The sequence below is a fragment of the Suncus etruscus genome, chromosome 6 (genome assembly GCF_024139225.1).
Source record: "Suncus etruscus isolate mSunEtr1 chromosome 6, mSunEtr1.pri.cur, whole genome shotgun sequence".
NCBI classification, from domain to species: domain Eukaryota; kingdom Metazoa; phylum Chordata; class Mammalia; order Eulipotyphla; family Soricidae; genus Suncus; species Suncus etruscus.
In genome coordinates, this window is record NC_064853.1 from 52,708,583 (window position 1) to 52,780,671 (window position 72,089).

The 72,089-nt window shown below is 40.4% G+C and overlaps 2 protein-coding genes across 3 annotated transcripts in view; one reads left to right on the top strand and one right to left on the bottom strand.

Annotated features, from left to right (window-relative positions):
- Window positions 1–1,099: 1,099 nt before the first annotated feature.
- NIPAL3 (NIPA like domain containing 3) lies at window positions 1,100–56,822 on the bottom strand. Of its 2 annotated transcripts, none has more exons than XM_049774877.1 (12): window positions 56,741–56,822; window positions 52,906–53,129; window positions 44,283–44,351; window positions 43,299–43,470; window positions 39,265–39,324; window positions 37,213–37,358; window positions 33,573–33,669; window positions 29,934–30,069; window positions 21,809–21,897; window positions 19,175–19,238; window positions 8,792–8,886; window positions 1,100–2,902 (listed from the first exon to the last, which is right to left on the bottom strand). In XM_049774877.1, the coding sequence occupies exons 2-12, from the start codon at window positions 52,996–52,998 to the stop codon at window positions 2,703–2,705; spliced, it is 1,221 nt and encodes a 406-aa protein (XP_049630834.1). In that variant the 5' UTR covers window positions 52,999–53,129; window positions 56,741–56,822; the 3' UTR covers window positions 1,100–2,702. The 2 variants fall into 2 exon arrangements, with proteins under 2 accessions (XP_049630834.1, XP_049630832.1); XM_049774875.1 differs by having other exon boundaries at window positions 52,906–53,241.
- Window positions 56,823–67,035: 10,213 nt separating this feature from the next.
- LOC126011750 (O(6)-methylguanine-induced apoptosis 2-like) overlaps window positions 67,036–72,089 on the top strand; it is a 37,930-nt gene continuing 32,876 nt past the window's right edge. Inside the window, 3 exon segments of the mRNA XM_049775555.1 lie at window positions 67,036–67,059; window positions 67,061–67,121; window positions 71,621–71,739. Of these exon segments, the coding sequence (XP_049631512.1) occupies window positions 67,036–67,059; window positions 67,061–67,121; window positions 71,621–71,739 (204 nt within the window).

Genomic DNA, 72,089 nt, shown 5'->3' on the forward strand with positions numbered 1-72,089 from the left:
GGCTGCATGCAAAGTAAGTGCCCTTTACACTATACTATCTCTTGGGCCCCATTTTTGCTTGTATATAGGTAAAGACCTATAACAACAATGATCTCCTACAAATCTCCTAAAAGGAAGGTGGTAGACTAAGGTGGGAAGGAAATAGAATACTAAATGATCATCTAGGTTTGACACATTTTAGTGACTTTCCCAGCACTCTTCTGCCACATTCCTCCTAACAATCACCTTAAAAAATCAAAATAGCAGCAAAACCAAATTTTAATTCCCCTTCAGTGTTTTGTTCTTGTAGGCATGTAGTTTAACTTCGATAAATGATTTTTATTCCCGCTCATATTCCATCTCCATCTCCGCCCTGTTTAAGACCTTTCTAGTCTCTTCCTCAGGAACTCTCAGTGTCTCCCTTGGAAACACATTAAATGCTTCAACCCGGTATTACAGACCCTCTGTGATCTGGTCTCCACTACTGAGCTCTACAGGCTCATCTCTCACCTCCTTTCCTAGCTCTTTGCCAGCTTCCCTGTCCTATCTCATACCTTAGGCTCTGCCTGGGTGTTGAGCACTCTTTATATTAATCGTTACTCAAATCTTAGCTATATTTGCCTTCCTGCCTCCACCCCTCCATCAATGTGTGGGGCCTAAGTCATCTCTCTTTCTAAATACTCTGTTCCCTTAGCAGATTTACTATAACTGTTACTTTCTGCAGTTGCCTATTATATCTCACGTCTGTCAGGGTGGATCCTGCCATAGGTCTCTGTGATTCCTCTTGCTGACCTGGAGAGATGAAAGTGTATCTTACTCTTCCAAATCTACACACAAAGCCAATGCACAGAGCTAATGCCTCATAAGCACTGTTGAGTTGATACCCATCCAAAAGGAAAAAAGTTATTGTTGACTTCTTTTTTTTTTTTTTTTTTTTTGGTTTTTGGGCCACACCCGGTAATGCTCAGGGGTTACTCCTGGCTATGTGCTCAGAAGTTGCTCCTGGCTTGGGGGACCATATGGGACACCGGGGGATCGAACCGCGGTCCGTCCAAGGTTAGCGCAGGCAAGGCAGGCACCTTACCTTTAGCGCCACCGCCCGGCCCCTATTGTTGACTTCTTAGCCATATAAAACACAATACAGAAGTGGTTGAGACAATACAGAAGTGGTTATCACAGCCAACATATGTCAGTTTTGGAAGTCAAGGTACTAAATCAATATTAAGTATAACCCATAAAAATTAACGATCTATCAACACTGGTTATTAACACTGTTATCGTGCCTGTGAGTTAAAGGCTGCTTAAGGAAGCAATAAGCATAGATCTAAGTAATCACAGGATGGAAAAATGTCTCAGATCCTATGGGGGTTACTGACCTGTTAAATGAACCCCAGAGAGAAAACAATAATAATTTCGTTGTGGCAGGGATGGACTGGCCCCTAGAAGATGAGCTAAGCATATCTTTTTGTTGTTAGGCTTCAAGGAGCATGATCCTTGGATTGCCTCCTTCAGAATCACCTATGCCAATAGACTCAAGTCCCACCCCAGTCTCTGAGAAAATGAAGTGAGTTTGTAGGAGTATGCATTTATAAATAACCTCCTTACGGGATCCTTATGCAGATTCAAGTTTGAAAACTTTACCTGCCATTCTCAAAAATAGACAGTGAGGCTACAGGAAAATAAGCACATATACAGCCAGAAAGAAAGCAGCCCTATTTCTGGGAATTCTTGCTTTTCTGAGAGGCTTATGTATGGGTCAGAGGTACAAAGGGTCTCCATGGACTCCAAAGACATTAACCAATAAATCAGGCTGAGCTGTCTCTCTAGAAAGAAGAGGCTAAAGGAGAGGTAAGTCTCTGAAATGAGCAAGCCCAATCTTCCAGAGGATATTCACATGCAGGAAAACATACAACTGCCAGGTTTTCTGTCAATCCTTTTATAAGTGATACAAATCACCTTTTGTAAAAAGTGATTTTTCTTCCAGGTGGGCCAATGTCTCATCACTTCTGCTTTTGTCCTTCATGTTTCCCCCTCAGATCATAATTTCTTAGTTCTTTCTGGGGATAAAAATTGAACAAGTAGTTCACAAAACCAAAAATCCATCTAGTTTTGGAGAAGGGCCCAGGCACACACATCAGGCACATTTTTTTTTTTTTATCTGAAGGGCACAATCAGAGGCAGATGTGCATTTTCCTGCCGAGGAGTAATAGATTCTCCCCCTCTAACTTTGGCCTGTCTTGCCACAGAAAAGTGACAGAGAGCAAGCACAGATACGAAACTGAGTGAGAGGGCATAGGACAGACCTGCTTGGGGTAGGTGCGGGGGGAGATTATATCTTGAGGCCTCCAGTCTTTCACTGGATTTGGAAAGTAAGAGCAGAATCTCTACCCAACTTTTAGCGCTAAGGAATGTGGCAACCTTTGGTCACTAGTTGGGAAGCTCAGTTATCATCTGCAAAAATGATAAGTAAGGCTTTCCCAATTTGGCTCAGGCAGAGTTCCAACTCCATACCAAACACTGCTCTCAGCCCTCTACCTCTAACCCCCTTCCTCATTATCTGAAATTTCCAAGGCAAAGGCTTGGCATGATCTCTGTCCATATAGTACTTGATTTTAAAAAAAATTAAGATTTGAAAGGCAAGGTTAGAGTTCAGGGTTTAACCACTTGTCACAAGGCTTAGGCAGTTATAAATGGCGGGGAAGGATGTCTTCTTCAGACTGGGCTCACTCTTTCTTGGTGTGTTCCAGGACTCTGTAGGGAAACCCAGAAGCACTTCGGGAGCTGTGTTGTTCTTGCATGACGGGCAGTGTGGCAGGCGCGTAGATCTCAGAAACATTGTCGTTGTTTTCCAGAGCCCCATAGGAAAAAGAAGCTTTGAGGTCAGGCTGGACTGTCATCCCCTTGTCATGCATATTTTGCATACCTGAAATGAAATAAATTCATTTTCCCCCAATCATTATAGGGTAAAGGGGTCAAAGAGGGTTGCATCTTCCTCTATTTCACCACAGACTAATTATAGTGAGTGCTTGGAAACTAATCATGTGCATTGTCAATTTCCTGAATGCTTTAGACTGAACAAAGAGCACCCATAAATATACACTAGAAGTAATATGGTTGCTAAGCAACAGGGGATGAATCTTTAGGAAATGCGCACATCAGGCAGGCCACTGGCAAGAGAAACTACCAATTGGCCTAAATGGAAGAAAGAGATCTACTTGAGCCACAGGTAGAGTGCAAATCACTATGTTTTGATCATGGTAGATGCCAGCAGTTTTCTTGAGTTAAATCAGGATCCAGAAAACTCCACTGTATTGTCAAAGGGTGACTAGTGTTAGGATATGTGACATGTAGCATCATGTTCAAAGGGTGAGTTTTGGCCTTTAACACGAATCCCTGATCTACATAGAGTGTAAGGTGTGATTTTGCTTATTTGTAATTATTTGCACACTGATGTTGTGTTTCAAGTTATATCTGAGGACAAGGATGTTATTCAGTAATTATTTTATTTTATTGGGGGAGGTTGTTGGGCCATCTGGCTGTGTTCAGGGCTTAATCCTCACTTAATGCTCAATAATTACTCCTGAAGAGGCTCATGTCCTCATTAATTCTTTTGTTTTTGTTTTTGGGTCACACCTGTCTCTGCTCAAGAATCATTCCTGGGCCGGGCGGTGGCGCTAAAGGTAAGGTGCCTGCCTTGCCTGAGCTTGGACGGACCGTGGTTCGATCCCCCGGTGTCCCATATGGTCCCCCAAGCCAGGAGCAACTTCTGAGCACATAGCCAGGAGTAACCCCTGAGCATTACCGGGTGTGGCCCAAAAACCAAAAAAAAAAAAAAAAAAAAAAGAATCATTCCTGGTGATCCTTGGGAAACAATATGGGGTGCCAGGAATCAAACCAAGGTCAGCGGTGTGCAAGGAAAGCACCTTACCCACTGTACTATCTCACTGCCCCTTAATACTTTTTGTATTTTAAAAATAATCTTCTTGTTTTTGTTTTGGGCCACACATGGTGGTATTCAGGACTCCTGCTTCTGAGCTCAGGGATCACTCTTGGCAGTGCTCGTAGTATTCTATGGGATGCTTGGGATGGAAATCAGGTTGGCCATTTGCAAGGCAAATATTTTACCTGTTGTACCTGTCCTATCTTGTCCCTTAAATTATATTTTCTTATTTTGTCTTTTAATTTTTTTTGTTTTTTGTTTTTCGAGCCACACCCGTTTGATGCTCAGGGGTTACTCCTGGCTAAGCACTCAGAAATTGCCCCTGGCTTGGGGGGACCATATGGGACGCTGGGGGATCGAACCGCAGTCTTTCTGTGGCTAGCGCTTGCAAGGCAGACACCTTACCTCTAGCGCCACCTTGCCAGCCTTGTCTATTTTAATTTTTAATTAATTTATTTACCTTTATTCTACAATTCCCTTTATTAAGAGGAACCTAGTTTCCTTTAAAGTCATCTTTTCTCCTGACAGGTAATTAAGACCCTTAAATATTTCAAGCTGGGGAGTTCAAGTGGTAGGAAATATGAGTCCCTGAGTTCAATTCTTAGCACTACCAAACACACAAACAAGAAATTGTCCCAGTATAAACCATAAGAACTGAATGAAAGTATCTTTATAAAACTATGTTGATAATAACAGTTGACAACTGACTGCTTCATATGTCCTAGGCGTTGGTCAAAGTGGGCTGGAGAGATAGAACAGTACGTAAAGTGCTTGCCTTACATTTAGCCAATTGGTATTGATCCCAAACACTATATATGGTCTCTCAAGCACTACCAGGAGAGATCTTTGATTGCAGAGCCAGGATTAAGCCCTGAGCACAGCTGTGTGTTGTCTCCCTCCAAAAATAAAAATAAAACAAACCCAACCAAATGGTAATCATTATAGCAATGGTAATAATGATAACAGCTAATAGGTCCATTTTGTAGGTGGCAAACTGTTCTAAACGGTTATAAAGCTTTATCTCATTTGATTTTTATAACTCAGGAGAGGAGGAAGCTGAAGGTTAAGTAGGTTGCCTAAGATCACAAAGCTAGGAAGTGGCAGAGCCAGGGTTGGAGTGGCAGAGCCAGGTTTGCTGGAGGATTAAACTATGAAGAATTTACTGAACCCAAATGTTGTATGTTCTCCCAACATACCTGCACATATTCCCCAAGATGATATATCAGAAAGGCCCTACTATCCTTGGTTTTCTGGGTAATAAAATATAGATTCAGAAAGGAGAAGTAAACTGTACAAGGTCTCACAGCTCATGAGTCAGAGCTGAGATCTGACACCAAAACCTGTACTTTTACTATTCTGAAAAAGGCCTGGGAAACTGAGTATGAAAAGCCCTTTGTTTCTGTACTCTGTGAGTCTTAGAAGATGGTCATTTGAAGGGTATATAGCTTAGGAGTTTGTGGTTTGGATTCGGAGGTCTCTGATTGTGAGGAGAAGGTGCAAAGAGGGGTCCCTCTTAGAAAGTTGGATTACTAACAGTAAGAAGTGAATCTGGAGTAGTGTTCTTTCAGTCACCTTTTGTAAGATAGAAAGAATTTAATTCTGGGGTCTTGCCAACACTCTGCAGCCAAAGATCATAAGGAATATGTACAGTTTGAACAAATTTGGTTTATTACGTCATTGCCAGGAGGGAGACATACACATGGTCTTCCCAATAAGAAGGTATTGGAAACAATTATGGAATTAGATCTGTGAAAGATAATTTCATGGAGGGTTAAAGGAGATAGGATTTTGGTTTGGATTGGATTCTGTCATAAGGGAGAATAATTCTACAATTTGGTATTTTAATGAACCTTAACTAGACAAAGAGAAAATGAGATGAAAGCTTCAATATAGTTGTGGAGGAGGCAGTGGCCACTCATATCAGCCAGATTTGGGAAATATGTTGCCTGTGCTCAGACAAAATGGAGTGGTCAAATTTTTTTTTTTTTTTTTTTTTTGGTTTTTTGGGCCACACCCAGCGTTACTCAGGGGTTACTCCTGGCTGTCTGCTCAGAAATAGCTCCTGGCAGGCACGGGGGACCATATGGGACACCGGGATTCGAACCAACCACCTTTGGTCCTGGATCAGCTGCTTGCAAGGCAAACACCGCTGTGCTATCTCTCCGGGCCCGAGTGGTCAATTTTTGATCTACCACAATCACAGAGTGACTGTGTCTGATGCTGATTTTCAATGAAATTGTTCATGTTCAGCCAACGCTCAGAAAGGCCCAGCTTCTAATTTATCAGGGTTGCTTTTCATCTTTCTCATTTTTCAAATTCTTTCAGTTGCTGGTATCACTAACAATCTCTTCCAATCATTACATGTAGTACATGTAGTACATTTTTGGAATTTGAATGCTTCTTGAGTAGTAACTATGGATCTGTGGTGCAGATAAATTCTAGATAGTTTTCAGATAAATTCTAGGTAGACTGAAAGATACCTGTTAAATTTACTCTTCATCTATTACATGGTTTTAGATCAGACCAGTGTTTAAAATTTTCAGTTTTTTTAAAAAAAGGAACAGAAACTAAAACCAAATGTAACTAGACATCGATTACATCCCAAACACCAGAAGTAGTATTTACAGCTGAGGGTCAGAAGCCTTGGGAGATCTGACCCTGAGCTCAAGGTTGCACAGTGGGTAGGTGGTTGAGTTGGGATTTGAATTTAAGTTCTACTGAATTCGAAGCCCTCATCTTCATAGTGCCGAATGGTTATCTATCTGGAACTTTCCTGACATGACATAGCAAATAGGACTGGTCGCCTCTCTTCAATATATGATTCATTATTAGTAAAAAGGCACACTGAGGAAGCAGAGAATCATAGCCACAAACATCACGGAATCTAAGATTATCTTCATCACCTTCTACTTCCCGCCAGAAAACTATAACACTGTACATATGCATATACAAAAGTTTAGATATTTTACATACACAGTTTACAAACACACAAATACACATATACATACACATACTTGCACACACACAGAGTTGACACCTCACCTATCTGGAATTCAGCTATCCAGCGCCCTCATCTATCCGGAACACAGCCGAGAATCAAGGAAGTAAGCAAAAAAGGCATCTCAGCAGCCAAATTAGATGTTTTACAAAGTCCATGCACTAAAGCTCATGCACTTAATACCTAGGAGAAACCTTAAGTCCCCAACTCATCAGAACTTATTTAAATTTTACACAGTGCAAACAAATCTGGTCAAATGCGAAGACTGACAAGGTTGTTATATTATGCAGGCAGGCTGGTAACAGCAAGAACAATAGACAATGGATTATTAGCAGGAGATGAGGAAATAATAAAAAATAAACAAAGTAGACACAAAAGTCGTGGAGCCATTAAAAGTAGGGGTATGTCCAGTCCTGAGAACACACTGCATCACAAAGCACTTTCTATAGCAGTATTTGATACTCAATATGATTACATTTTGTTTATGAAACTAAGGTTGAGGGCTTTTTCATATTTTTCTTTAAGGGAGAGTTTCATCACATATGCTAAAGTAAAATAAATGAGATTAGATTAAAAGCTAGTGGTCACTGATAACCTAAAAAATTTAGGTCAGCAAAATTAGATGGGCTGGTGCCCTCTCTTAACCTTTTCATTTGGACTCATTTAGGCTTGATAGGCATTTTCTCCATATTCCAAAGGCCCTGCTACTTCCATCCAAAAGTATACAACTATTTCATACGTTAGTTTCTGCATGATTTTAAGGCTGTTGATTTGTATTTCTTTCACAGTATGAATCCATAGTTCTCTGGAAAATCAAGTTTTCAACAGAATAATCCATTTGCTTGCAGGATCTGCCAAAGCCAAAGAGGCCATGCTGCCAGGGTCCATAGGGGCCTTGCAGGCAGGATTCTGACAAGATACTTCAAGCCTTTTTAAATAGAGAAGCCCAGGGGCCTATGTCAAAACCCTAGGCTGGGAGAGGGAGAAAGAGGTTTTGGAACCAGGGTAAGGTCAGCTTGAGGTAAAGGATAAATAGTCCAAAAAGATAAAATCAGGGAGAAAAGTCCTAGCTAGGAGTAGAAACAGTTTAGTCAGATTGCTGCTCTAACTGCCTCTTCAAACTGCTACAGACTCTCCACAACGACTCTCCATGCCCCAGCCTTACTGAGAGGGGGTAGCAAAGAAGGGGGAGGGGAGATAATTGTATAGCTCCAGCCAACCAATAATAATTGGTTAAGGTCTTTCTTAAAGGGATGGACCCATTTTATGGCTGGTGCTGGACTGCTGCTGGGGTAACACAGTAATGTAGGACAAGAGTTCCAAGGAGTATGCTTACAGTATTTGAATGTCCTTCATAGTATTTTCTCTGCTTTCTCTGATCATTTCAAGGAGAATGGATTTTCTCTTTTGTAGGCATGCAACCTAGTGCTGCAGGTCATAATTATATTCAAAGTGAATCAGGATTGTCATGAAAACATTCTGAAATAGACATGGGGAATGACTAGATGTGCTTAAAATCAAGAGAGGTGTTTTAGCCATAGCCTCCTCTTTTGCAACCAAGATTTAAAATAGAAAAGAAATGGGCCAGAGAGATAGCATAGCAGGTAGGGCATTGCCTTGAATCATCACCAACCTGTCAGGAGTGATTCCTGAGCACAAAGTGAGGAGTTAGCTCTGAGCACCACCTTTGGGTATGGTCCCCAAACAAAAACAATAACCAAAAAGAAAAAGGAAAGAGACAGACAGTCACACCATAACAGCACAGCTCACCTTTCCTGTACTAAACCCAGTAGCTGGGTGTGTTTTTCTAAACAGTCAATAGTCATCATTCTAGACAGACTGGCCAGAAAGGACACACAGGGTTTTAGCATTACCTGGCATAGCATCCATGGAAATGTAGGGTTCAAATGAAACAGCCTTCTTCCTGTTACGAGTGATTAAGAAGACACCCAAGAATGCGATGAGGCACCTGAAGAATGGAGATAAGGGAGGAAATCGACATAAGGGAGGAAGAGAAATAAGGTCAGAACAAGATCAGCAGGGACATATTCAAACTAAGTGTCTTAGGACATGAGAAAAGGTACAAACTAGGTAAAAAGGGATTTCTGGCTGCTGAGGGAACATACTGATGAGCAGCTCTAAGAAGCTGCTAGGCCTGAGGTCAGCAGTGAAGAGATATTAGATGAATAATAACAGCTTTCACAGTCCCACACACCTTGATGTCACACAAACCATAATCAGAATCAATTAGGCTCTCCTGGACTACAGACTCATAGTTCTCCACTTTCATTTAGCCTATAGCTTAAAACACCATTAAAACAATTATTTTCCTTAAAAAATTATTTATGACCTAAATTTTTATCAACTCAGGATAGACTAGAGAAAAACAGAAAGTGGTTGTTCTCCTCTGGGTGAGAATATATATATACAGATATATATTACAGAATATCAATTTTTTTTCTTTTCCCTAGAGTTTAAATAAAAGAGCACTTTGTAAAAATTAAGATAGAATGTACATGCAATAAAATGCAAAAACCGTAATATCGAGCTTGAAAATTATATGTCCACATCAAGGAGACGACAATGTCACATGCATAGAGGGTTCCTTGTCCCATTCCTAATCCATGCCAGTTCTTACCCAGAGCTAAATACTATCTCATCACTACATATCATCAGATGTGATTTGCCCATTCCGAGATTCTTGTGACATCATAATGTGGCCTCCTTATGTTAGCATTTCACTTCAATTTTTTTTTTTTTTGGTTTTTGGGTCACACCCGGCGGTGCTCAGGGGTTACTCCTGGCTGTCTGCTCAGAAATAGCTCCTGGCAGGCACGGGGGACCATATGGGACACCGGGATTCGAACCAACCACCTTTGGTCCTGGATCGGCTGCTTGCAAGGCAAATGCCGCTGTGCTATCTCTCCGGGCCCTCACTTCAATTTTTAAAGTATGGTTTTGGTAACATGGGTATAATATTGTTAAGTTAGGGCATTGATATACATAGTATCTCATCATCACCCAAGCACCCAATAGACTCTACCTTTGTGCTTATGTAATTTTTAGCCCATCCCTTCTATCCCTTCCAACCCTCTCCTCTTACTGCTTGTTAATCTGTGTGTTGTAATCCAAGGCAAAGGCTTGTCATTGTTCAACCTATTCCCTTTTTTTGTTTTTCTGTGTTTCACATATGAATGAGATGGGACTATATTTATGCTTTTCTCTCTGACTTACACTCTCTAGTTCCATCCAAATTGCAGTGAGAGGCCAGAGAGATAGCATTTTCCTTGCATGCAGAAAACTGATGTTTCGAATCCTGGCATCCCATATGGTCCCCTGAGCCTGTCAGAGTGATTTCTGAGCATAGAACCAGGAGTAACCCCTGTGTGCTGCCAGGTGTGACCCAAAAAAAACAAAAACAAAAACAAAACAACAACAACCCCCCAAAAAAAACCTGTAGTGAACTGTAAGATTGTGGGGGTTTTTTTGTTTGTTTGTTTTTTGGGTCACACCTGGCAGCGCTCAGGGGTTACTCCTGGCTCTATGCTCAGAAATCGCTCCTGGAAGGCTCAGGGGACTATATGGGGATGCCGGGATTTGTACCACTGTCCTGCATGCAAGGCAAACTCACTACCTCTATGCTATCTCTCTGGCCCCAAGATTGTATTTCTTATTAAAATAAAATTTCAATGTATTTTATTGTGTATCTGTATCACAGCTTCTTCATCCATTCATCTGTCATCAGACATTTAGGATGTTTTTATGTCCTGGCTATTGTACAAGTGCTACAATGAATATATGTTTGTGCATTTCATTCTTCAAATGAATGTTTTGTTTTGGGTGCGGATCAAAGCCATCAAGTAGAACTGTTGAATCATATAGAAGCTCTGTTCTGACTTTTCTTGAGGAATCTTCATACAGTTATCAAGAGAGACTGAACTAGAGGACTTTCCCAAGAACAGTAAATGAGTAACAGTAATTTTTGATTTTTAAAATTTTTATTTTGGGGAAGACCTTTTGAACAGCCTCTGTTCTGCTGCATGCTAGGCCATGAACCACCTCATCCAGGATAGTTCCTGAGGATATAATAACAGAGGAAGGCTGCCCTGCCCACGAAGGGCAGAGCCAGAGTAGCTTGGCTGCTCCACTTTACTTCGGGGCCATACACATCTCCTAGACAATGAATCCAAGCGCAACACATAGAAAATACCACAATACAAGTATAACAATGGGAGGAAACAACACAGGCAAATAACCATGCATAGGGAATGAAGATGACAGCACTGATGACCCAAAAAGTTCCAACCACTTTTTAGCTTCTCAGATAATAAGTTTAGAGAAGAAATGTGGAAGATGTTCATAGAACTCAAAAGAATCTTGGATCAAACTGAATGAGCCACAAATAATAATCAAGAGGATCTGAAAATAGAAATGAGAAAACTCCAAACTGAAATTACAGGACTTAAAAACTTAATAGGCAAAACTGAAACCTCACTGGAAAGCCTCTCCAATGAGTAACAGCAGCTGATGACCGAATCGGTGAGCTAGAAGATGATATGCATAACAACTCCTTATAACAGAAGAGATTGAAAAAGAGCCTTAAAGAAAACTATCAGACAATAAAAAAAAAAATCTTTAAAAAATGTGGACAAAAAAAGTCTTTGAAAAACTCAACAGAAACAACATAAGAATCATTAGAGTCCCAGAGACCCAGGAAGAAAATTCCCAGGAAGAATCAACAGTCAAGGACATCATTACAGAGAAACTCCCAGAGCTAAAGATTGCATACAACCAAATACTGCATGCCCAAAGAGTACAAGAGTACCAGCTAAAATAGACCCAAAGAAAAGCACCTCAAGACACATCCTAATTACAAAGACAAATCCCTTTCAGAATACTGAAAGAAGCAAGATTAAAAAGGGGAATTATGACGGCTGGAGAGATAGCATGGAGGTAAGGCGTTTGCCTATCATGCAGAAGGATGGTGGTTCGAATCCTGGCATCCCATATGGTCCTCTATGCCTGCCAGGGGCGATTTCTGAGCATGGAGCCAGATGTAACCCCTGAGCGCTCCCAAGTGTGACTCAAAAACCAAAAAAAAAAAAAAAAAAAAAAAAAATGAAATTAGATTCAAAAGAGCATCCTTAAGATTTACAGCAGATCTGTCATAAGAAACCATCAAGGCCTGAAGGCAGTGGTGGGATATAGTGACAAAACTCAATGAAATGAATGTTTTGCATAGAATACTGCACCCAGCCAGTCTCACTTTTAGGTTTGAAGAAAGTATACATAGTTTCACGGATAAACAACAGCTCAGAAATTTTTTTTTTTTTTTTGGTTTTTGGGCCACACCCGCTTGACGCTCAGGGGTTACTCCTGGCTATGTGCTCAGAAATCGCCCCTGGCTTGGGAGGACCATATGGGACGCCGGGGGATCGAACCGCGGTCCTTCCTTGGCTAGCGCTTGCAAGGCAGACACCTTACCTCCAGCGCCACCTACCCGGCCCCAGAAATTTGACAGTCTCAAAATCAGCCTTAAAAGAAAAACTGGGGGCTGGAGAGATAGCATGGAGGTCAGGCGTTTGCCTTGTATGCAAAAGGACGATGGTTCAAATCCTGACATCCCACTTTAGACAAGACAGACCAACAGACACACCAAGTCCTACAAAAGATGACACTAAATTCCAAGACAATGATCTCTCTCAATGTCAATTAACTAAATGTACCAGTTAAAAGACACAGTGGCAAAATGGATCAAAAAGCTGAATACAACATTCTGCTACTTACAAGAAAAGCATCTGAATAGTCAGAATAAACACAGACTAAAAATCAAAGCATGAAGGACAATCATCCAAGGAAACAATTCCCTTAAAAAAGCTGGAGTAGGGGCCGGAGAGATAGCATGGAGGTAAGGCATTTGCCTTTCATGCAGAAGGTCATTGGTTCGAGTCCCAGCATTCCATATGGTCCCCCAAGCTTGCCAGGAGTGAATTCTGAGCATAGAGCTAGGAGTAACCCCTGAGCACTGCCGGGTGTGACCCAAAACCAAAAAAAAAAAATAATAATAATAAAAAGAAAAGAAATCACACTCCTAAACATATACATACCCAATGAGGGACCAGCAAAATATTTAATATAATCGTTAACAAATCTAAAAGAAGATATCAATAGCAACACAATAATAGTGGGAGACCTCGACACTGCCTTTTCACCCCTTGAGAGGTCAACCAGACTGAAACCCAACAAGAAACTACCAGATCTGAAAGAAAAAAAAGAAGGAAGCAGCCTAGTAGATATATATGTATATGTGTATATAATATATATATGTATATATATATATATATATATATATATATATACACACACACACACACACACACACACACATACACTACTCCACCCGCCGGAAACTGGATACACATTTGTCTTCAATGCACATGGTCATTCTCTGGGATAGACCTCATGCTGGCCCATAAAACATTCCTCCATAAAATCAAGAGGATAGAAATTATATGGACTACCTTCTCAGATCACAATACACTGAAATTAGAAGTGAACTACAAAGGACAGAGAAGAAAACTTTAACAACTAGAAATAATTAAACAGCTCACTACTGAACAACAAGTGAATCAGAGAGGAAATCAAAAAATTCCTGGAAACAAATGGAAATGAAGAAACAAATAATCAGAATTTGTGGGACATAGCAAAAGCTGTACTAAGGAAAATTTATAGCTTTGCAAGCTCACACAAGGAAGGAAAAAAGGGCCTACTTAAATAACTTAATGACACAGCTTATAAAATTAGAAAATGATCTACAAAAAGAATCAAAAATATGTAGGCAGAAGGAAGTAATAAAGCTTAGAGTAGAAATCAATGAAGTGGAGATTCAAAAAACAATCAGAAAGATCAAAAAAAGCCAAAGTTGGTTCTTTGAAAAAATAAACAAGATTGATAAACCACTAGCAAAAATCACAAAGAAAGGGAGAGAGAGAAACTTAATAAATCAGTTTAGAAATGAAAGGGGGACATCACTACAGATACTACAGAGAATCAAAAGGTAATCAGAGACTACCTTGAGAAACTCTTTTTATCCCCTCCCCCGAGAAACTCTTATGTCACAAAACAAAAGAACCTGGAAGTAGATACATTCTTGGACTCTTATAATCTTCCACAGTAGAATCAGGATGATCTAGCCTCTCTAAACAGACCCATCACTATTGAGGAAATTAAAATGGTAATCAAAAGTCTTCCCAAAAACAAAAGCCCAGGACCAGATGGATTCACTAATGAATTCTTTCAAACCTTTCAAGAGAAACTACTACCAGTTCTTTTCAAGCTCTTTCAGGAAATTGAAGAAACAGAAACACTCCCAAATAGTTTTTATGAAGTTAACATCACTGATACCAAAATAAAAAAGAAAAGGGAAAAAAGGAAACTACAGACCAATATCCCTGATGAACAATGATGCAAAGATCCTCAACTTGGGGCCGGTGCGGTGGCGCTAGAGGTAAGGTGCCTGCCTTGCCTGTGCTAGCCTAGGACAGACTGAGGTTCGATGAACCAGCGTCCCATATGGTCCCCCAAGCCAGGAGCGACTTCTGAGTGTATAGCCAGGAGTAACCCCTGAGCGTTACTGGGTGTGGCCCCAAAACAAAACAACAACAAAAAAAAATACTCAACTAAATCCTAGCAAATAGGGTCCAATGCCTCACAAGAAGGTAACACACCATGATCAATTAGGTTTCATTCCAGGAATGCAAGGATGGTTTAGCATACGTGAATCAGTCAACATAACACACAACAAATGTAAAAATAACATCATATGATCATATCAGTAGATGCAGAGAAAACATTTGATAAGGTCCAACATCCATTTATGATAAAAACTCTCAACATGATGCAGTGGAAGGAACTTTTCTCAATATAGTCAAGGCCATCTACCACAGTTTATCTCAATGGAGATAAACTAAAAGTCTTTCCTCTAAAATTTGGTACAAGACAAGGCTGCTCCCTCTCACCACTCTAGTACTAGAAGTACTGTCATAGCAATTAGGAAAGAAAAAGATACCAAGGGCATCCAGATAGGAAAGGAAGAAGTCAAGATTTCACTGTTTGCAGTTTTCTACTTAGAAAACCAAAAAAATTCTATCAAAAAGCTTCTGGAAACAATAGATTCATACAGCAAAGTGGCAGGCTACAAAATTAGCACACAAAAATCAATGACCTTCTTATACACAAATAATGATAGAGAAGAAATGGACATTATAAAAGCAATTCCATTCACATTAGTGCCACATAAACTCAAATACCGTGGAGTCAACTTCACTAAAAGGTGAAGGACCTATACAAAGAAAACTACAAAACACTGCTTCACGAAATAAAAGAGGACACAGGAAATGGAGACATATATCCTGTTCATGGATTGGGAGGACTAATCATTAAAAGAGTAACATTCCCCAAAGCATTAAGCAGATTTAATGCAATCTAAGATTTGATGCAATTCCTCTAAGGCAGTGCTTCTCAAATAGTGGGGTGCGCCCCCCTGTGGGGGTGCGAGGCTCTGTAAAGAGGGGCACATTTGACCTCAGCAAACACTGTCATAACAAGCTAAACCCTGTGTTTATGTCTCTGTATGTCTCTGGAGCTGAGAGTTGCTGTGTCCTGCTTCAAATCCCACTTCAAAAAGCTATGCATTGCAAAACATGCTCATTGTAGCCATTAATCCAGACATCACCTCTGGTTAAAAAATCAGCTCAAATTATTTTATATATTTTTGTTTTGCAGGTTAAATTTTTTTTATAAAGATACTATTTACAGTCACGTGGGGGGCATGAAAATGTTTTCTTCTTCCTAGTGGGGCATGACAGAAAATAATTGAGAAGCACTGCTCTAAGGATACCCATGATATTCTTCAAAGAAGTGGATTAAATACTCTTGAAATTCATTTGGAACAATAAACACCCACAAAGAGCTAAAGCAACCCTTAGGAAAAGAAGATTGGAGGTATCATCTTCCCTAAAATTGTACCACAAAGCAATAGTCATTAAAACAATATGGTATTGGAATACAGAATCTCAGATCAGTGGAATAGACTTGATATTCAGAGAATGTCCCCAGATATACAATCAAATAATCTTTGATAAAGATGCAAGAAATGCAAAACAGAGCAAAGAAAGCCTCAACAAGTGGTCAGGCACATGCTAAAAAGTGATCTAGGACCTCCATCTAACACCATGCACAAAAGTAAAATCAAAATGGATTAAAAACCTTGATATCAGACCTGGAACTATAAGGTATAGATAAAACACTCCATGACATTGAGACTAAAGGCATCTTCAAGGAGGAAACAGCATTGAGCAAACCAGTAGAAGCAGAGATAAACAAATGGGATTATATTAAGCTGAGAAGCTTCTACACCTCAAAGATGTAGCCCCACTTGCTTTTTTTGTTTGTTTTTTTGTTTTTTGTTTTGGGGTCATACCTGGCAGCACTCAGGGGTTACTCCTGGCTCTATGCTCAGAAATCACTCCTGGCAGGCACAGGGGACCATACAGGATGCCCGAATTCGAACCACCGTCCTTCTGCATGAAAGGCAGACGCCTTACCTCCATGCTATCTCTCTGGCCCCGCCCCCCACTTGCTTCTTGATTTATTTTGGCCCCATCAGTGTGCACCTGGATGACAACAGGGGATTCGTAACCTGTACCCTGTAACTGCTAGCCTGGGCTCACTGTTGCTTGTCTCTTATGACAGATGTGGCACCACAGTCCACCTGACTTGTGCAGTGCTGGGGACTGTGATCACACATATTCCCAGTAACAGCTATTTAGCAAGCTGATCTTCATAGCCATGGGGGATTTCTGCATTTGCGAGTGTCAAGTTTCCAAACTGTGGCTTGGTTGGTTGGGTTCATCTCCAGGAAGTCTACTGCCGACTATGATTTCAGGGATGGCAACTCCTAGGGGCTTTCTCAGGAATGCTTTACTCATAGTGGTAGTGAGGGAATAGCTGTCCCAATCTGTACTGCCAATTGCCCTCTTTCTGACATGGGGCAAGACACAACGCTAAACCTCCTTTGATTTTTTGTGCTTGGTCTTCCAGCTTTGGTAGAGGACTGGTGCATCCACTTTGAAGGATCTTCCTTTGGTTCTAAGCCCACTGATGCTACAAGTCCATTATGATTTTATGGCAGCTTGAACCTAAAAGGTGGAGCTAAGTCCAATACTGCTGGGCCAAGGCCAAGGTTTTGACCTCTGCTGGGCAGAGCTCACATTGGAAATAGTTTCATCTAGATGGACCAGTATGGTCATACCATTTGCTGTGTTTAATAAGAGGCCAGATTCTATACCTCATGAGTACCTACAAAATGGAATTCTGTGAGAAGGCTAAACTCTGCACCTCAGCACAAACTTTGTGGTGGTTGGAACAAGATTATGTCATCTCAGTTGAGGCAGAATTAAGAAAATAACCCTATTAGGCATGATTCATCTTGAGTAATGGCTGCTACTTGCTTGGTTCTGGGAACAACAGTCCTCTGCGCTAGACTTAACAAGCTCTGAATCTGCTTTTGACTTATTGAGTATTAGAATAACGCTGATATTCTATGAAATCTTTGTATTCAGCTCCCTTTTGCCCTTGTTTGGTGTTTTCTGTCTGGTTCCATCTTACCTACTTCCTGGTCCCCCCCCCCCCACCACCTTTTTTAATTTTCAGTCTCTGCTTCTCCCTTAACCTCAAGGAAACACCTCTTAGCCCTGGATTTGTTCATAATTCTTTGCTCCTCAGAGTTAAGACTCCTGGGGTGATAGCTGTTTTTACCAGTGAATTTTTTCAGCAAAACTGCTATGGGTTGCTGCCCTCCTTTCAGTGTTCTTTGCATTGATGCCATCAGAGCTTCCACAGAACTATTCCATTTCAGCCTTTTCCAGTCTGATCCTCTGTCATCTAACTGCAATGTTTTTAAGATTGATCTACTTTATTGCATGTATTGGTTGTTCATTATTTTTACTTGTCATATAGAATTTTCTGAATACACTGCAATTTGTTACTACTCTCCTGTTGATAGATATTTGAATTATATCCAATTTGGGCCTACTGTTAATAGAGCTATTATAAATATGACAAGTCGTTTTGTCAATATATTCTGCACTCATTTCTTTTGGGTGTAACATCTAAAATTTCTGGGTGTTATAATCCAAACACCTATGCATTAAAATTGTGCATATTTTCCATTTTATGTATTATATCTACATAATTGTATAAACCTATAGACTGACCTCTTTCTATATAAATAGCAGAATAGTAATTTTTTTTTTTGGCGGGGGTTCACACCCAGATATGCTGAGAGCTTACTTTGACTCTGCACTCAAGGATCACTACTGGTAGGCTCAGGTGCTCATATGGTGTACAGGAGATTGAACCTGGGCTAGCTAAGTACAGGCAAGTACCCTACCCACTGTATTCTCTGACCCATGGATTGTGTTTTTTAAAAATATATAAATTAGTCATAATTTATCTGACCTATGTTCTAACACTGGCATATAGATTGCATTTAATTGTTTTATAAAATTAAGCAGTGATCTCTGAGCACAGAGGCAGGAATAAGTTCTGAGTTAGCAAGTGTGGCTCCAATATAAACAAAGTATGCTCATGTAAAATTTCAATTTCTTTGGCTTAATTTTCTCCAACGTTAATCAATCCCTCACAGTGTGACAGCTAGTCTCCTGGTTCCCTTGCCAATGTGGAATACTATCAATCTTGTTTTTTCTGCAATAATTTTTTTTTTTGTGTGTGGTTTTTGGGTCACACCCAGCAGTGCTCAGGGGTTTTTCCTGGCTCTGTGCTCAGAAATCGCTCCTGGCAGGCACGGGGGACCATATGGGATGCTGGGATTCGAACTGATGACCTTCTGCATGAAAGTAAACGCCTTACCTCCATGCTATCTCTCCGGCCCCAATAATGGTATCTTTTGTAACTTAAACATGTATATTTTTATCTGAGGTGAATTTGAAAATCTTTTCATATGTCCAAATATGATAGTTAGAAATGATAAACAGATTCAATTATCAAAGAAAATAAAATGAAAGGAGATTAAAACCCTCTGGAAAGTAACATGCTTACCTCTGGGAACAAAGCTCCAAATCCAAGCAGCTCTAGTTACTAAGAGATTGCCTGAGTGACTGAGGCAAACATGGGGAGAGAGAGGCAATGGCCAAAATGTTACAACACCCCAGGACCAGGAAGCAAGTGGAACTCACCCCAGTGCAAACATGCAGATGTGCAGTACATCCTCCCCAAGAAAGTCCAGGTAAAAGACAGCACCTATAGCAACAAGGATTAGAATATATGAGTAACATGTTTTCAATTCCCTTCTTGCCAACTCTATAGGTCTTGGTAGGGTTCTATTCCCTGTAGGAAAACAATTTAGTATAAAATACAATAACTGTGCCTAGAGAAATAGCATAATGTAGAATAAAAGCAATCTGGAACAACGAAATTCCCCCCTTCTCCTTCTCATCCCCTCTATCTCCATTTTTTTTTTAGCTTTCTTTACTGTTTATTTCTTTTTTTTATTTAACCAACTTTATTACATACATGATTGTATTTGGGTTTCATTCATGTAAAGAACACCACCCATCACCAGTGTAACATTCCCATCACCAATGTCCAAAATATCCCTCCTCCCCACCCAATCCCTGCCTGTACTCTAGACAGGCTTTCTATTTCCCTCATACATTCTCATTATTAGGATAGTTCAAAACATAGTTATTTAACTAAACTCATCCCTGTTTGCGGTGAGCTTCATGAGGTGAGCTGTAACTTCCAGCTTTTTTCTCTTTTGTGCCTGAAAATTATTATTGTAAAAATGTCTTTCACTTTTCTAAAAACCCATAGATGAGTGAGACCATTCTGCGTTTCTCTCTTTCTCTCTCTCTCTCTCTCTGACTTATTTCACTCAGCATAATAGATTCCATGTACATCCATGTATAGGAGAATTTCATGACTTCATCTCTCCTGACAGCTGCATAATATTCCATTGTGTATATGTACCACAGTTTCTTTAGCCATTCATCTGTTGAAGGGTATCTTGGCTGTTTCCAGAGTCTTGCTATGGTAAATAGTGCTGCAATGAATATAGGTGTAAGGAAGGGATTTTTGTATTGTATTTTTGTGTTCCTAGGGTATATTCCAAGGAGTGGTATAGCTGGGTCGTATGGGAGCTCGATTTCCAGTTTTTGGAGGAATCTCCATATTGCTTTCCATAAAGGTTGAACTAGATGGCATTCCCACCAGCAGTGTATATCTATCTCCATCTTTTTTCTTATCATTTTATCTTGAGATAATATTGAATTTATAAAAATAATTCAGAATGAGCATGGAGGTAAGGCATTTGCCTTTCATGTAGAAGGTCATTGGTTCAAATCCCGGCATCCCATATGGTCCCCCGAGACTACCAGAAGGGATTTTGGCTCTTATTGCTATTGCCCAGTCTTTCTACTTTGAAGATTTGAACCACCATTACTGCTTACAAATGAGAAACTCTGGCTTTTAGTCTCTGACACCACTTTAGAAAGAAAATTGAGAAATGTGAGAGATAGCTCTGCAGTAAAGCACATTTCTTACATCTGTAAGGCCCTTTATTAGTTCTTGAATCACACAATTAAAAACAAAACAAAACATGATACTAGCCCTCACTTCAGCCCCAGGCCCTAATAAACAATAAATAAAAAAATGAAAATACTTTTATAAAGTGGAACAGAAGACAAAGAGTATATAAAAATAATAATTGTTGTGTTGTTGCTTTATAAACTCATTATAGAAGCTAGAGAGATAACTCAAAGGACTAGAGTATAGGACTTTCATATGGATTCACTGGGTTTGACCCCTGACACTACATTGTCCTCTGAGTATTACTGAGCTTAACAGTAACCTTTGGGGTCCCCAGCACAGCTGGTGCCAAGTAGGACTAGGTTATAGTACCCATGTACTATGCCTTCCATAGAAAGATTGAGAATAGGGGCCGGGCGGTGGCGCTGGAGGTAAGGTGCCTGCCTTGCCTGCGCTAGCCCAGGACGGACCGTGGTTCGATCCCCCGGCGTCCCATATGGTCCCCCAAGCCAGGAGCGACTTCTGAGCGCATAGCCAGGAGTAACCCCTGAGCGTCACCGGGTGTGGCCCAAAAACCAAAAAAAAAAAAAAAAGAAAGGTTGAGAATAATTAGGAATGGTCCCTGGCCCTGTGCCACTACATAGAAACACACATTTACACACCTCAGAAACATTGATAGAAAACACTTGTGATTACATGAAGTGACCATAGTAGACACCATGGAATTGGCAATAATTGTTAACAAACATTGCACATGCAGTGCCCAGGGACATTTGGAGAGCAGATATTTCCATGCTAGGAAAAGTATTATTACTCCCATTTTATAAGGTAGAACTGAGGTTCAGAGAAGATCACATTTTCCCCATAATTGGATGAGAGGGAAGGTCATGTCTCTCAGCTCTAAGTCCTAAAATTTCCCCCATGAAACCATACATACAATTCTGATAGGCAGGGGCCGGAGAGAGAGCATGGAGGTAAGACTTTTGCCTTTCATGCAGCAGGTCATCAGTTTGAATCCGGCTTCCCATATGGTCCCCTGTGCCTGCCGGGAGCAATTTCTGAGCATGAAGCCAGGAGTTTCCCCTGAGCACTGCCGGGTGTGACCCAAAAACCACAAAAAAAAAAAAAAAAAAAAAAAAAAAAAAGGCAAAACAACTCTGATAGGCAGAACAACAGAATTAGCTTCTAACAGAGACTAAGTTGGCCTCTAGGTCCACACTGGTTTATATCTCCATTGCCAAGTTAGAAGACAATCAACATGGAACACTAGAGGTCTCTCTTACCTGCTGTGATAGCCAAAGTTGTGGATAGAACATAGCCCACACTGGCAACCAACGAAGAGTCGTACATCTGTGAAGCTTGACTCAGAAACCTTCAATACAAAAGTGCCCTGGTTAGTGGGACATATGGAAAGTTATGACAGTAAACTTGGGTTTGAAGTAGGAAAATGCATAAAGGAACATTCTGGGATTTATAAAGATGCCAACCTTGTATATATGTAGGGCTGTATGTAGGGCTCCTGTTCTTCTCCTAAGCTCAGAGTTGAGCCCCATTTCTACTCGCTGGGCAAGCCAGGCCTTCTGCACTGTATGCCTTTGGCCACATGCCACTTGTGCCCGGAAATGCTGTTTCCTGAACTATGTCCCTGTCTGTCCACTAAGAAGAGCCATTCCTGGTCAATTACATAACTTTAGGATACTCATAACATTTATCAGGTTCTGTTAGAATTGTTAGAATTGTTTTTTTTAGGGGCCGGGCGGTGGCGCTGGAGGTAAGGTGCCTGCCTTGCCTGCGCTAGCCTAGGACGGACCGCGGTTCGATCCCCCGGCGCCCCATATGGTCCCCCAAGAAGCCAGGAGCAACTTCTGAGCGCATAGCCAGGAGTAACCCCTGAGCGTCACAGGGTGGGGCCCAAAAACCAAAAAAAAAAAAAAAAAAAAAAAAAAGAATTGTTTTTTTTAATTGATTTTTAATCTTTATTTCAAAAGCTAAGATTTACAAAGGTATTGATAGTTAAGTTTTAGGCAACACCAATCCCCCCCTTTCCTGCCCCAAATCCACCCCTGCCACTCTGAAAAGCACATTACAAAGTCTGACCACCAGTTTTAATTTTGAAAGCACATCAGTTCACATCAATGCCAACCCAGTTTAAAAAAGAACTTTTTTACTTATCTGATTGTAATAAGATATAAGAAAAAGAGAGGTGATGGGGTTGGAGAGGTGGTGCTAGAGGTAAGTTGTCTGCCTTGCAAGCACTAGTCTAGGATGGACTGCGGTTCGATCCCCCAGCATCCGATATGATCCCCCAAGCCAGGGGCGATTTCTGAGCGCATAGCAAGGAGTAACCCCCGAGTGTCAAATGGGTGTGGCCCAAAAAACCAAAAAGAAAAACAAGAAAAAGAGAGGTGAGATTCCTTATGTTCCTTGAAGCATTAACACTATTGTCATTAGAATGCGTATCTGGGGGATGGTGACACCTACACATATAGATGAAGTAAGATACACTAAAATTCTACAAAATTGTAGATTAATACATTGATAATTATTTTTCAAAAACGAACTTCCTGTTTTTATAAGTAATTAAAATATTAATATTTGACTGCTTCTGTACTAATACATTTTTAACAATAATGTCTATAATTTCTTTATTTAAACACTTTTGTTACAAAAATATTCATAATTGGGTTTCAGTCATTGAATGTACACCACCTTTCACCAGTGTAACTTTTCCCACCACCAATGTTCTCTATTTCCCTCCCGCATCACCCCCTGCCTATCTTTGGAACAGGCATTCTACTTCTCTCTCACTATCATTGTCATGCTAGCTGTCAGTGCAGTTAGTTCTTTGTGGTAAGTTTCATATCATAGGCTGACCCTTCAAGCCAGCATCTCTATTGTCTCTGGGTATTATTACAATAATGTTTTTTTCTTTTCTTAAATCCTACAGATGAGTGAGACTATTCTGAGTCTATCTCTGTCTCTGACTCATTTCACTCAGCATAATAGTCTCTGTGTCCATTCATGTATAGGCGAATTTCATGACTTTATTTTTTCTAAAAGCTCCATTGCCAAGTTGCCAAGGTATTTCAGTGTGTAGATGTACTACTGTTTCTTTAGCCACTTATGTGTTGTTGGGCATCTGGATTGTATCCAGATTCTGGCTATTGTAAATAGCGCTGCAATGAATATAGGTGTGCAAAAGGCATTTTTGTATTGTGTTTTCATGTTCCTAGGATATATCCCTGGGAGTGGTATAGCTGGATCATATGGGAGCTCAATTTCCAGTTTTTTTGAGGAATCTCCATATTGTTTTCTATAAAGGCTGGACTAGATGTCATTCCCACCAACAGTGAATGAGAGTTCCTTTCTGCCTGCATCCATGCCAGCAATGTTTGTTCTTATTCTTTGTGATATGTGCCAGTCTCTGTGAGGTGTGAGATACCTCATTATTGTTTTGATTTGCATTTCCCTGATGATTAGTGATGTGGTATAAGATGACACCCAATTTTTATTATTTTTTATTATTATTTTATTAACCAATAACAAAGGCATTCCCTCATATTCCTCTTATTTAAACCTATCCTTTTGATATGTTAAAGTCCACCTGGATCATTCCACCTCCCAAAACCTGCCTTGGTGAATACTGGGAGAATAAAGAAAAGTTAGTTTCATTTTGGGGCACAGAGAGACCATGAGGGAAAAGTCACTAACTCCATAACTCTCTCTTGACTGGCTTGGTCTGGTTGTTCAGCTGCCCCTTCAGATGGGACAGAAGCCAGCAGTAAAGGAGAAAGCTGAAAACTCTGAGCAGCATCTCAGAAGCTTGAGATGAGGCCTACAGACTTGCTTCTACCAAAGGTGCTTTGTGCAAGACCTCACCTGCCTCCCTGCTCCCCATCTGAAGCAGCTTATTGAGGTCACTGATAAAGTAGAAGCTAAAAAGAAAAGCCCCATTGGAGGAGGAACCAACAACAGGGAGATGAGAAAATCCCCCCACCCAGCCCAGGTACAGAAGGCCATTCTGTCCCATGAGACCCAGCAGTCTACCTCATAAGGTTGAGATGGAGGAGAAGTTTGAGAATACAACCCCAGCCAAAGCCCAATTGAGGAGAAACTGCTTTCAGAACTTCCTGCAACTTTTGTTTAGGTTAATCTCTCGATCCTATTTGCGTAGGTCATATTGATGGTTAAACTGTGTGTTCTCTCTGTATATTTATTATATATATATATATATATATTTATATATATATATATATATATTTTTTTATTTGTTTGTTTCTATCTGTATATATCTTAGTAGCTACTTGTTTTGTTTTATGCCTCACTGAAATAGACAATAAATCCAATTTTAGTGGTTTAATATATTTAGCAACTTATTTTCAAATTATGTCTGCAAACATGTTCTAATGTCTTTGTCCATAGAAGTTGATGAAGAAGGAACTTGGATACGATAGACTCTTTTTTTTTTTTTTTTTTTTGGTTTTTGGGTCACACCCGGTGGTGCTCAGGGGTTACTCCTGGCTGTCTGCTCAGAAATAGCTCCTGGCAGGCACGGGGGACCATATGGGACACGGGGATTCAAACCAATCACCTTTGGTCCTGGAGCGGCTGCTTGCAAGGCAAACGCCGCTGTGTTATCTCTCCGGGCCCACGATAGACTCTTATTATAGTGCTCATTTTTTTTTTTTTTTTTTTTTTTTTTGTGGTTTTTGGGTCACACCCGGCAGTGCTCAGGGGTTATTCCTGGCTCCAGGCTCAGAAATTGCTCCTGGCAGGCACGGGAGGACCATATATGGGACGCCGGGATTCGAACCGATGACCTCCTGCATGAGAGGCAAACGCCTTACCTCCATGCTATCTCTCCGGCCCCTATAGTGCTCATTTTAAGAATGTTTTAGAAAACTTATTTTCAAACTGTATATATATCTGCAGAAATGTTCTTATAATTTTGTTTAGAAAAGTTTATGAAAAAGGAACTCAGATATTCTAGACTCGTATTATAGTGGTTAATGTAAGAATGTTTGAGAATTTTCAAATTAAGTGTATCTGCAGAAAGGTTCTAATGTTTATGCTCAGAGAAGTCTATGAAAAAAATTTTGATATATATAAGACAAAGATATGGGAAAAGCCAATTGTTTTGAGAATGATGAATGCACAATTTAACCTTTGACACTTTCATAGCCAAATTTTACGGTGTCTATACAAAATAACCACTTTTATAAGTTCTGATCTTGGGTTCCCGCCTCTGGTAGAAAACAGTAGAACAAAACTTTTGTAGCTTTTCTCAATTTTTTTGTTTTGTTTGTTTTGAGCAGACACACAGAGAGATCCTGAGGGAGAAGCCACTGGCTCCCTGACTCTCTCCTGACTGACTTGGTTTATTAATTCATTGTGGCTACCCTACTTGCTTCTGACCCATATTCCTGGGGTTGGAAATATGGTGTGTAGAGTGATTTCACAATGTGGGAAATTATTTTACAATGTGGTGCATTTTTTCATATACCTCTTGGCCATCGGAAATGTCTGTTCATTTCTTCTCCCCATTTTTTGATGGGGTTAGATATTTTTTCTTGTTAAATTCCATCAGTACATGTATATTTAGGAAACTGCACGAGAACAACAAGGCTGCAGAAGGCAGACTCAGAGGCTTTTTGGACCCAGAGGCTTTTGGAGCCACAAGTCATGTCGGCAGTGCCCAGGTGAGAACTGGAAACCTTGTATATCGTAGATATTAGCCCCTTATCATATGGGTATTGGGTGAATAGTTTCTCCCATTCCATGGATGACCTTTGTACCCTAGTCACTATTTCCTTTGAAGTGCAGAAGCTTCTCAGTTTAATGTAGTCCTATTTGTTTATCTGTGCTCCCACTTGTTTGGACAGTGCTATTTCCTCCTTGAAGATGCCTTTAGTTTCAATGTCATGGAGTGTTTTGCTTATATTTTTTCTTCTTATAGTTTCAGGTCTGATATCAAGGTCTATAATCCATTTTGATTTGACCTTTGTGCATAGTGTTAGAGGTCTGAGTTTGCTTTTTCGCATGTGGCTGACCAGTTATCCCAATACAACTTTTTGAAGAGGTTCTCCTTCCTCCATTTTGCATTTCTGCCCCTTTATCAAAGATTAATTGATTGTATGTTTGGGGATCATTCTCTGAATACTCAAGTTTATTCCATTGCTCTGTGGATCTGTCTTTAATAATCTGTTTTGATGATTATTGCTTTGCAGTACAATTTAAAGCTGGGGAAAGTGACACCTCCCATCTTTTTTCCCTTAAGAGTAGATTTAGCTATTTAGTGTTTATTGTTCCAAATGAATTTCAGGAGTGTTTGATCTACTTCTTTGAAGAATGTCATGAATATCCTTAGAGGGATTGCATTAAATATATATAATGCTTTGGGGAGTATTACCCTTTTAATGATGTTAATCCTTCCAATCCATGAACAGGATATATGTCTCCATTTCCTTGTGTCCTCTTTTATTTTTTGAAGCAGTGTTTTGTAGTTTTCTTTGTATAGGTCCTTCACCTCTTTAGTTAAGTTGACTTCAAGGTATTTAAATTTCTATGGTGTTTCTGTATGTACTACTACATTTTAAAATTTACATGAAATAGATCAATCCTTCAAGTATAAAATTTAGTAAGGATAAGGAGAATTTAAAAAAATGTAAAGGGATGGGCTGTACTGATAGCACAGTGAGTAGGGCATAGCCTTGCATGCAGCAGACCTGGTTCTGATTCCTGGCATTCCATATAGTCCCTGAGCCTACCAGGAGTAATTTCTGAGGACAGAGCAAGGAGAAACCACTCCTTTTTTGGGTGTGGCCCCAAAACCAAAAACAAACAAGCAAAAAGAAAAATTTAAGGGGAAGAACTGAATTCTATAAAAGAATAAGTATGTTTTATCTTAACATAATATTATATTTATGTTAGAAAATATGTTGTAGATAATGCTTAAGTATCTGCATTAATAAGTTAAAGATTGTACAAACATCATTATGGATATTAAAAAAAATACCTACCTGGCTGGAGTGATAGTATAGTTAGTCGAATGATTGCCTTGTACATGGCTGACACAAATTTGATCCCTAGTGTCTGATATGGCCCCCTTAGCCTTTACAGAAATTATTTCTGAGTGCAGAGCCAGTAATAACTCCTCGGTACCACCAGGTATCACCCCCCACCCAAAAAAACCAAAACCCAAAAAAATCATACCTGATCAGACACAAAACATTTACTATTGTTCACTGTTTTAATTTATAATATTTCTATGTTATATATAACATAACATTTAAATGTTATATGTAACATTTCTATGTTTTATGTTCATATTTAACATAACTAGCCTGTTCATGTTATAGAACATTAATTCATTATTGAAAAATGTGAAAATCCCTTAGTATGTTAGAAATAAATAAACCTTTTAAAATTAATGATTCTGTTTTTTTCTAGGGAAGCCACACACTCACCTTACTCTGCATTCAGGGATCAATCCTGATGGTGCAGGGGACCATATGGATGACAGAGATTGAACCTGGGTTGGCTACATGCAAGGCAGCGCCCTACCTGTAGTACTATTGCTCTGGTTCAACAAACCTTTTGTAATTTAATAGAGGGCAACCATAAGTACTATGAGTGAAAGTAATACTCAATTCTGTGGAGTATTTTAATTCTTGCAAGATGTTGTACTGTAACACATTTCCCACACAACCAAAACGGTTTATTGGGCTGCCTGGAAGAACATTGCCCCATCTATTTGTGTGAAGGCCCAGCATGGCTGACCTTTGGTGACTGAGAAAACCTTAAGTGACGAGAATGACTCCCTCAGTGACTGGGGACACTGACCAGTGACTGACCCGACACCCTGTGGCTAGGCTGACACTCACTGCCTGGCTGTGCCTGTGAGTGAGAAGTTCCCTGAGAGGTGGGCAGGTATCTAATTCTACTTAGTATTTCTGGAAAATCCAGAGATGGGAAATGGGGTAGGGCAGTATGGGCTGAAAAGTGCTGACTGAAAATTGTGATAGGACTAAGAACATAAATGACCAACACAATAATGGTGATCATAAAATAAGCTGCTATTTATTAGATGTTATGGAGAACTGTGCAAGAACTGTCTAAAATTCTCTCAGAAAGAGATGATAGGAGAGCAGAACAGAAAGAGGTACAAACTGGGGAGTCAAATCACTAGATTTTAAATCTTTTAAAGCTTTACCTAAGCTTGTCCTTTTACCTCTAAGTTCCTCATAAGCAAAATGAATTTAACATATATGCTTCCCAGAAGTATTAAGGGGACCAAATGAACTCAATTCATATCAAGCAGTGAGGAGCTGGTTTATTTCCAGGTACCTAGTCAGATAACTTAGTCACTTAAAATTCCTTGAGACCACAGCTGGTATCCTAAAGCCCAGGTGAGTCTGGAGTTACCCTGTCCCCATGAATGTATCTCAGGTGGCCTATGAAACTTGCACAGTTCAGAACTGTCCTCACACAGGACTGTTTGCTGCCCTTTCAGACCCACTGCTGGACTCAGGTTCTCAGATATGGACAAGGCCCTGACTTTCCCTCAGAGCTGCTCCTTTTGACTTTAATTTTTGTGCTCAGAAAGAGAAACAATCACCTTACTCTTCTACTTGAGAAGATTTGGGGGGGGGGGGGGATTCTTTTTTTTTTTTTTTGTTTTGTTTTGTTTTTTGGGCCACACCCGGTAATGCTCAGGGGTTACTCCTGGCTATGTGTTCAGAAGTTGCTCCTGGCTTGGGGGACCATATGGGACGCCGGGGGATCGAATTGTGGTCCGTCCAAGGCTAGCGCAGGCAAGGCAGGCACCTTACCTCTTGCGCCACCACCCGGCCCCGGGGGGGGGGGGGGGATTCTTTAAGGACAGTAACAACTTTTGTTTTTCACCTAATAAGACAAATAAGTACTTGATGGGGGCAGCACAGCTTTTTCTAAAGTTTGAGAGCAGATAGTACATAAGGCTACCTCTGGTCATGTATTTCTCACATTTTGAGAAGAAAAAGCCTCAATCACATCAGACTCCATCTTTCTTTTTTTTTTTTTTTTTTGGGCCACACCCTGTGACGCTCAGGGGTTACTCCTGGCTATGCGCTCAGAAGTTGCTCCTGGCTTCTTGGGGGACCATATGGGACGCCGGGGGATCGAACCGAGGTCCGTCCTAGGCTAGCGCAGGCAAGGCAGGCACCTTACCTCCAGCGCCACCGCCCGGCCCCCAGACTCCATCTTTCAAGTGGCACAGAGCCATTCCACGTGATAACTCAAGAAATTCACAGCCGCCACCGCCCCCCATCCCCATCTACCCAAGACATCAAATCCTACACTAGGCTGCTTCCCCACAACTGTTACAAATTCCATCAATACCCAGCCTAGCAGGAAAAGTCTGTAACTCACGAGGCTTGATAGATGGCAGTTGCCACCATGCAGACAAACATCACATAGAAGATGGGGTAGTCCAGCTGCAGGTTCCCCTGTATGGACAAGACCAGCATTCCAGCCACGGCCTTCACTGTCACCACCGTCATGGATCCTGCAGAAGGGAAACAGGGGATGTGTGGGAGCCTCAGGGAGAGGGAGCTGGTTTATAACTTCAAATAACTTGGTGGAAAATTTAACGGTGCTCTGGTTGCCAACACAAAAATTAACAGTGTGAAGACACCATTTGTACTAGATCTTGTGTACTTCTCTAGGTAGCTCTCCTGAGCTTCCTCTGTTTCTACATCAAAGAAGAAAACAAAGCAGTGGTTACTTATAAATGTTCTTTCTAAACTCAACTAAGAAAGAACAATGAGGTTTTTGTTTTTGTTTTTGTTTTGGGTCACACCCAGTGGTGCTCAGGGATTACTCCTGGCTGTCTGCTCAGAAGTAGCTCCTGGCAGGCACGGGGGACCATATGGGACACTGGGATTCGAACCAACCACCTTTGGTCCTGATCGGCTGCTTGCAAGGCAAACGCCCCTGTGCTATCTCTCCGGGCCCTAGAACAATGAGTTTTGTTCTCTTGGCTCAGCAGGTAGACTGGTAGTTGCCAGGGCCACACCCCACAGTGCTCAGGAGCCATCAGAGCTACATCCAGTAGTGCTGGAGGGCAGGGGAAATGGCATGCAGTGTCAGGGATCCAACTCAAGACCTTATGCATGTAAGGCATGTGCTCTATACCTCTGAACCTTCTCCATGGCTCAATTCACTGGTATTTAAAAAAACTTTCTTTAGATGAGAGGTCTATTTTGAAATATATACTATTATGCTTATGCATAGACTTTTACAATATATACATTTGTCTTAAATTTATAGTCATCTAATATTGCACTTATATGATATATACCACATTATTAAACCATAGCCAGGAAATACCACTTTAAATGGAGATAAAGAGCTGGAGTGATAGTACAGTGGGTAGGACTCTTGTGCTGCATGTACTGACCTGAGTTCATCCCCTAAAGTCTGTCAGAAACGGTCTCTAAGTGTAGAGCCAGGAGTAACCCCTGAGCACTGCCAGTCGTGGGACCTTCCCCAAAATGGAGATTAAAAATAAATAAATATAAGTTATAGTATTTTCCCATAAACCTAGTGGGTTATCTTCATTATTTCATTATGTTACAGTGCTGCAGAAACAAATTTCCAACTATTATATCCTCCTGGCAAAAACCAAATTTAAAAAAGCAATTTCCAAATATATTACAAACTAAATAATGACTAAAATGCTCCATTTTTTTGTTTCTCTCTTACTGCCTATTTCACCTTTGCTGTCTATAGTCTATCACACCAAGGTCTCTGGGCCACTTAATAGATGAAGCAGTCTTCAGACATCAGTTTGAGCCTAGACAAGCTCTTTCACAAGCTGTTTCATAAGATAACAAGAAAGGGATTGAAGGGATTAACTTTATAAAGTGTCTCAGAATCTTCTGGTAGGGAATGTTTTGAGACAGAGATCCACTTTGAAAAGAAAATCACTCAGGTATACGTTATAACTCTTTTGTTTGTTTATTTTGTTTTAGAGCTACACCCAGTGATGCTGAGGGGTTATTCTTGACTCTACACTCAAGGATCACTTCTTGAGGTACTCTGGGAAACATCTGGGATGCCAGGGATTGAATCTGGGTAGGCTGGGTGCAAGGCAGGTGCCCTATACTATATTATCACTTAGACCCTGTATTCATGTCTTAGATGAACAGTTACACAAGGCCAGAGATGATAGGATTCCATTGAATATGTCCCCAAATGCAAATCCAAAGAAAGCAGGCAAGTGTTTGGTAAGAAGGAGGAAGGAATGGGGGAATAGCTACAAATGAGGATAGATTTTTTTTGGGGGGGGGTGACAAAAATTCTTTAATTAAGTTTATTTAAAAAAATGCATCACATAGTTGACATAACTGACCATAATACATTTATTTTTAAGATGACCAAAAGCAAAGTTATTAAAAAAAATAGAAATTGAGGGGTCGGAGAGATAGCATAAAGGTAAGGCATTTGCCTTTCATCCAGAAGGACGGTGGTTCGAATCCCAGCATCCCATATGGTCCCCTGTGCCTGCGTGGGGCAATTTCTGAGCATAAAGCCAAGTAACCCCTGAGTGCTGCCGGGTGTGACCCAAAAACAAAAAAAAAAAAAGAAACTTGAGAAGAAAAGTTAAAGAAATGGAAGAGAAAAGAAAGAAGAAAAAGTTCAGTAGCAAGTATACTTGTTAAAGCAAGTATACTTAAAGCATTAAAGCAATGGCAGAAGGTTTAGTAATGGGTGACAAAAATTCTTAAAATTCGATAGTACACATCTCTGTAAATATATATTATATATGTGTATGTATAGATATATATTTCCATTGCCATACCTAGTGTGCTCAGGGGTTACTCCTAGTTCTGTATCAGGAATTACTCATGGTAGGACTTGGAGGACCATAATATTGATACTGGGGTTTAACCTGGGTTGACCACATGCAAGGCAAGAAACCTATTTGTTGTACTATAGCTCTGGCCCCTAAATATATTTTTTCAACATATAAATTGCATGACACACAAATTATATACTTCCATAGGTATATTCTTGAAGGCATTTAAAAAAGATAAAAAACAATGGCATCCTGGCTTCTCTGACATATTCATCTATGATCTGGGACACACTCTGGCGGGGAGGGGAGAAAGAACATGTGGTGGCCACTTGTGGTCCTTTCATTGTATCTCTCCCCCAAGAATCTAGGGGTCCTCTCATGTCCCAGTTGGAAAATAGTGTGTCTTAATAGGGCAACTCACCAGTAATGGCCAGAGTCACTAAGAAGCAGTGGTAGAGTTTCACCATCCTCCTCCTCCAGGAAGAATGGGTGTTTCTTACAGCTACAGTTACTATAGCAAACTCTGTATGGGCTAGCAGGGGTCTTCAAACTACGGCCCGCGGACCACATTTTGTTTCTTCACTTCTAAATAAGATATATGCAGTGTGCATAGAAATTTGTTCATAATTTTTGTTTTTACTATAATCTGGCCCTCCAACAGTCTGAAGGACAGTGAACTGGCCCCCTGTTTAAAAAGTTTGAGGACCCCTGGTAGAACCTTGCCACAATCTAACTGAGAAGATGTCTTTCAACTACTCTCACCTCAATAAATGACAGTGTGAGAGAACACCAAAATATCAGCTCTGACACTAACCTCTGACAGGTTTTACCTGGACCATAAGGTCTTGATCACTGGAACCTGCCACATCTTTGACTGTGAGGTGTACACATCCCTGTTCTCCTACTCAACTCCATTGCTGTATTCATTGCACATATCACTTCCCAAACTTCCATGATCTGTGCTTGTCTACTTGTTCACTCCCTTTAGAAGGGGGCCCTCTGACAGGAGGGGCCATCCTGTCTTGCTTGATACTGTGCCCAATTTGCACAACTACTCCTGACACTCTGGAGATACTTGGGATTGGAGCAAGAACTCAGAGCTGTACCAGCTAGAGGTTAGAATCTACTTCTAGGAAGTAAGGGTCATTCAGTGCCACTTAAAGGTGGCAAAACTCCATCACCTAGACCCCCTACCCCCATACACTTACCAAGTAATGCCACCAAGAGGAGAATCACAATGATATTGTTGACCTTCTTCTCTTTATAGAAGTATAGCAGCAAGCAGAAGAGGACAATCTCCACAAGCTACAAAGATCAGCAAATGAAGAGGTCAGTGAGAAACATCCAAAGGAAGGCAAGACCAGGAGAAAAAGCTGATTGGGTCCAGGTTGATGCTGTTTTTTTTTTTGTTTGTTTTTTTTTTTTTGTTTTTTTGTCCTTAATCTTTTCTATCCCTCAGGATTGGAAGGGAATTGAAATATCCATATTTCCCAAATTTCTAATAGGGAGCCTGTGGAAAAGAAGGAATGCCTGGGGAGATGTCTCTAAGCCTGAACAATGCTAGGGAGTTTATTTCACCCTAATTAATTCATCTTTGTTAGAGTTCAGGTACACTTGCTCATTGAGGCAAAGTCTTTGACTCTTTAGGTAAGTATATAGCGTATAGGTTCCCTCCCTCTAAGCAAGCCTTCAGTGTGTGACTAAATAGTGAGAGAAGAAGACATTTGGAGTCAGGAAGCCCAGCTGTAAACTTGAATTTATTTTTAAGTCATCTGTGTGACTTTGGGCAACTAATTTAATTGCTCAGTGACCTCTCCTCAGTAAAATAAGGATAATAATTCTGACCTTATAGGAAACCAATCATAGCTTACTCTTTTTTTGTTTGCTTGTTTTTTGGGGAGGCGTGTCTTGTGATATTCCTGGTTCTGTGCTCAGATGTGGCGCCTGGCAGTGCTTGGGGGGGACCATACATGGTGCTAAGAATTGAACCAGCAAGAGCTAGTTGCTATTAAGCAATCAGTTAATCCACATATGTGGCTAACACTTACACTATTTCACTAGTTTCAAAGCTTAATATTAATTAAATAAGAGCAAAAATAAGACCAAGCATTATTCTAAGCATTTTGTCTCTAGTCAAATTGGCATACAAATATATGAAGTAGTTACTATATCACAATATTCAGCTAGTAAATGACAGTGCTATAATTAGAACCTTAAAAGTCCTATTGGGACTATGAATTGTCCCACTAGGCTCCACCATTGAAGTAAGGAGACCTCAGACCTAGCATCTAACTGGTACCTAATTCATAGAATCTTATTATTAGACAATGAAGGTCTGGAGCTTGAGATTTTCCCCTTTGTATCAGCACCTTAATATTCTCTTCCTTCAAAGCCAAGCAATTGGCAATATTGTCCCAAGGAGAGAATCCAGCTTCAGCATCCAGGAAAATGAAACTAGAGAATTTTGATAATGCTTTAACTCTATTTACCTATCCTATCCTCCAATAAAATATTATACTAAAAAAAAAACCAATATAGAGGGGCCGGAGAGATAGCATGGAGGTAAGGAATTTGCCTTGCATACAGAAGGACGGTGGTTCGAATCCCGGCATCCCATATGGTCCCCTGAGCTTGCCAGGAGAGATTTCTGAGCATAGAGCTAGGAGTAACCCCTGAGCACTGCCGGATGTGACCCAAAAAACAAACAAACAAACAAAAAAAACAACAAAAAAATTTTTGGGCATTTTGAAAAGAAACATTTAAAAATTCGTCTAACTAGAGATGAAAAATAAAATAATTGTTTTCATTTTCCTATTTTTTCCTGTTGCAGTGAATACTCATTTACTTTTATTCCTATTAGTGCATAATTCTGGGTCTTTTTTTTTTTTTGGTTTTTGGGCCACACCCATTTGACGCTCAGGGGTTACTCCTGGTCATGCGCTCAGAAATCGCCCCTGGCTTGGGGGGACCATATCGGACGTTGGGGATCGAACCGCGATTCGTCTTACACTAGCGCTTGCAAGGCAGACACATTACCTCTAGCGCCACCTTCCCGGCCCCTCTGGGTCATTTTTAATTACTATCAATAATTTTCATGTTTTATGAAGTTGCCATAATTATTATTATTTTTGGTATTGGACCATACTCAATAATACAAGGGTTTACTCTTGGCTCTGCACTCAGGGATCATTTCTGGCGGTACCCAAGGAACTGTGTGGGGGATTGAACCAAGGTCAGTTGTGTGTAAAACAAATGACTGACCCACTGTATTATCACTCTGGCTTGTCATAATTATTTTGAGTTGCTTCAGAATACTTAATCAAACAGATGAAGAGTCATTCATCAACATTCCCAAGCACGACGCACAAAATTTTTCAGTCATTCTTCAATGAAGCTCAAATAAATACAAAATAGCCTTTGGTGCTCTATTATAAAATGGCTGAGTGAATAATGGTGCTGAGTTCTGTAGTCTTTTTTTGTTTTTGTTTTTGGGTCACACCCTTAGGCACTCAGAGTTTACTCCTGGCTATCTACTCCAAAATCACTTCTGGCAGACATGGGGGACCATATGGGACTCGGAGATTCAAACTACCTTTGGTCCTGGGTTGGCTGCTTGCAAGGCAAGCACTCTACCACTGTGCTATCTCTCTGGCCCGAGTTCGATAGTCTTATTTAATTTTTATACCCATGGCATGGGACACAAGCAACAGTCACTAAATATTTATTGATTTTGATCTGGTCATATGTACTAGTTGGCTACACTGCTTCATAGATATCATGGGAGAACACAAACTGCATTAACCTCTAAGCATACACTGGTTCTGGTGTTTTTAGGCCACCATGTGTGTCTACCACCCACCACCCCAAGTCCACTGGCTTTTATCAGGTCTTAGTGTAGCTTCTGGTAGGTGAGACAACCAAGACCAATAACATGTAACATACTGGAGCTCAGGACATCTTAGTTTCAGATATGTGTCATGGAGTTAAGCTGTTCCTGAAGAAGGGAGCTCTGCAGATATTCTTCCCCACCGTCTGGGAAGCTTGAGGCAAAAGCTGACATAGCCATAATCCTGGAGAAACCTATTCTCTGTGTAGTGGGAAATCAGAGAACTCCTCTTGAGCAGTCTCAGTCAAAGGCAAACAATGAACATCTTTGTCATCATAAGGCAGGAAGGTGGCACAGGAGTTGGCTAGGTTCAGCTTCTAGTCCAGCTCTGATGGAACTTTGAGCAAGTAGCTACCTCCTGCACCTGGATTTCACCCATAAAACTGGGAGCAAAAAACACTCAAGGTTGTTGAGATTCATAGCTCACAAATCTGTGGTGACACACAAAACGTTCAGCATTGTTCTGCTTGCAGACGAAATGACACCAGTGCTTTCTCTATGCCTTAAAGTTCTCCTTAGTTTATTTAACATATCATGGAAGCAATTGGGGCAGATGACTGCATGATGGCCGGGGGATGCGAAATCAAATTTCTCATGTTTCTTGTATTTCTGCCAGCTTCTATCAGCTGTGTGATACTGTGTGAGGGGAGACAAACTGTAACTGTTTAAAGATATAAACTTTTTCTTACCATTAAGGTTTTAAATGCTCACTATAAAAATTTTATATGTCACATATAGAAAAAGCTTTAGATTTTACTCAGGATGAGAGGGAAGGGAAAAAGACTACTCTCTTTGCACTATGTACTGTCCATAAACATTGTTTTGGGGGGGTTATAAAATATTCCACGATTCCCCTATTGGTGCATATCCAGGTTTCTGGTTTCCAAGACTCGAGTCCCTCTCCCAGGCAACCCCCAGCCCTCCACACCCAACAAAGGACTCCAGGCTTTTCTTTTTCTTACCATGTACAAGAGAAAAGGCCAGCTCACGAGGTGCTTGGTGATGTTCTCGCCTGTCATCTTCTCGTGATTGTTGGGTGCAAATGTCACCAGCAAGTAGGTGCCTACAATAGTCAAGCCACAGCCAACAAAGCATGTGATGTAGCGTCCTACAGAGAAAGGGAGGCTGTGTTAGGGCTCACTACAGAGGAACCCAGGCCATCAACAGATGATGATTTTTATTGGTTACATTTAAATTTTTTTTAATTTATTTTTTTCCTAAGGGGTTTTCTCTATGGTGCCCAGAATTGAACCCGTGGCCTCACACAGGCAAGCAAGTGCTCTACCACTGAGCTATTACACCTTTGGTACCAAATGCTAAAACTTTTTTTTTTTTTTTTGGTTTTTGGGCCACACCCTGTTATGCTCAGGGGTTACTCCTGGCTTATGCGCTCAGAAGTCGCTCCTGGCTTGAGGGGACATATGGGATGCTGGGGGGATCAAACCGCGGTCCGTCCTAGGTTAGCGCTGGCAAGGCAGACACCTTACCTCTAGTGCCACCACACTGGCAGAATTTTTAATGGCATAGCATATTACAAAAATGTATATGTAGTGAATGCTTATTTTCTGAACACACCTTGACCTTATTCTATACCAATACACCTGACAAAGATTGCAAACCACCTGGCCGTGTCTCCACAGCATCAGGAAGCTCCTTCCTGACATTCTGTTTAAAGTTTTTTAAAATGCATAAAACAGTTGAAAGAATTACAAAGTAAGCAGCCAGAGTCCCACAACCTAAATATTTTATATTTACGTTGTCATATATTTTATCCCTCTGTCCATTCACTCTATCTTATTTTTGATACATTTCAAAGCAAATTGTGACACATATGTAAATTATATATGTAGGATCTAGTCTTTTATTATCAAGTGCTTTATGCTCCTTGCTCTCATATCCTCCTGTCTTTTCCATTTTCTATCTACACTGGCCTCATAGATACTGAACACACCAAGTTTATTCTTATCTTAAAGAATTCTTTTCAATACATGGGACATGTACTGCACACTGACCCTGGCATGGAGGTCTCCTTAGTATGATTTAGGTCTGGGCTTAAAATCACTTTTTCAGAAAAACTTATGTCAGTTTAGTTATTCCATATTCCATATCCTACCAAGAAGCATTCTTTTTTCCTCAAAAACAGTCACAACAATCTAAAATTATTATTATTTTTACTTCTTTACTGCATGTATTCTGCTTGCAGTGCACACTCACACATTACCTTGTTATCTCAAATGAACTCAAATGCTGCCTTCTTACTGCTAACTTCCTGGTACTCATGTCTTGGTAGAGGCTCTTCCTGGGATGGCACTTCCTTCTCATTTCTCAGGTTTAAGTGAGACCACCATTGGATGGATATTTCTATCTCTTCCCACACAACACTTCTCAAATTAATGGAACTAATCTAACAAAAGATTGGAGTATCTGCTTCTTCCTTTCTACTCTGCCCCAAACTATGTTGAGTTAGTAATTTTAGGCAAATGTTCAATTCTATAAACCCAAATGTTTCGTTGACTGACCCAAGATCCAGTTGGGTGTCAAAGCATTATTGGGAAGTAGTGTGAGAAAATCATCTGGCTAGCCACCTGAGCTGCTTCTGGTTTTTGTTTTTTTGTTTTGGACCACACCTGGCGATGCTCAGAGGTTATTCCTGGCTCTGTGCTCAGGGATCATTCCTGGCAACTACGTCTGGTTTTGATGAGTAATAGAATACCTTCAAGTTTCCTGTTGGACTTTGACATTTATTTTATATTTTTATTTGGCCTTTTATTAGGCCCTTCACAATCTCAGTATATGCTCAATCAAGTCCCACAGATGATTCTAATGTATAGCCAGGTCTAAGAATCACTGTCAAAAAGCCAGGTCTTAGGGGTGGGAAAAAAAAAAAGCCAGGTCTTAGGGACCTAGTAAAGGTGGAATATAGAACTAAAGGGTACTTATCTCTTAACTGGGATACGATATTTTATAATAAACACAAACATACAATTAAAACAAGCTCATATCAGTGAACTTACTCAGAAAGTCTTTAAGTTTCCATTTTTCCTTGATGAATATGATTCCTATGATGGCACTAGCTATATAAAAGGAAAGAAAATTGAGGCTGATCAATGAAAGGGAGTCATTTTACCCTTCTCTTTGCTCATTTGCTTTATTGAGGGCTTGGTGCTTTCCTAGTCTCTCACTCATGCTGACATGCGTTAAGTCCATCTAGTTCCTTTGTTATTTCATCCCAGAAAAGTGCCTCCTGTCCTGAGAATTTCCTTGGAGATCAGAGCCACTGCATGTTGAGTATTTATTCTGTGACAAATAATGTGTTACATGATTTATATGCATGTTCACTCTTTAAGGTATTAAAAATTAAAATAGTATAAAAATAGAATAGTAATAAATAAATAAAAATAGAATAGTATTAAAAAATTAGAATAGTAAAGCTATGAGAGGTGAAGGCTCATATGAGATCATTCAGCTGGCAAAGGAAGGATAGATTTGACCCCAGATTATTGGAGACCAGGGCACTTTTTCTTTCCAATGAAATACCTTCTTTGGCATTTCTTTCTGATTGATTTTTTGCTTCATGTCCCACATTTACAGAATTATTTGAATTTCTCTAGGAAGTCCCTAATGGATGGGGCATTCAGTGTGAATAGACCTGTACTATTATAATTTTAGTTCTGTTTCTTCTGGCTTTGTACATCATTTCTTCTGAGTCTATTTCCCCAAACTATAAAACAGCATGATAGATCCAGTTGCACCAGCTTGTAGGTTGTTAAATATTTAGGAAACCATTAGTAACTTGAAGTTAGTCACAATGAGTATTTATAGCATATAAATCAGAAATACTATAAAAGGTCTTTGCTTTCCCTTCTCCAACTTTTCTTTCCCTCTTCTTTATTTCCTCCTTTTCCTCTTCTCTCATTTCTTTCACTCTACTCAGTTTATCAACACACCATTGAAGAGTCCTACTTCTGAGTCACAGAGACAAGTGAGCTACATTACTTTTTTACACAGTAAATGTTAAATGAGCCATTATTACTTATTAGGGGCTGGAGAGATAGCATGGAGGTAAGGCATTTGCCTTTCATGCAGGAGGTTGTTGGTTCAAATCCTGGCATCCTATATGGTCCCGAGCCTGCCAGGAGAGATTTCTGAGCATAGAGCCAGGAGTAACCCCTGAGCATTGACAGGTGTTACCCAAAAACCAAAATAAATAAATAAAATTATTTTATTAAAGTACCTAAGACTGATAGTAATAGGTACCCAATAAATCAGGGGTCCTCAAACTTTTTAAACAGGGGCCAGTTCACTGTCCCTCAGACCATTGGAGGGTCTGACTATAGTAAAAACAAAACTTATGAACGAATTCTTATGCACACTGCATATATCTTATTTTGCAATGAAGAAACAAAACAGATACAAATACAATATGTGGCCCGCAGGCCATAGTTTGAGGACCACTGCAATAAATGATTGCCTTTGTGTAATATTTATTTATTTATTTATTTTATTTTTTTGGTTTTTGGGTCACACCCGGTGACGCTCAGGGGTTACTCCTGGCTATGCGCTCAGAAGTCGCTCCTGGCTTGGGGGACCATATGGGACACCGGGGGATTGAACTGAGGTCTGTCCTAGGCTAGTGCTGGCAAGGCAGACACCTTACCTCTAGCACTACTGCGCCAGCCCCATAATATCTATTTTTAATATTTTTTGTAATGTGACTTCCAAAGTTCCAATAGCCCCATGACTTCAGGAGTCCAATACTTAGAGTTCTGAATATTTTAATTGAGGATTGGCTTCAGGATTTTATTAAGAATTAGATTCCTTGTATTTGTCTCATTTCCCTTTTATAGTCTTGTTAAAGACTTATCAATTCAATTGATCTTTCAAAAAATCTTTTAGTTTCCTTTATTTTTCTATGTTGTCTTTCTGATCTCAATTTTTCTGACTTCTGCTCTTATACTTCCTATTTAATTTTTTAATTTTCTTAAATGTGGTTTCATTTTTTCAATTTTTTCATATTTTCAATCTTTTCTAGATTATAAGGTGGAAACAAAACATTGATTTGAGAATGGTCCTTTTTTTAAAAAAATGAATATTTAATATGAAAATTTCTATAAGAATTTATATGGTTGACCAGGATTCAATCCCTAGCATCCTGCCTGGTCCCATGAGCAATGTCAGGAGTAATTCCTAAGTGCAGAGGCAGGAGTAACCCCCGTGCATTGCCAAGTGTGACTCCAAACCAATTATGTTAAAAAATACTATGTGGAAAAGAACATAACATAGTTGAGGACCTTGTACTATTTTGTGGGTTACAAGTATACCAACCTTAGTCCAAAAAGAGAGGGGTTTAAAACAGAATGAAAGAAAGCAAACAGTGAGTTGGTAAAACTGTTAGAATCAACTTTTATACTGAAGTCTAGTATGAAATGTGTACCAACCAGGAGAAACCTAAGCAAAGACAAATGCAGTTGTAAGTAAGAAAGCACTGTGGTATTCTGTATCGCCTGCCTGCCACTCTTTAGACTCCAGATCTGTGGCACTTATTGAATAGTGAAGTCCTGGGTCTTCTGCCAGCTCCTAGTCAATGGTAATGTCTGCCTGAAGATCTCAGAATTCTGAGGCACCATCTAGGCTTGTTATTAAGGAGAGTATGATTGATTAATGATGTCTGCCTTCAGCATAGAAGGGCTACGTAGAAGCCACCTATCTGCCATTTAACTGTAGAATAGGCCCTTTTAATTTCAGGAGCAATAAAACTTAAAACATTACTTTCTTCTGGGGCCAGAGCAGGGTGCGAGCAGAAAGGCATTTGCCTTGCACACGCTAACCTAGGATGAACCTTAGTTCAAACTCCGTGGCGTCCCATATGGTCCCCCAAGCCAGGAGCAATTTCTGAGCTTTCAGGAAGTCTAGTGTTTGCCAGATAGTTGGAATGAAATATTTTAGACCACTCTTATTGTCCCTATTTCCATGTACAAAGCTATTGTTTATTAATCTCCTAACATCTTTTATTTAAGAAGATAAAGATTTTTCTCCTCTAATTCTATTTAATTTGTAAACCTCATATTAAAGTTTCTTTGTTTTTTAAATGGATCCAATGTTCTGAAATATGGATTTAATGATTATAGAAATTATAGAAAAAATGTCAAAAGAAACTAATGTTTTAATATTTTGTTGTATTTGTCTTTGGGACAGTGGAGGTTAAACCATACACAGCTGTGTGCAGGACTTATTCTTGAATCCATACCCAGGAATTACTCTTGGCAATATATGGAAGACCATATGTGATGCTAAGGATGAAGCATGGGTTGACTGCATGCAAGGCAATCAACTTACCGGCTGTACTATTTATCCAGCATCAAAGATTTTAAAATTATATCCACTGATGTAAAGATTTCAGAGAAAGCTGTATGTACATTTCTTAGAGGCGTAAGATATATTATATCTATGAAAGTTTTTTTTTTTTTTTTTTTTTTTGGTTTTTGGTTTTTGGGTCACACCGGCAGCACTCAGGGTTACTCCTGGCTCTACGCTCAGAAATCGATCCTGGCAGGCTCAGGGGACTATATAGGATACCGGGATTCGAACCACTGTCCTTCTGCATGCAAGGCAAATGCCCTACTTCCATGCTATCTCTCTGGCTCCAAGTATTTTATTTTGGCAGTGTTAGCATGAATGGGTTAAAGTTTATCTTTTGAGCAGAAATAAAAAGGAATTGTGAATACCATTCTGAATCTTAAGTAGATTCTGGAGCCAGACAGTCCATTATATCCTGGCTCTGCTACTAGCTGTGCGATTTATTGGGAAATAAATTATTTGGTCTATGTGCTGGTTTCTTCATCTTAAAATGAAAGAAATAATAAGAACATTTCCCTCAAAAGACTACCCAGAGTTTTAAAAGAAGGAAAATTCACAAGTGCTTCTGGTCAGTTCTAATGTGTATAAAGCCCTGTTACTATCAAAGTAAATATTACTTTGTTCTGGAGGTAATATCAGAGATCACAGGCAGGTGGGTCCCAGGGATTGGGGTTGGGAGACCCTCTCTTACCTATCACAGAAACAGCACTGAGGGGGACGATCAGCGAGAGTGGAGCAAAGGCATAGGAGGCAAACACGGTAAGCTCGCCCAGCAGCATCAGGAGCAGACCCAGCCACCATGTCTTGGTCTTGAAATAGACTCGGTGGTCCTTGGAGCCTGCCAGGCGGATGTGGCAGTACTTCTAGAAACCCAAAAAGGAATGCAATTTGACCAGATATCTTGAAGGAAATGCTATATATCTTACTCCTCACTTTCAAAATGAGTTTGGGGAGATCTGTAAGGTTATTCTAGAGTCCTTATTCAGAGAAGTAGTAGTAGCTATGTAAACATTAGATTGCTACTCTAAGACAGTAGTTCTCAAACTAGTAAGGTTAAAATTTAAAATTCCCTATTAGCTTTAAATTAGCACAGGCACTTGTACCTCATCTTCAGAGGGAAGGCATTAGTAGGGTCTGGAAACAGGGACCTATAATGCAATTCACAAACAATGTGTAGTTGGAGTAGGAGCCACGGTCTATGGATCCCACTTTAGCCTGGCCTTGGGTTGACTACTCTCTATCTGCAATCAATCTGCAGTCTCCATACTCTGTCCATTCTGGGTATATATTTGATCCAGGAATTACCCATCTATACAAAATGTCAAGTGGGGAATATAGAAACAGGCAGTGACTAAAGAAAGCCAGGAAGTAATATTGACTTGATTTGTCAAAGAATAGCCTTAAAGTAATGTAGGAGGGATATGAGGTAGATAGATAAGATATGAGGATACCACCAGGTAAGCTACTACTGGAGGATATTGTAATAATAGCCCAAATGAAAAGGTGTCAGCATTGGGGCAAGTGGGGGCAAAACATCAAGAGAGAGTCTAGAACAACCCACAGGTACTACAGAAATACCCACAAAAATAGAGTAGACACATGCCACAGGGAGCTGGCAGTTCAGATAATGGCCTATCTTGTATTTCTGTCTCAGTCTGCTGGTGAGGGAGCTTACCTGGAGGTTAAGTGCAATGCTGACGACAAGGTGCCCAAAAATCGCCAAGAGGGCACCAATCAAGTTTTCCTATAAGGAAAAGTTCACAGGAAAAGACGTGAGCTGGTTGTAAGACATATTTGAAGCCCAATCATTTGTTGAAGTTTGAAACAAACCCAGGAAAAAACAATATCCATCACCGAGCCACACCCTAGACCTTTTGGAATTTTACCACCCACACTTAATTTGGCTATCTTGCTGGTTTATAATACACAGCCCCAAACTGAACATTTTCAGAAAGATGTACTCTTTATACACTATCCAGTATAACTCTGCTAAACACCAAAGAAATGCTTTGGTAGCCAAATATGAACTCTCTCTTCCTATGATGAGCCTTTCCCAACTGCCCCTTTGCTTCAAACGCTGCAAACGGCCCTCTGTACAACATTTTGTGGCCCTGCCCTAGAGGAATCTTTGTTTTGTTTTGTTTTAGTTGTTTGGGTCACACCCCCCAATGTTCAAGGCTTACTACTGACTGCACTCAAGGGACTGTGCCTCCTTTGGCCCCCAGGTAAATTGAGTTTGACACTCCTGCTTAATGATTCCCATTCAGTTATTAAATACGCCCTATCCTCAAGGCCTGGTCAGGTCCTTGAAAATAAGCCTTGATCAAGAAAAACATAGCATGTAGGGTTGCTTGCCTTGTATGTGGCTTACCCAAATTTGATCTTCAGCATCCTATATGGTCCCCCAAGCCAGAAGTGATTCCTCAGTACAGAGCTAGGAGTAACCTCTGAGCATTACTGTATACAGTCCAAAAACGAAAACCAAAACCAAACCAAAATACAAATAAAAAGTATTTGGGAGGAGCTTATAAGTGAATATATTAAGGCTTGTCTAAAATGAGGGCTGGAGAACAGTAAGCTAGAGGACTAATCTCCAGTCTCTGACATGTTACTTATTCTTGTAGTTCACCTCTGTGGTGTTCTTTAAGGTATCTTCAAAGATGGTAACATGAATTGGGCCAAAAATACCCACACCTAGTAAGTGCTAACATTACCACAAATGTCACAAGTAGCTGAGGTTATATTAAAAGTCATTTCCACAAGTATATTATCTTCATAAATAATAACAGGCTACAGACAGACATGATTAATAGTAATAGTTCTATATCTTGAATGCTCTTTCATCAAAGCATTTCGAAGTATATCCTACACACTAATTATGCCCCCCCAAATCCTTGTGAAGTGGTGAGTGGCTCTATTTTATGAGCAGCTATGTACCATGAACCCAGAGATCACCGCTTGAACACACATTTTTTTAGTTGCCCTCAAGAGTCTGGCAAAAGGCATTCATAATTGCGTAGACAATCCAGTTCTCCTTGCATTAAACTCCTTCTCTAGACCCCAAAGCTTGAAAATTGTAAAATAAGGTTGTCTATGTCTGAAGGGCAATTGTTACTGCCAGAACCCTGATAGGAGGTTCTCAACCCACCCTGATCCTCTTCTTTTTTTTTTTTTTTTTTTTGTTTTTTGGGCCACACCCTGTGACGCTCAGGGGTTACTCCTGGCTATGCACTCAGAAGTTGCTCCTGGCTTCTTGGGGGACCATATGGGACGCCGGGGGATCGAACCGCGGTCCGTCCTAGGCTAGCGCAGGCAAGGCAGGCACCTTACCTCCAGCGCCACCGCCCGGCCCCCTGATCCTCTTCTTGATGAGGAACCACTAAAGAAACTTTCACTGAAGTTCTTAAAATGTTCACTGTTTAGGAGTCCATGTTGTTGGTTAACTCTGAACAGGGGCTAGGGAGAAGGTAAGACAGTGAGGTTTTCTACCAGGGGCAAGTTGTGATGAATGTCTGATGACTGTCTGCTGTCTACAATATCTATATTTGTGAAATCTTTAGTTCCTGAGATCTTTCGTTCCTGAGATCTTTCACATTTGATGCTCCTGCAATGTCTTGTGGAGCTAGATCTTTTTTTTTTTTTTTTTTTTTTTTTTTTAGATATTCTGAGGTAATCCCAATACAATTCCTAACTATGTCTCAGTATCAATAGGAAAAATCCATTAGAGCAGAAGGGAGAGGTAAAGAATCACACTCATTTAAAAAAATGCTTTACAGAGGACCTATTATCTCAAAGATAAAACCAGATCAAAGTCACTAAGTGACAGGACAGATCCAAACACAGGCCTCCCTAACACTTTGATCCCAATATATTTTGGGATATTTAGGCCACATCCAGCAATGTCCTGGAAGTGCTCAGGAGACTGTATAGGATGCTGCTGAGGATTGGCTATAAGGGTTGGCTATGTGCAAAGCACATGCCCTACCTGTGGTACTACTGCTTCAGTCCTAAATCCCAATATTGTAGAGGTGAGGAAAGGCCTTCCATCTATCAGGAAATTAATATTTAGGAAGTATATATCCTAAATCAGACATTCATTTCACAAATGGATGTAATAACATACCAGGACTTTGGGTTACTCTGCTTCCAGTGCAAAATTCTCTGGAGCACATCACTGGCAAGGGAAGTGGTTAAGGCAGGAGGATTTTTGCTTCAGCTACTTCTAGACATGGCTTCAACAAACTCAAATATCAAGGGGAAGGTATTGTTATGCATGTTGTATGCAATGAGACATGTGCTGAAACATCACCTGTCATGTAATAAATATGAGAACAATTCTCTTATTGTTATTTTCATAATTATTATTAGCTATAGCTTTAAGGATGCTTCTGATTATGATAATATTCAATTTAAGAATTGATCTATTACAGGGGCTGGAGCAGTGACACAAGCGGTAGGGTATTTGCCTTACACTCGCTAACCTAGGACAGACCACAGTTTGATCCCCCAGCGTCCTATAAGGTCCCCCAAGGCAAGAGCAATATCTGAGCGCATAGCCAAGAGTAACCCCTGAGCATCACCGGGTGTGGCCCAAAAACCAAAAGAAGGAGGAGGAGGAGGAGGAGGAGGGAGGAGAAGGAGGAGGGAAGAAGAGGAGGTGGGAGAAGGGAGGAGGAAAAGGGAAGAGGAGGGAGGAAGAAGAGGGAAGAGGAGGGAGGAGAGGGAAGGGGAGGGAGGAGGAAGAGGGAAGGGGAGGGAGGAGAAAGAGGGAAGAGGAGGGAGGAAGAGGAAGAGGAAGAGAGAAGAGGAAGGAGGAGGGAGGAGGAGGACTGATCTATTTTAGCTGCAGCTCTCAGTGGAAAGAAATGATTCTCAGAAGAGCAAACTAAGGTCATGGAGACAGGAAACCTTGCTTGGATGTTGATATTTAGGAAAAACCTCAGTTTAGGATTCTTGTTCCAAGGTCAGCTGGACATTTGCCAATATTATCTTCTGTGTAACTACCAATGTGACATAACCAGACAGTACTTATACTTAAATGGACTATCAACTATACCTTGGGCTTAAAACTACAGACAGGTCAATATAGACTGTACCCTGGCTTGCTCCAGAGAATACTCACATGTAGGTACAAGGTATGTAGCAATCTGGCTAACCAGACTTTGCTACATAGTTAACTGGTAAGTCCCAAGATGTTTTTCTTCTCTAGCAGGTGAGGCATTATCATCCCTATTAGCCATTTCAACACTTAATGACCAAAATCAGAGGAAGAAGGGACCTTGTAAAATGCCTGGCATAATGTAGGCAGTAGAAAGTGATGTATAAAATCATTGGCACAAAGCACACATATTTGATTCAAATTTCAGCTTCTCTACCTATTGGCAATGTGGTCCCAAGAAAGTTAATTAACCTTCCTGTGCTAGTTTTATCATAAGTAAAATGATGCTGACCCTCTGGGGATTTTTGTGAGGATTACCATAGTCCCTGTCACATGGTAAATTCTTAACAAAATTTAGCTTCTATTATGATGTGAATGATTACTACTGTAATTGTGAATTGGCTTTGGAAGTGGACATAAAGGACCTATTGACAAAGACCTCATGGGAAAACAAAATACTTGAATTGGAGCTATATACATAAAGGGAGGATTTCCATAGGCAGAAATAGAGGATGATGATGCAGGCAGCTTCAGTTTCCTCATCTGTAAATTCATGTCATCTTCATAACCATCCAATAGCATGGATTTGAAACTGACCTACAGAAGAGTTCTATGACTCACCCCCCACCATCACCACAGTACAATGCTAGAAAGTGATCAAGCTGGGATGTGAAGTCCGATCTGTTTGATTATAAATGCCACACCCTGCTGGCTTTTCCACCAAGCTCCAAAAGAAAATAATGGCCACGTAACCTTCCCAGATACCTTTGTGGCATTCTCAGAAAGGTGGGGAGCACAGATTCCCCATTTTAGCAGCCCAGTGCCACATCCTACACCCTCTGACAAATGGACTAGCTCTGCGACTAAAATCAAATATGAGCAACTAAAACGTCTTAGGTGAGATAGAACCTGAAACTCTGGGATTTTCCTTGTCTTCACTTCACTCAGCCACCAGACATTTAGCAACCCTGACTGCCCACAGTATCCATTTTCTCCAAAGAAAAACAGCCCAATTCCTAAATCAACCTCCAAAAGATAATAATGGCCACTGATACTTCTCAGGTATGATACTTGGGTTTCAGGCTGATACCTCTGTGGCATCCTTAGAAAGGAGGGAATGCAGATTCCCCTTTCTGGATGAAACCAATACCACCTCCTACACACTCCAAAAGAAATGACCCAGCTTCTCAAGTTAACCTTATTAAACTTCCAATACACCACATTTTTTTCAAATATGTAAATCTTGGACAACATGACACCTCCATATTTTATAGAAGTGTCAGCCCCAGGACACAGTAACACAGGAAATGTGATGGGAAATTACATAGAAATCTACCAAGTTCAGTGAGTCTAAACAGTTCCACTACCGCTAAACAAGCCACTACTGAGTAAGTCCTTAGACACTGACTTTATTAACACCATGACCTTGCTGATCTAAGTTTTGATCATCCCATTTGTCTTTGTGTTGTAACAAGCAATATAAAGTAAATTTGTTTGTGCCAGTATAGGGGCAGGCTATAGTAGTGGGTGGAAGATAAGGGAAACTTGTGAAAGTAATGTGGGTTTGGTGTTTGAACATTTAATGTCTAATGACTCTATTATAAACAGCTTGGTAAATCATGGTACTGTAAATAAATTTTAAAAACATGCTCTTAAAACACTGTTGTACCTCTGCTTTTGTGCTGAATTCTGTATGAAGCATAGATCTTAATGAAAATGACATTCCCCACCACTCTCCTAGACTGTGAGCTCCTTCAGGGAAAATGTGTCTCCATTACCTACAGAGATGCCCTACTCAGCACAGACAAGAATAGGGGAGGTGCTCAATTGAAATGTTATTTGCCAAATAGAAGAAATTGAAGCTTGACTCTTCCAGGCCCAGATAAAGCCTCCAGTGTCAGGAACAGTATAGCAGGCTGCCTCCTAGTTAGCTCAACTCAGCTCAACTTTCCTTCACAGGCCATCTTCCCCCAGCAACTAGAATCTATTCTCTATTGGGCAGGGCCAAGGGCAGGGCTGCTACTCTAGGTAATATGCTTATTCTTAACATCATCCCATTTATTGGACAGGACTTAAGGTTTCCTAATGTGTTTCCTAAAGGTAAAATATGATTTGGGAGCATCTGACCTTACATCTTCTCTCTCAGATGCCCAGAGTGACAGAATTCCGTTTGCTGGGTGATTCTAGCCCCATGGCTACTGACTGATAAGACCAATGCATAAACATGACCCAAGATAGACCAAATTTTCTCTCTTGAAAGTGGGAACATGAGTTCCAGTCCCTTCCAAGCACACACACTTTCTCAGCCTGAGTTCCAAGAGTTAGCTTGTAACCTTATAATAATATTATTATATAATTCAGCTCTTCTGAAATGTGATTTAGACATTGCAGTCAAAGTATCCTAAATAAAATCAAGGAGAAAAACAGCTTCTGCTTAGGTGCTTCTGTTCCTAATGCTAGGCAGAATTAACTATACCTTCCTCTGCTCTGTGTACTTTGATCTGTTCCTCTTTGTAAACATAGGATTTTTATGAGCCAAATACCTCCTGTATGGCACAGGAAGGTCCTTTTTCATTGTTTTATATAACTTGAAGGGACACAGCAAGAGGGTGGTTTTACCATTGCCATCCTACTCGTAACCAGCTTTGAAAGGAGAAGGCCTCTGTCTATGGTCATGTCTAGGTCATGTAGGACGGAACTCTGCATTCAGGTCTTCTTCCTGTTTCCTCCTCAGTACTTCCCTTAGTTTGTAACTCTTTGATAACATGTCTCTCTCCACACAATTCCTTTGGTAACATCATTATGACTTATTTTTGCTCTGGCACCAAGAAATGTCTACAATAAGTAATAGCATTAAGTTTATAATTAGAATATTAATTTTAGTCTTTGGTGGTAGTGAGGTGATGAACTGTGTACATTTCAAAGCAGTAAGCATTAACACTTGTAAACACATGACCCAAATTATAATATTTATTTATGTTTGTTTACTGGGGCCCACCTGGCAGCACTCAGGGGTTACTCTTGGTTCTATACTTGGAAATTACTCCTCATAGGCTCAGGGATCTCATGGGATGCCAGGGATTAAACTCATGTCAATCGCATGTAAGGCAAATGCCCTATCTGCTGTTCTATGGCTTTGGCCCCATAGTAATAAAATAAAATAAATGAGTTTTCCAAGAGGGTGGGGGTGTTGGTGGGAGGAGACCTTGTATACTGGGGAGGGATGCTGACACTGATGATGAGTATGGAGCTGGAAGACTGTCTGACACTCTATTATTAATAATACTACAAATCACAATGCATAAACTAAAGTTGCAAAAGAAAAGAAATTAAAAAAATTTTATAAACCTCATCAGGGAATATATTCAGGGTTTTCTTAGATCACATGTTTGACTATTTAGCATCCATTCATCACTGGCCAAGTGTACTCATTATATTTTAATTTTTCTATATGGGAAAGGAAAGGGTGAAGAAGAAGAAGAAAAGTGAGAGGGACCAGTGATTTAACGTGGGGTTCACACATACAAGCATATGTTCCAGTTCTTTTGTTTTGTTTTGTTTTGGTTTTTGGGTTATACCCAGCAGTGCTGAGGAGTTACTCCTGGCTCTATGCTCAGAAATCGCTCCTGGCAGTCTCGAGGGACCATATAGGATGCCAGGATTCGAACCACCATCCTTCTGCATACAGCCCATATGTTCCAGTTCTTAGAAATATTTTTCTTGGGACTGAAGAGATAGCATGGAGGCAAGGCATTTGCCTTGCGTCCAGAAGGACGGTGGTTCGAATCCCGGTATCCCATATGGTCCCCTGAGCCTGTCAGGAGCAATTTCTGAGTGTAGAAATTTCAGGAGTGACTCTTGAGTGCTGCTGGGTGTGACCCAAAAATAAAAAAAGAAAGAAAGAAAGAAATATTTTTCTTACTCAAAAGCATGTTTTCAATTCAATGTCAAACAAGGTTAGGAGAAAAGACCAAAATATAAAACAATGCAATCTAATCCCAAATTTGTAATATCAGAAATAAAGGAAGGAAAAATATCTTTGTAAATAAAAAATATGTATAAAGGAAAGAAATAAAAGAAGAAATAAATGAAGGAAAAATAATGAATCTTAATAAACAATGTGTAACACAGCAGGTGATTTTGGGGGGGAAGGGCCTCCTAGTCTGAGGATAGATGAGTCAATACTTGGACCCAGGCATATGATACTGCTCAGACCCAGTGGTTCTGGAGGCATGAAGAACATCCTGGCAGTGCTTGGGATGGTGCTATGAGATACCAAGGACTGAATTCAAGGCTTCATGAAGCCAGGAATGCACCCTAGCCTTTTGACTTCTCTCTCCTGGTCCTGGTAGGAGATTTAAAAAAATAAAATCTTCTTGGGTTGGAATACAGCAGGTAGGATGCTTGTCTTGCTCACAGCCCCAGCAATCCCCAGCAAAATATGGTCCTCTGAACCCACTAGGAGTGATCTCTTAGCATGAAGACAGGAAGGAAGAAGTCCAAAGTGTCATTGGGTATGGCCCCCACCAAAAAAAAATTCAAACAAACATGGGGGCCTGAGCAATAGTATAGTGGGTAGAGTATAGGCCTTGCACATGTCTTACCCCATATGGTCCCCTGAACCAGCCAAGAATGATCATTGAACTCAAAGCCAGGAGTAAGCCCTGTACACCATTAGGTGTAGCCCCAAAAGCATAAAGAGAAAACAACAACAAGAAGTAAAAACAACAACAACGAAACAACTTTTTAGTGGAAATGCTTTTTTTAAAAAAAAATATTACTCCAGGGGCCGGAGAGATAGCCTGGAGGTAAGGCATTTGCCTTGCATGCAGAAGGTCGGTGGTTCGAATCCTGGTATCCCATATGGTCCCCTGAGCATAGAACCAGGAGTAACCCCTGAGCGCTGCCAGGTATGACCCAAAAACCAAATATATATATATATATATATATATATATATATACAACTCCATTTCCCTATTTTTATGTATTTTAATGAATGGCTCTTGTCCTTTCATTGTATCATCTGGATGTGTGAAGGTTCAGTTTGCTTAAGTCACTGATAGGTACTTGGACATATCTGTAAGTCAATGCTTTATTTTCTTATCAGAAAACGACAATATCCAAATTCAAAAGTTCTTACCTTGTAAGAGAAAGAGCCCTTGTTCATGGGGTCGGCACTGCTTGTAGGTGGGAGCTGCTGGAGCTGCAGGGCTGTCTTGCGGACTCCGTCCATGGTTGATTAATAGCACATCCCACTAGGCCTGGCTCAGTAGGGGCACACACGGTTGCTAAGCAGCACCAAGGCTGGAGGCCATCTTTCTTCGTGATGCTTACCACCTCCCACCAGCCATTGAGTCCTCTCACCTAAACAGTTTTTCACGTTGTTTTGCCTGACTTATAACCTTTTTTTCATCTTCAATCAGAGAAGTGCCAATTTGTCTCTTCGAAGCTGACAACGTAGGTTTTCTGATCCTTTCTGTAGGGTGGTGAGGGGCAGCATTAAAAATGCAAGAACAGGGAACAGTGATATAATACAGAGGGCAAGGACTTGCCTGGCATGCATCTGACCTGGGTTTATTCTCCAGCACCCCACATGGTTCCCTGAGCCCACCAGGAGTGGTTCCAGGAGCTCAGAACCAGGAGTAAGCTCTGAGCATTGACAGGTGTGATTCCAAAACCAAAATAAGCAAAAATTCATGCACAATGATCATTATACCCAGTTTTGTTATTCAAGAAGAAAAAATATTAGGATAAAACAATAATTGCCATGAAAGGTGAAGTTGCTTAAAGATTTATGTTATTATAATTCCTAAATTACCTCAAAATCACCCAAATTACAACTCATATACCTCAAAATGGCTTTTCCTGTTTCTTTAAAATAAAAAAACCCTTTTTTATTTAATTCCTTCCATTTTCCTAGTGTTCTCTAAAAAAAAAAGTAGAATGCTTCCTTTGTTTACTCAAGACATTAACAACTATCCCACTCACACACACACACACACACACACACACACACACACACACACACACACACACATGACGAGAAGCATTTGGGTACCATCTAAAGAAAATAAGAATAAAGAGAAAAATAATCTCTCTCCATAAAAGAAATGATGTGGGCTGCTGCCAAGAGCTTGCGTAGCACTTTGAGATGTGGTAGGCCTGTGTGACCAGATCACTGCTTCTGGAAGGTTCTGCTGCATTCTCTGTAAAGCAAGGTTAGTATTCCAAAAAATGTAACCTCAAATAAAACCAGCAACGTTGGTAATTTTTGCTAAATTCATTAGGGACTGATATTTTCAGAACATCTCAAGTTGTTCATCAAATAGGAGGAAGGAAGGGAGGGAGAGGAAGAGGGAGGGAGGGAGAGGAAAAGAGAGGGGGGGAAGGAGGAGAGAGGGGAGAAGGGAGGAGGGAGCAGAGAGGAGGGAGGAGAGGTGGGGGAGGAGAAAAGGGGGACGAAGGAGGAAGGGAGGAGGAGTGCGCCCCTAGTGTTCAGGGAAGCGTGACCAAAGCTCTGATGATTTTTAATATTAAAAAATATATCATACAAATTTTAATTCAACTACAATGTCAAAGTTCATTTCCATGATAAAGGTTTTAGATTGCTTTTGCTCTGTGTGGTACTACCTGCTTACATTGACAACGTCATTTAACTTTCCAATCAGTTTTCTCTGCTATAAAATAATGGAATTTACTATTTAATATCACCACCAACATCTCACAACAGTTGTTGTGAGAAATAATTGCTGTTTGAGGGAAAATAGTGTCCGTAATAGGTTTGCACAGTGATTGGCAACAAATGTGAGCAATTACTAGTATTCATTTCATTCCTAACAGTTTAAGTATTTTGTATTTTGGTGACAAATAATTATTTCTCTGTCATGTATTCATATAACAAGTTCTGAGGACTTAATTGGTACCAACCAGTCTCTCCCATACCTCCAGATCCTAGAAAACTGCCTCTTATTTCCTGTTGTGTTATGTTCCTTCTGATTGTTTTGTTTGTTTTATGGACTATACCTGGTGAAGCTAAGGAACCATATGGGATGCTGGGATCAGACCCAGGTCAGCCACATAAGCACTCTACCTGCTATGCTGTTTCTCTTGTCTCTCTATTCCTTTTATTATGTGGCTTCTGGTGTGAATAATAAAGTCATGTCATAGGGCTAACACTATATCAATCATTTAAGATATACCAGGCACAAGGTTTGATACAGGGGCTGACATGAAGGCTTTTGGCCCGATCCCACTTTGTCAAAAGATCTCCAAATTAAATTTTTGCCACTGCATCCCGATCAGACTATACATTCACAGAACTCTCTCTCCCACATGTGTGTATACATATATACACACAAATATATAAGATGTACACTCATAAGACTTTATGATTCACATCACATAAATCAGACTTCCCTGCCTGCATATCTATGAATGCTTGAAATCATATATTTCAGTATCATTTTATGTGTGTGAAAAGTTCTGTAGTGTTAGATGATGCGTCACAGCTTTAAGACATTTAATATAAAAAAAAAGACATTTAATATAATAGCCTTAAAAAGGAAGCGTGGTCTAGGATTTTCTTCATTTCTGAGCGGTTTTTCTGCACTGGGGCTGAAGGGGAACCAGGGCAGAGACCCTGGGCAGATTTTGCTGAATCCTCTGTTGAATTGCTCCCTCCAGGATCCAGTGCAGAGTCTGGCATAGTGATCTCTAGATCTACCCTCTGATTGGCCAATGGCAGGCCTGTTGAGCTTCTGGAACTCTGTGGCTGCTTTGTTCAGAACAAAATGGCTTCTTACCTGGGTTTAATCTACCACCAACCCCAGAGATACAACAGATAAATCCAGCATCACCCCCAGGATGTCAGAGAAATCAAAATCCGCCTTGGATCATGCCAAGGGGAAGATGGGAATTCTGGCCTTCTAACCCCTTTTAGACCAAATGGTTGATTCAGGTGGGTTTTTATTTCGTGTGTGGTGGTGATGGTTGTTGCTGGCATTTCATTTGCCTTTAAAAGCCTCCTCCTCTCTTTCTTAGAAATCCCCTGGCCTGTGAGGCACACCATCTATCTGCAAAGATCCAAGGATCTCCCTCAGCTAGGGAAATGTCTGGACTAAAAAAGCTCTGGAGGAACTCTGCAAGTTGTCCTCCCTTATAAGGCCCGCGTTTTTGGTCTCCTCTCTTTTCCTGATGTCTCAAGAGCTTTCTCATAACATAAGACAGGCCCAAGAAACAAGAGGCTAGGATGCCAGCTTCTTCCCTATTAGAGCACAAGGCTCAAGAAAGGAAAAACTGTTCACTAAGGTGCTTGCATCCACCCTACCGCAGCCACCTTATCTCAAACAATGATTCCACCAACCCACAGAGCAGGTCTTAGGCGCGAGAAAGCCTAGTTGGCAGTTGCTAGGGGGTAGGGTCTGCTCAGAATCTGGCTCCAACTGAACTACGCCAACACCAACACACCCTTGGCTACCACCTGACGATTCCCACTCTGTGGCTGCCTGGTGAGTACCAGTTACGGAGGGGAGCAGCGTTTCCCCTTTCCTAGACTGGGGCTCTCTCAAAGGGCCTTCTGCAGGCCCTTCCCGTGGAGCTGGTGACCACAACTGCCAGCTGCCATGTCGAGCCAGAATGGCTCCCCTCGGTCCCACCTGCTAACTCCACCATCTGCTACTGCCAAGAAGCAAACGATGGCAAAGTTACTTCGTGTTAGCTTCCAAATTGGATAAAATAGGACATCAGGAAAGATGCGATTGTCCCACCCCTGGCCCCTCTCCTCTCACCCTCATCATGGTCAGATTTAAGAAAAAAATCCAAACTGACAGGACAGGGTGAGTGACAGCAAGAAGGGAGGAATTAATACTCAGGGATGTTCGTGGGCTCCCAATGCATTTTTAAAAAATATTTACAAAGAGGGAGAACTCAGATCCCTTCCCCTCTCCCCATGCTTCTCATTTTTAGACTCTACTCACCGGTGGCGTTTCCTCTCAGGCTCACCTAGCAAAGGTTTGGGGACTTCAGGCAACCCCCGAGGCAGAGGCAGAGGCACAGCCTCCCTTCATTCCTTTCCCCAACTCCGAGCTGCCCAGGGTGCTGCAGTGTTTTGCTTTCGAAAGCCGAGCTGTGATTTGTCAGGCGGCCTGTCGGTCAAGAAGCTGGCGAGAGCTTCGGATAAACGATTGGCTGCGAGGAGGCGGTGGGGGGGAACCACTGCAGGATTACTTGGCTGCGTCTCAAAGTTTGCTTGAAGCGCAGGCACCAGACCTGGCCAGCTGGCGAGGGCCCGAGCTACCCACTCACCCGAGGGGAGACCCCTCTAGAGGGCACGGGAAGGACTTTGGAGATAACCCCGATCTCCTTGCCAGGCTGTTCTGGAGAGCTCAGGGGGCGGCTCACCTCCATCTGCCCTACAGGTGGGCGGCCTACCTGGAGTCTCTCAGCCGCCCACTTCCCTGGCGTTGACGCATTCTGCTGTCCCACCCCCACCCCTCATCCTTAGGGTCTTGCCTTGTATTCAAATTTTTCTGCGTCAGATTCCTCAAAAATATTTTTTTTTTCTGGAAGCCACTAGCGGGACCCTAGGCTTTCTGAAACACCTGTTGGCTCTATCTAAACCAGCCTCCCGACCCGTGACGAATGTCTCTGTGTGTGCAACTGTCACAGGAGCAAGTGCAAGAGCTCTTGAGCTCTCACCTACATGCCCATGCTCACCCACGACTGAGCTGTCAACCCTGAAAAGAGACGTTGAGAGCACGTCCATTTTACAGACGAAAAACGACTTTTGGGCAGAGACCAACGATGAAAAAAAAAAAAATGGAGGAAGAACTGAAGCTGGAAAGCACAGAGTAGAATCAGGGTGGCATATTGGAGCCACTGCCCAGAAGACAGTGTGGCTGATGGGAGGATTTTTCTGGGGTGCAGGTGATGGCAGATGCGACCAGAGGGATTGGCCATCTGCAAATGTGTTTGGATTTCACCCTAAATGGAAAGGGGGTCCATTGGGGGGGGGTTTAAATGGGGTCGCTGTGGCTACTTTGGAGCCTGGGAAGAGGAATTCATGGAACATGAATTGCTCTCGAGTAACTGACATCAGTCATCAGTTCTATTAAAAATAGATTTGGCTAAGCTAGAGTGTTAGTTCTCTTCTATTTATTCTTTAAAGTAGTATGCGATAAGCAAAATAATAAAATTCTGGTGTTGGGGGAGGCTGCCTAGATAAGCCCCTATTAAGTTTCCTCCATTATGTGCTGACGTACTTTATTAAACGGACTCCTCAAATTCTGGCAGCTTCTCTGCGATTTTTGAAACGCCTCTAACCATTGGTCAGTAACGCCTCACGCTAAAGAAAAAGGCGACACCATTGGCTAGAGTTACTCCTAGAATGTATAGTCTGGGGTTGCCATAGTGACGGGGAAGTTGGTGACGCCAGAGTCAGTCCAGAGGGACCTATGAGGTAGGAGCGTCTGCGGCTGTTCCCTTTATTTCCATGGGATTCCTTTATTTCTGTGGGATGATGCCCCACCTCCCCTCAATACAATACAATACACGACCCTTGGGTACCTGTGGGTGCCTAGCTAGGTGTCAGAAAGGCAAGAAGAAACCACAGATCCCCTACTGGGGCATGAATCCTTAAGAGTCCCCACCAGGCCAGTGGTGATGAGAGCCAGCCAGGCTTGCCTTTATATGGGTCTTCTTTGAAAGGCAAGATACCTGACTCCCAGGCCTCAGGTTCTGCGAGGGTACAGACGATTGGGGGCCCTAGTGCTGGGAAATCGGTAGAAGAGAAAAGGCTGAGCTTTAGTCTTAAGTCCTCTACAGTAAATGCTTTCTCTATGTCGGGCCCCAATTTACCTATCTGTAAAATAAAAGGGTGATTTTTGAGCGGTCACAGCTCTCTTGAGCTTACTCAGCTCATGAAATATTTGTAATGGATTACATAGTACTAAAGAAATGATCCCTGAAAGTATAGTCTTATTTGTAATGAATTTCTGAGGGTGTTTTGAAAAAAATGTAAGGCGCTTCCAACATGCTTGATAGTATTATAATGGAATGGATAAAAATGTCATAATCAAAACTTAACTCATGAAAATTCCATAAATTTCCAGATGAAAATAACAACAGTATGTAAATTAGGCCCATTGTATAAAAGATACATCAATGTATAAAAATGTGTTAATACTATGACATCATTATATTATATTTTTTCAAAACAGAGATGATAGAATGAAAATCTGTGGAGCGTAGTTCTCTAAAGGAGTTATGAGAATATATATATATATATATATATATATATATATATGATGTTGCTAAAATGTGTTTACCTATAGTTACCTCAGCAAATATTTATTGAGCAACTGCTCTGAGCCAAGAAACAGATTGGGGACTCAATGATAAACATTTTATCTTAAAAAAAAAAAGCATAGGGGCCGGGTAGGTGGCGCTGGAGGTAAGGTGTCTGCCTTGCAAGCGCTAGCCAAGGAAGGACCGCGGTTCGATCCCCCGGCATCCCATATGGTCCACCCAAGCCAGGGGCGATTTCTGAGCACATAGCCAGGAGTAACCCCTGAGCGTCAAACGGGTGTGGCCCAAAAACCAAAAAAAAAAAAAAAAAAAAAAAAAAAAAAAAGCATAAAGAAATACATATAAAATGTGATTTTAGGGGCTGGAGAGATAGTACAACAGATAAGGCACTTGCCTTGCACTTAGCTAACTCAAGTTTGCTCTCCTATATCCTATATGGTCTCTAAAAACTGTGTGGAACTAGGAACAACTCAAAAACATTGCCGGTGGGGGCGGGGAGTCATTTTAGATAGGAGAGTGTTTTTGAAAAGATAAATAAAAAAAAGACAGGGTAAGAGACTAGAGAGGGGTGGTGGTATGTATAAAGAGAGAATGGTCAAGAAAATCATTCCTGGGCCAGAGAGATAGCATAGAGGTAGTGCATTTACCTTGCACGCAGAAGGACAGTGGTTTGAATCCCAGCATCCAATATGGTCAACCGAGCCTGCCAGGAGCAATTTTTTCTTTTTTTTTTTTTTTTTCTTTCTCCCCTTGCCTGCCTATGGGACAGACAGTTTTCACATATATATGAAGAGAGAGAGAGAGAGAGACAGAGAAAGAGAAGTTATATATATCACTTACCCCCTTTAAACACTGTGGTTTGTAATATTATTACTAAGAAGTATCATGCCTATCACTTTATCTCTTTTCAGTACCCAATTCTTTTCCAGATGATCATGTATAACTATCATTGGCATAGTGGTCCCTTCTCTTCCCTAACTGCACTCTCCCACTATTTGTAGGAAACTCCATAACATGTTCTTCCTGGCCTTTATCTCTATTTTCTTTGATATTATTACCATAATACCTTTTTTTCCTTATATTCCACAAATGAGTGAAATCTCTCCCTCTAGCATATTACACTCAACATAATACTCTCCAGATTCATCCATGTATAAAATGAATTTCATTATATCATTTTTCCTAACAGCTGTATAGTATTGTTGTGTAGAACAGATTAGTGAATAAAGAAACTCTGGTACAACTACAAAATGGGATACTACAAAATATATATTAAATATATATAGCCATAGGAGAATAGGAGTGACAAACTAAACAGCTCTTTATTCTCTTTTTTTTATTAGACAGTTCCTGACTTTTATTTTTTTTATTACAAACATGATTATAGTTGTATGATTACAGTCATGTAAAGAACACCCCCCTTCACCGGTGCAACATTCCCACCACCAATTTCCCAGATCTCCCTCCTCTCCACCCCCCTACACCTGTACTCGAGACAGGCTTTCTACTTCCCTCATTCATTCACATTGTTATGATAGTTTTCAGTGTAGTCATCTCTGCAACTGCACTCATCTCCAGGAGCGATTTCTAAGCATAGAGCCAGGAGTAACCCCTGAGCACTGCAAAAAAAAAAAAAAAAAGAAAGAAAGAAAAAATCATTCCTATGAAGGGGTGATTTTCTCTAATCTCTGAAGAGATCTAGCTGGATCTGGTGATGGGTATGAGGATAATGCCTAGTATTCTTAAATTTTTTTAAAATTGAATCAGTGAATTACAAGATAATTTATGATTAGTTTTTAAGTGTATAATATTCTACCATCAATCCATTCAGCAATGCTCACTTTCCTCCACCAATGTCCCCAGTTTTGCTCTGCCCCCCAGCCTGCATTTACTGCAGACTTTTTTCTTTTTCTTTTTGATGTTTAGTATTCTTTTTTTTTAAAAAAAAAAAAAAAACTGAACTGTATTTATTTATTTATTTATTTATTTATTTTTGGTTTTTGGGCCACACCCAGCGTTGCTCAGGGGTTACTCCTGGCTGTCTGCTCAGAAATAGCTCCTGGCAGGCACAGGGGACCATGTGGGTCAAGTATTATTGGGAGTGGTCCTTGGGCCCCCTGAGCACTGCTTGGGAGAACCCAAAAATAAAATAAAAAAAGAAAGTAGTTGTTGTGGGAGAGAAAAGACACCTGTATTCTGAGCTGATTTCAAAGGGTGGAATGAATTAATTGAATTTATTGTGTGTGTGTGTGTGTGTGTGTGTGTGTGTGTGTGTGTGTGTGTGTGTGTGTGTAATAGAGAATCACCTCTGATACAGACAGGAAACTTTCAGCAATGACAATGATGATGAGTTACTCCTTGAATAGTCAAATTGAATTCGGAGAAACCTCAGTAATCTGAAAATTTGAGACAGCTAAAGATACTTGTTTAATATATTGAAAACTCTAACATACTGTTTTTAAAAATCACCAAATACTCAGGGATTCTAAATGGCTAAGTTCAGCATATTATCATATAGAAAATACTTTGAGGTTACTATAATAGTTAAAAGTGAATGGTAGGGGCCGGAGAGCTAGCATGGAGGTAAGGTGTTTGCCTTGCATGCAGAAGGTCAGTGGTTCAAATCCCGGCATCTCATATGGTCCCCTGAGTCTGCCAGGAGTGATTCCTGAACATAGAGCCAGGAGGAATCCCTGAGTGCTGCCGGGTGTGACCCAAACCCTCCCCCCACAAATAAAGTGAATGGTAGTCAAACTTTCTGAGACCAAAGCCCAATTCCATTTCTATCTTCTGAAGAGAGTCTCTTCACTCTTTTTTTTTTGTTTTGTTTTGTTTTTTGTTTTTTGGGCCACACCCAGCAGTGCTCAGGGGTTACTCCTGGCTGTCTGCTCAGAAATAGCTCCTGGCAGGCATGGGGGACCATATGGGACACCGGGATTCGAACCAACCACCTTTGGTCCTGGATCGGCTGCTTGCAAGGCAACGCCACTGTGCTATCTCTCCGGGCCCGTCTCTTCACTCTTTCATTTTGTTTTCTCATCTGTAAAATGGGAACAATACTTCCCTGGATCATTGTAATGATTGCATATCATTCTATATAAGGCATTAATATTTAGAGTTTAAACTCTCAGTAAATGAGAGCTATAGTTTTAAACTACTACTGTTATCCCTGTGGGCACATTAAAATATAATGTTAATAAGACTTAACATAGGCGAAGCAGAATTAACTTCATATTATATATATCTTAATATTTAACCCTTAAGAGGAAGATAATATTGTTATTATGAATTTATGGAAGAGGAAATGAACTCCAAAGGTTAAATGTCTTGTCCTAATTAGAACTATTGGGTAGTAAAGCATAACCTTGAACCCAGGCCTGGATATTTGATCAGTATCTGGGTTTAGCCTGGGAATTGCTAACATAAATGATGTTTATTAAGAAGGTGGTTAAGGGGCCGGAGAGATAGCATGGAGGTAAGGCATTTGCCTTGCTTGCAGAAGGACGGTGGTTTGAATCCCGGCATCCCATATGATCCCCCGAGCCTGCCAGGAGCAATTTCTGGGCATAGAGCCAGGAATGACCCCTGAACACTGCCGGGTGTGACCCAAAAAGAAAAAGAAAAAAAAAGAGGTGGTTAATATTTATGGCTTTTTTTTAGACCCAAGACCATAGCCACCTGTTATAAACATTTGTACAAGGACATGCACCAGTGAGACATACCTGGATATTGCTCTCTTCATACCAGGGCTATTCCTATTCTCAGTACTGGCTTTAGAGGTATGCAGTAACAAGGCTGAAAAGTACTATTAACAGTATCACAGTATCTATGGGCTAGTATTATGAATTGTTTTAAAATTTCTAAAATTAAAAATGCCGGTGTTCAAATTTGCCATTGGAATAAGAAATTTACATTTTCTAATTACTCATAATTCTGCCATATGAATGTTTTTCTTTTGGGCCACACCTGGTGATGCTCAAGGGTTACTCCTGGCTCTGTACTTAGGATTTACTCTTGGTGGTCCTCTAGAGATCAGATGGTATGTTAGGGATCAAACCCGGGTTACTTACTTGCAAAACAAGCACCCTACCTGTTTTACTATTATGAATGATTAAAAAAAATATCCACACAACAGCATTATTGTAGGTAAGTAGATAGATAAAACAATATCTGCACTGAAGGGTGGTGATTGAATACTAACTTGTGTTTAGATGTTAAAAGCATTCCTATAATGGGATGTTGATTATGCTAGGATCAATATTGATTTGTTCTGTTATTTTTTAATGTCTTAATTTATGCTAGTGTGTTGAAAATATATCAAGCATTAAAAATTTAGTATTGTCAACTAAAAAAGATTGAGAATTACCTTTGTGACTGTAAAGAGATTGAGGAACATATAGTGGAGGAGAAAAGAACTGGTAGAATATTCAATTGTTCTGTCATTGGTATTTACAAATGTTGTAAGTTCCAAGGGATGAAGGAGATGGGCAAAATTTCTCCATGAAAAGTTAACCATGAAATTTAAATACGCTCCTTATGTTAGCTAAAAACAGTCTCATATATAATTATTAACTTTTTGTTTTGTTTCATTTTTGTTTAGGAACTGTTGGTTTATAATTTACAACTAGGTTCCACCCAAAACATAGAGCATTCTAGTGTCTTTGTATCTGTTTATTTACAATTTAGTTTTACCCAAAACAGAGATTTCCCTATTTATTATATTTTACATGTCTCAAGAAAACCTGAGTGGGACTGGTTCAGAATAGGCCTTCTGTCCTTACACCCACAGCCAGGTGTTCTTCTCTCTCTCTCTCTCTCTCTCTCTCTCTCTCTCTCTCTCTCTCTCTCTCTCTCTCTCTCTCTCTCTCTCTCTCTCTCTCTCCCTCCCTCTCTTCTCTCCCTCTCTCTTCCCCTCTTTCCCCCTCTCTCTTCCTCTCTCTCCCCTCTCTCCAGATTGCTACACTGCCACTTGTATTTCATTCTTAGCTTTATTTGGACTACTTACTGTGGTAACCCTTGCTCCAGACCCACTTTCCCTAGGTGAAAATTCGGTATTTGGGGCCATTACAGGAAACCATACCCAATGGTACTTGGAGGCTACTCTTGATTAAGCAGTGTGCTTGAGAAACTTTGGAAGCAAACTCAGGATTCCTTCATGATAAGCATGTGCTCCACCCCATTAAATTATTTCCCTAATTCTTTGGAACAGTTTATTTTAAGAAGCTCAGTGCTATAGGCAACTCCTGAGAGAAGAGAACAATGTAAACCCTATAGTTGCTCCAACTAGTGCTGTGGTTATCTCCAGGCTGCAGTTCTGGGATTTGGGGACTCAGATGACATTCAGCTTTTTGAATTAGAAAGATAGAAATCAGAATTAAAGAAAACAAAAAAGGCAAGAATGTACAGGGTTACACAGCAAATAGAACTTGCATAGAAACAAACTAAAAAACAAAACACAACACAAAAATAGAAATACTGAATCCTTTGGGTTTTAGTTAAACTGAGATCTATCCATGACAGAGAAAACACAGAGGAAAGAACTTTCAGAAAGTGATTGACTAAACAATTTTGATGATTTACATCGACCTGGGACTATGCCCACAAACCAATGGAGAGATACTGTGGTATAGGGGAATTAAGTAAAATTCACAGAATTATTATGGTTTTTGTTGTTATTGTTGTTTTGGCCACAACTTGTAGTGTTCAGGGACTATTCCTTGCTTCATGTTGAGGAATGACCCCTGGCAGTACTCAGATGACCATATGTAGTGCCAGGGATTGATCTCTGGGATTGGCTGCATACATAGCAATCATCTTAACTCTTGTACTCTCTATGTCTCTGTCTTTGTCTCTCTCTGTTCTTCTCTATCTCTGTCTCTCTCTTATATTGTAGTAATGAGGATAAAGCATTCCCAGAATAAAAGTTGTTCTAATTCCACCATATTCGATAACTGGGCAAGCAACTAACAGTCAGGTTCACATACGTAGCTCAACCAAGTATTATTGGGATTGTTATCAGGTCTGAGCACTGCTGGGGAGCACTCCTCTCCAAAACGAAAATAGAAGCCTCATATGGAAGTAAATATTTGGTGGGATATTTTGTTTATTTTTTAGGCCACACCCAGCAGCATTCAGGGATTACTCCTGGCTCTGTGCTCAGAAATCACTCTTGGTTCTGAGATGCCGGGAATTGAACACTTGTCTGTCCTGGGTCCGTTGAGTGCCAGGCAAACGCTCTACCGCTGTGTTATCACTTTGTCCCCTGGGAGATACTTTTTTGTTGTTAGACTCTTTAAACTATGTGAACATACGTTTAATTCAAATTGTATTCACAGTGGGTCTGGCAATTTATTTTGTAAACCATTACCTATGAACAATTATTTAGGCTTTTGTATTTCCTCCAGGGTGTCAGAGGAAGGTGACCCTACACCTACTTGTCTTTCACAAAAATTTCACTTATGAAAATAAAAATAACTATTTCTGTAGTTACTAAAGAAAACAAAGATTTAGTTTTGCTTTGTGTTTCCTGCAGGCCTTCCAGCTGAGTGCCAGCTTTAATGCTCTGGGTTATGGAAACATACACAGATTATTGTCCCTGGGGTATATTTTTGTTGTTGTTTTTGAGACACACCTGGGAGTGTTGAGGGAATACTCCTAGATCTGTGGTCAGTAATCATTCCTGGGGTACTCGGGGGACCACATAGGGATATTAGTGATTAAACCTGGGTGGGCTGCATGCAAGTCAAACTGTACTATTTCTCCAACCTGGGAGCAAATATTTTTAAATGTATGATATGATAAAAGTGCATAATTAGAACATAAGAACTTTTTTTTTTTTTTTTTTTTTTTTTTTTGGTTTTTGGGCCACACCTGGCGTTGCTCAGGGGTTACTCCTGGATGTCTGCTCAGAAATAGCTCCTGGCAGGCACAGGGGACCATATGGGACACCGGGATTCGAACCAACCACCTTAGGTCCTGGATCGGCTGCTTGCAAGGCAAACGCCGCTGTGCTATCTCTCCAGGCCCAGAACATAAGAACTTTTATAACTCAATAATAAGATAATCAAATTGTTTTCTTTAAAGTAAGCAGAGGGTGTTTGATCATCCACCTCAAGGAAAGAAAATAAACAGCAAAAAAACCCCATGAGATCATAAATTTAAATGACAGTTAAGGTACTATTAATATTCACTAGAATACTTGTAATTAATGAGGCTCACCAAACACATGCTGGTGTGAGGTACAAAGTAATTAAAACCAACTATTAATATATGAAGTAGCATGGAAGACTCTCAAAAGATTCACTGTTCTAGGAGCCAGATAAACAAGAGTAAGGTTCTTGACTTTCATACAGTTGTCCTGGATTTGATTACTAACATCACATATGCGTTCCACTCCTGAAAGGACTCCTGAACACAAAGCTAGAAATAAGCCGTGAACAACACAGGATGTGACCCCAAAATCATAAAAAGAATAAAGATTCACTGTGCTAAATAAAAAGTATCAACAACACATAATTGAAAATATAATCTGGAAAAGGTAACTACTATTTTAGTGAAAAGCAGAAGAGTGGTTACTGGATGACAGGGTTGGGGAGTGTTTGTCTGCAAAAATACTTGGGGATCTTTTACAGTGGTGTTTATATCTTCATTGTGGTTTTATTTAATAAATTGTAAACACTGATTGAAATTTAGAATTAGACTCTTATAATAGATGTACAATTATAATTATATATAAATGATCCTAATAATGATCAAAGTATAGATCCAAGTCTTTACTATCTTCAGTATATAGGGTTTTGGGGTCATAGAACTTGGTAATTCAGTCTCCTCATAAGATTTGTCAGTATACCTGAAGATAGAACAAAACTCAATAGACATAAGTAATAAGGATGTAGATTATTCCCAAAATGCTATATTTTTCTGCTTCAGGTACCTAGAAGAACACATAGAGTTTCTCATGAAACAAATGGAATGTATTACAGAACTTTGCTGAGATGAGCAACTCAACACAGAAGAACCAATCTTCCAGAAATGTCAAAAAAGTATTCAAAGGTCTGATAGTGAACTCAATAATATATTTTTGGAGGGAGGAGAGAATCCTCATTTATAGTCATTTTATTATATAAAAGCAAATGTTGGGGCCGGAGAGATAGCATGGAGGTAAGGCGTTTGCCTCTCATGCAGGAGGTCATCGGTTCGAATCCCGGCGTCCCATATATGGTCCTCCCGTGCCTGCCAGGAGCAATTTCTGAGCCTGGAGCCAGGAATAACCCCTGAGCACTGCCGGGTGTGACCCAAAAACCACAAAAAAAAAAAAAAAAAAAAAAAAAAAAAAAAAAAGCAAATGTTAAGAGAGTATAGTAAATCCTATGTTGTATCCACAATGTCATCCTGAAATCATATCAGATAACTTACTTTAGTTCGTACCCATTCCTTATTGGGTAATGATTGGGAGGAAGCTATGAAACTGAAGGATGGAGGGAGAAGGAGTGTGGAGAAATTTATTTAACAACAAAAAATCCAGGTTATTATTTTTATGTATTTGGTAGAATATATCAAATTCATCAAATTTATATGTGTAAGATGATTTTTTTTATTTATCAAATTCTAACAAAAGCTCCAATCTGCTGGGTTGTTGGAAACTTAAACTCCAGTCATCATTAATAGCACAAATACCATATCCTCTTTATTTTAAGTTGTTGAATCTTTCTTGATAGAAGGAGCTATGGGAGGTGGGAGGCTACACGGGGAAGGGGAAATATACTCAGAACATTGCTCCTCCATCCATACATCTGAAATCTACCTCCCAGATCTCCTGATTTTTGTTTTTGTTAGTGGTATTACATGTGAATGTCTTGAATCTCTTTTGGGTTTAGCAATTATTAGTAAAAACTTACTTTAACATCCTTGCTCTCTTCCATCTCCCTGCTGGATTTTTAAAGCCTCCACAGATCTCAAACCCAGTGAATTTGAGACCCCTTTTTATTCCTCCCATCTTTTGATTTTATAATTGCCCTCTAAACACTGAGTAGCCCCAGAACACCACTAGTCATGGCCCTAAAAAATAAAAATAAAGTAAAAAATATAAAAATAAAGTGGAAGATTAGAGGTTAGAGTTCTTAAATAGCTTTCCAGATGATAAATGCAGTTACTAATTGTGGACATTTTACTTTGAGTCGGTGAAGGTGAAGGGGTTGATATATCCTTTATATCCACAAACCAGAAACATAAAATGTTTCATTTGAGTTTCTAACTGCTGTGTCTATTCAAAGCAGAAACAAAAGAGAAACTTATCCTTGTCTTAGATAGCACCATGAACAATGACAAGCCACTAGCTGAATGTTTCCGTGTTTTTTCTTCCTTCCTTCCTTCCTTCTTTCCTTCCTTCCTTCCTTCCTTCCTTCCTTCCTTCCTTCCTTCCTTCCTTCCTTCCTTCCTTCCTTCCTTCCTTCCTTCCTTCCTTCCTTCCTTCCTTCCTTCCTTCCTTCCTTCCTTCCTTCCTTCCTTCCTTCCTTCCTTCCTTCCTTCCTTCCTTCCTTCCTTCCTTCCTTCCTTCCTTCCTTCCTTCCTTCCTTCCTTCCTTCCTTCCTTCCTTCCTTCCTTCCTTCCTTCCTTCCTTCCTTCCTTCCTTCCTTCCTTCCTTCCTTCCTTTCTCTCTCTCTCTCTCTCTCTCTTTCTTTCTTTCTTTCTTTCTTTCTTTCTTTCTTTCTTTCTTTCTTTCTTTCTTTCTTTCTTTCTTTCTTTCTTTCTTTCTTTCTTTCTTTTTGAGTTATTTACTATTTTTTATTTTTAATTATGAGAACAAAGATGCAAAGAAAGAGGACAAGGTAAAGTTACAGTGGAAGGACAATCACCCATAAACAGAATTCTCAGTAGTCCTATTGCTGATATCTTAACTTTGAACTTTCAGACAAAGAACATTAAGAAAAATAAAACAGAACCTATGTACAATTGTCCCTCAAGTCCCCAGATTGTAGTACATAATATTTCTTAGCAACATACAAAGTAATCTAAAGACATAACACTTATGTAACTCCTTAGACATTGAAGGCAAAGTCTTTTTTTACATTTCCATGCACATGCATATTAGTTTAAGTTAACCTCAAAAGTTTAAATGGTTTGTTTCTCTTAAGGATTAGAGTCAAAGCAACACAGTAAAAATGGTGTTAGAGTGGCAATTATTATTTGCATAGGCCCACCAAAATATGAGGGACATGGAACGGAAAAGCTTTGGCCTAAATACTAGGAGACCCTACCCCTGAAGTTTCCTGGCATAAGACCAATTCTAGGCTCCAGGTAAACTAGTTTGTCCAATCCAGGTCATTGTCTGTAGTGCCAATACACTTTTATTTTTCACACAGTCTCTGTTGTTGGTATCATGTTTCTGTATTAAAGATCCTGAAATCTGCATATCCTATATTGCAGTCAGGATGGTGCAGAGCGTCCTCTCGTTTCACCTCACAATTAAAGGGCAATGCAGAGAACCCTGTCTTGTAAGCAGGTCGTTGTTGTTGTCAAGTCTTCTTAGTGTTAAGGGAAGTCTCTTTTGAGCAGGTCAATGTCAGAGCAGTGGTAGTGTCTTCCTGGTAGAGGATTGCTTCCAGGTGTTGTTATAAAAATCCTTGGATGTTTCGTAGATACCTTCCCTGGTTCAGGGGTGAATGGAGGATGCCCAATCTTCTGAGGCCTGTGCCAGGTCATTATATCAATGTTCAGGGTATAAGGCCCCATTGCACTACGAGATTTGTGTGTTCCGATCTCTAATAGATAAGAACTTATTTGTATTTATACTATTTTCCCATTTTAATGTGCCTATGCAAACAAGGAACAATGCCACGTGGTGTTGTCGGCTCATATGGGGGCCATAAGAACAAGTCCAACAAATCCCCATGATATGGTTCAATCATAAGCTTTAAACTGAGGGACTCTTCCACCAAAATTCCTTATTGAATAGCTCACAAAGAGAAGACAAGATGAATAGTGGATAGAATCGTCATGGTAAAAGAATATTTAGAAAGAGTTATAGCTGTAAAAGAAAATACACAAGAGCAGAATCTGTTGGAGAAGGAGGTCGGTCTTGGTGCCTAACAAATTAAAGAACTGAGGGTAAAGAGGGTTAATTAAGGGGAAAATAACGAATCTGGATTGGGATATGAGGGAGTAGAAGGGACTCTATGGAGGAGGGGAAATATATCAGAGGGGTTATATACATTGAATAGATGAATTGTTTATGGTCAGCTTGGCAGTCAGAGAGGACCACTGTATAGGAAGTCACGTCTACATATACACTAATTTTAGAGACCTATTTGAATATTATCCAGCAAATCTAGGGAATTTCTTTTTTTTTTTCCTAAAACAGTCGAGAATTAAGAATATTTTTGGGTGTTGTTAAAAATTATATATGTAGCGCGGGCACAAATGCGCCCACGCGCTTTTGAAGATGAATAATAGTAAGAAGAGAAATCTTGAATGGGATCCAGTCTTGGGGGGGGGGGGATCTCAGTCTCCTGGACTAAGTGGTCAGCCCAGGGTCCGTGCTTTCTTTCTGTTTAGCAAAAGCATCTTCCCAGTCCTGTCTTTCCTCTTTCCTTGTGACTATGTTAAACAGTGAGATCAAAATCCCCTTAGTTTAAGAAATGGAGTAGGATGTCCCAATACATTGTCCTATGGGAAACGGGGGACTACAGAAAATACTTTTTTGGGGCCCAGAGAGATAGCACAGCGGCGTTTGCCTTGCAAGCAGCCAATCCAGGACCAAAGGTGGTTGGTTCGAATCCCGGTGTCTCATATGGTCCCCCGTGCCAGGAGCTATTTCTGAGCAGACAACCAGGAGTAACCCCTGAGCACTGCCGGATGTGGCCCAAAAACCAAAAAAAAAAAAAAGAAAAAAAGAAAAGAAAATACTTTTGTAAAGAGCAGATTCCATGTTTATCTCTATTCAAAAGATATTTTTCTCTATTACATTGAAAATAAAAATGTAAAAGGTAGCTTTGAAGGCTGGAGAGAGAATACCATGGATAGGTACACAGCCGACCTGGGTTCAATCCCCAGGATCACATATGGTCCTCTGAGCCTACCAGGAGTGATTCTTGAGTGCACCGCAGGGTATGACCTCAAAGAAAAATAAAACTTTTGTTTTGTTTTGTTTTTTTGGGGTCACACCCAGCAGCGTTCAGAAATTGTTCTTGGTAGGCTCAGGGGACCATGTGGGATGCCGGGATTCAAACCAACGTCCTTCTGCATGCACGACAAATGCCCTACCTCCACGCTATCTCTCCGGCCCAATAAAACTTTTTTTAATTAAAAGCAGTTGTTTTCTGCACTTGTCAGTTTTTTGTTTGTTTGTTTGTTTTGGTTTTTGGGTCATACCCGGCAGCACTTAGGGGTTACTCTTGGCTATGCTCTCAGAAATTGCTTCTGGCAGGCTTAGGGGACCAGATGGGATGCCGGGATTCGAACCACTGGTATGCAAGGCAAACGCCCTACCTTCATGCTATCTCTCCAGCCCCATTTGTCAGTTCTTGAAGCTAATGTTTGTTTGTTTTGTTTAGGTTTCACATCTGCATACCCAACACAATCCTCCATTCCTTCCAGATATATCCATTTTATAGTTCCATATACAGAAAGAAAAGGATTCAATAGTCAAGTCAAGCGATTCCATCAAAACCTGGTAATGATAGACAATTAGTGTGGAATGTTCTAATTATTGTGACTGTTTCTGTGACCAGTAGAGGGTAGTATCATCCTGTCTGAATGTGTTCTGACTGACATGGAATGTGCTAGAATATAGTGCCACACTATTTGCATGTGTGCTTGGCTGACTTAGAATGGGCTGGAATGTAGTGTCATCCTGTCCACGTGTGTGCTGGCTGGCATAGAGTGAGCTAGAAAGATAATTCAGGGGACACTTCTGAACTGATGCTATTAAAAAAAACATAAACAAAAAAATGTTTAAATGCACTAAATTTTTTCCCTGGGAAAAAAGGGTAAAAACTTTTCCTCCACTTCCTTTAGCACCCT

Bases quoted from the DNA above. Each gene is read 5' to 3' on its own strand.
- NIPAL3 (XM_049774877.1), bottom strand. From the start codon at position 52,998: ATGGACGGAGTCCGCAAGACAGCCCTGCAGCTCCAGCAGCTCCCACCT. The intron at 43,471-44,282 runs GTAAGCTCCCTC...TTGGGTTTCTAG, and splicing joins GCATTGCACTTAACCTCCAG to AAGTACTGCCACATCCGCCT. The intron at 19,239-21,808 runs GTAAGAGAGACC...TTGTTGCTATAG, and splicing joins AACTTTGGCTATCACAGCAG to GTGCTGTCTTTTACCTGGAC.